The sequence below is a fragment of the Hemicordylus capensis genome, chromosome 13 (assembly GCF_027244095.1).
Source record: "Hemicordylus capensis ecotype Gifberg chromosome 13, rHemCap1.1.pri, whole genome shotgun sequence".
Lineage (NCBI taxonomy): Eukaryota > Metazoa > Chordata > Lepidosauria > Squamata > Cordylidae > Hemicordylus > Hemicordylus capensis.
Window position 1 is genome coordinate 9,837,013 of NC_069669.1, and position 70,700 is coordinate 9,907,712.

The window sequence follows — 70,700 nt, forward strand, 5'->3', positions numbered from 1 at the left end:
CTATACCGCCCTTCCAAAAATGGCTCAGGGCGGTTTACAAAGAGAAACAACAAACAAATAAGATGGCTCCCTGTCCCCAAAGGGCTCACATTCTAAAAAGAAACTTAAGACACACACCAGCAACGGTCACTGGAAATGCTGTTGGAGCCTGTGGTCGCCTCCCATATGATCACTTTCCCTTCTCCGATCTATCTTTTAACTCACACACAGCCAAAAATCAGGAGAGTGCACAGCTCCTAGAAGTGTAAGAACATCCCTTCTATTGCAGGCCTGCTCGACTTTGGCCCCCTCAGCTGTTTTTGGACTACAACTCCCAGAATCCCCAGCCACAGTGGCCAATAGCCAGGGATTATGGAAGCTGTAAGCCAACATCTGCAGGAGGGCCGAAGTTGAGCAGCCCTTTTCTATTGGGTATAATTTCCAGCACTTGAGAGCCTGACTTTTATTTTTAAAGTAGCAGCTCATTCAGTAGTTCCCAAACTCTAGGCTGTCACACACAGATTTACCACCCCACTGAGAACTAGTTCTCAGATGAAGCTGCCCACCATAATATCACAAACACAGATCAGTTTTTTAAAAAGTGTTGTTGTTGGAGTCTGTTACAAATAAATTAAACCAAACATGTACAATGAACAAATTAGTCTGTCCAATCTTTTGGCAAAAGGCTTCTCAAACTCAGCTCCCCAGACCTTGCTGGACCACAAGTCCCATCCTCTCCAGGCACCATGGCCAAAAGGGAACTTGGGAGTTGTAGTCCAACAGGGTCTGGGGACACAAGGTCGAGAACCTCGGAGTCGGTTCTAGGGAGTTTCCAGAACTGGTTTCCTTGCTAAGCAGGATTCTCACTGGAGGGAAGCTCAGACCATGTGACTTCTCCTGGCAAATCACCTCACTGTTCTCTCCTCCTACCTTGGAGAAACCCCTTAAGGAGCTGTGAAGTTCCGCCATAGAAACAGGCACATCTAGCCTCCCCAAAGAGGCCAAAGCAAAACTCCTGTTTTCTACAAACCGTAGACTCCCAAGCTGACCAGTTCTCAGACTGGGCTTTCATTTGGTTTGTCCTGCTCGGCTTGCCGTACAAGCTTGATATCGTAGGCCCAGGCTCGGCTCACACCCTCGCCAGCCAAGCTGGTGGGTGTCCAGTTGGGGAGAGGGAAGCGTCCGGCGACCACACGGGCCTCATCTGGAAGTTCCAGGAGCAGCTTTCTTTCCAGAAGAGGCAACTGGAAAAGAAAAGGAAGCAAAGAGGCTGCATTGTTAAGGGTGGACATTTCTTCTTCTGAACACTGGATTCATCAATCTGGAATGGATACTAGCCACGGGTTCTCCCCACACGGTCAACACCGAGATGAGAGTCATCACTTTTAAATAAAGAAGCCAATATTCCTTTATACCAGGTCTGCTCAACTTCGGCCCTCCTGCAGATGTTGGCCTACAATTCCCATAATTCCTGGCTATGGCTGAGAATTATGGGAGTTGTAGTCCAAAAACAGCTGGGGGGCCTAAGTTGAGCAGGCCTGCTTTATACTGAGTCCCTCCTGGGAGGGATCTGTACCTGCTAAAAGTGTCCGGTGAATGGCTAGTCGCAAGCCTGGTTTAAATCGCCTTGCTGTCCTGTGGCCCTAAATATTCCCTTGCCCTGGATAGATATTCCTGCATCTAAAACAAAACTCTCTCCTCCCACACCAGTCCCCGGAGGAACATTATACTTACCACACTTGGCGCCAGGAATACAGTTACACTTGTACAGTCAGACAGATTCACCTTTAAAAAAAAGAAACACACGCTCTTAAGAACATAAATGCAGCCCTGCTGGATCAGGATCAAAATCTATCTAGTCTAGCATCCTGTTTCACACAGTGGCCCACCAAGTTCCTCTTAGAAGCCCACAGGCAAGAGCTGAGGGCATGCGCTCTCTCCTACAGCTACTCCCCTGCCACTGGTATTTAGAGGCATCTTGCCTCTGAGGCTGGAGGTGGCTTATAGCCACCAGACTAGTAGCCATTGATAGACCTGTCCTCCATGAATTTATCTAGACCCCTCTTAAAGCCATCCAGGCTGCTGGCAGCCACCACATCCTGTGGCAGAGAATTCCACAAGCTGATTATGCGCTGTGTGAAAAAGTACTTCCCTTGCCTCCTAAGGCGACAGCAAGGTTGTACAATTGATACATAGGACAACTGGTTAACCTGGTACAATGCCTGAGGCCTGACATTCAATACCTAGCATCTTTGATTTAAAAAGACCCGCAGTTACTGGTAAAAAACCTTTCTTGTGTGTCCTATCACGACACCCAGATCCTCAACACCCTCCCCCAGGAGCCTTGGTCACACCTTCCAAAGATCTTCTCGGAAGTAAGACACCTCCCCGTAGCACCCGGCCTTCCAGGCACGATAGTTAGACAGTCTCAACAGCCAGGGATTGAGTTCGTAGCCAACTGCGGGCCTGAAGCCCCGTCTGTAGGCCTCTAGGACCTGGAAGCACAGTCGGAGTACCACATTATTACCCGAAGTGACGGAGCTGTGGTGAAGGTTAAGTTGTGCCGTCGAGTCGGTGTCGACTCCTGGCAACCACAGAGCCCTGTGGTTTTCTTGGTAGAATACAGGAGGGGTTGACCATTGCCTCCTCCTGCGCAGTATGAGATGATACCTTCCAGCATCTTCCTATATCGCTGCTACCCGATATAGGAGTTTCCTATAGTCTGGGAAACATACCAGCGGGGATTCGAATCGGCAACCTCTTGCTCCCTCAGCAAGTTATTCCCCCGCTGTGCCATTAGGTGGTAGGTCCACTAAAAAGCACATCGCACAGGGGCGTAGGAAGCTGCCAAGGGCGGGGACAGGGTTCGGCTCGCAGCCCCCTCACCAACGGAAAGTCAGAGCGCTCTGGCCACGCCCCCTGTGTTGACATCACACGCAGGGGGAGTGGCCAGTGTCGGGAATGGGGCGCTCAGCCCTCTTTCTCCCCAGTCAGTGCTGTGTGCCAACCTCTCAAGAGGCTGAGGAGAGAGCTCTCAGCCGGGCTGGGACGCAGCTCTGACTGGGGAGAGACGGGGCTCAGCACCCCATCCCCGCCACGCCCCCCCCGCGTCTGATGTCGATGCAGGGGGCGTGGCCACCACCCCATCCTCCCTAGTCAGGGCTTGGATCCAGTGCTGACTGGTGTGGGGGTTTCATTCTCTGCCTTGCTGGGAGTGAGGGAGGGAGAGAAGCCCCCAGCCAGTCAGCACCAGAAGGAAGCACCAGCTGGGCTGGGGAGGGGCAGGGCTGGGTGAGGGAGGAGGCAAAGGGGTGCCTTGGCAGCCCCACCAGACCCCGGTAGCCCAGGGACAAGGGGGCTTGTCCCCTCTTACTCCATCGTCCCCAAACCCCTGACATCAAAGGATACTATTTGTATCTCCAAGTGGACACTGCTGGCCCCCTGGAATCCCACATTCAAGCGACCCCCCGTTCTTACTATTCTGCCGTCTCCTGACCCCAAATCCACCATCTTCCCAGAGCGTCCTTTCAGGAGCAACATCACGTTCTCCACTTGCTGGGCACTTGCGGGGACATACGGCACCTGGAACGAAGGAGCACAGGAACATTGGAAGCTGCCATATGCTGAGTCAGACCCTTGGTCCATTTAGCTCATTATTGTCTACCCAGACTGGCAGCAGCATCTCCAAGGTTGCAGGCAGGAGTCTCTCTCAGCCCTATCTTGGAGATGCCACCAGGAAAGGAACTTGGAACCTAGATTTGTTTGTTTGTTTGACATATTTTTTATACTGCCCAAAACTTACGTCTCTGGGTGGTTTACAACAAGATAAAAACAGAAAGTAACACATTAGTTAAAAACAAAAAATTTAGAACACAACAATTTAAAATTTAAGATGCTCTTCCCAGAGTGGCTCCATCCCGAGGGGAATATCTTCCAGTGCTCACATTTCTAGTCTCCCTTTTATATGCAACCAGGGCAGACCCTGCTTAGCTAAGGGGAAGAGGAAGAGTCCCTTCTCGAGACCTTAAAATGTGACTACTTGTTAGTAAGCATGATTAGACTGACTCAGTTGAAGATTCGAACATATGAAGTGCCTTATACTAATAGGACTACTGGTTTATAAAACTATGCATGGTGTGGAGAGAAAGATGTTTTTCACCCTTTCTCACAACACTAAAATTGGGTCATCCGATGAAAATGATGGCCAGGAAATTTAGGACCAACCAAAGGAAGTACTTTTTCATGCAGCACATAATTAAACTGTGGAACTCTCTACCATGGGGTGTAATCTGGGGTGGCCAAGCTTTAAGTGGGGCTTAGACTAAGACCGGGGAGACCTGAGTTCAAATCCTCATTCAGCCATGAAACTCACTAGGTGACTCTGGGCCAGTCACTTCTCTCTCAGCCCAACCTACCTCACAGGATTGTGGTGAGGATAAAACATAACCATGTCCACGGTTCTGAGCTTCTTGGAGGAAGAGTGCAATATAAATGCAAGTTAAAGCAATAAATGTCTGCTGTGTACCTGCAACCTTAAAGGCACTCTGCGGAATCCTGGCATGAGGATTCCTGCCCACACTACATAGGCGGCCACACCAGCGCCTGCTGCCATCTGCAAAAGGTCCCAGCCACCTATGGTCTTTCCACGCAACTCCGCCACCAGCTCTTCGGGATCATCAGGATCCATCTCTGCAACAGAAAAAGGGTTTGCAGACCAGACTTGGTCCAAACGAGAACACAGGGATGTGCCAAGCCCCTCTGCATGGTTTTCGAGAAAGGCTCGTGAACAGAGAGGGGCTGTCAGGTCTTGTGATTTCAGAGCAAATTTTCGCTCGAGAGGTGTGGGGGCTTTGTGTTTTTTGAACATGTATACTGTCGAGTCAAAGCCAGGTGTGGGGATGGGCTGTAGCTCAGTGGTAGAGCATCTGCTTTGCATGCAAAAGGTCCCAGGTTCAATCCCCACCCCGGCATCTCCAAACTGAACTGGGAAAGACCCCGATGTGAAACCTTGGACAGCTACTGCGTCAATTTAGGCACACTGTTGAGTTTGATGGACTCCAGGGGCCAATTAACTGACTTTAAGCAGTGTCTATTTAGAATCTTCCAATCCAAACACTTCTAGATGGTTTACATAAATAGAAAACAACAGAAAAACCATTAAAACAGTGGGAAGCAAGGGACATTTACTTACAGGAGGGATACTCAAGATCACTGAATGATGCAGCTTAATGGCAGCCTCTATCCAGTCATCCCCATTAAAAAAGTGGAGGCAGAGGGCCAATGTGTGGAGAAGGATTGGGAAACACAGAGAAAGCTAGTCGTCCCAGTGGAGAGCATTAAGGGCTCGAGGAAATGACTCATCAAGAACCTATAGGAAAGCGTTTCCTACAGGAGAGGAGAGCTGGTCTGGTGGTAGCAAACATGACTTGTCCCCTTAGCTAATCACGGTCCACACTGGTTGCATGTGAATGGGAGACTAGAAGAGCAGAACATTGTTAAGTTCCCTCCCTGGCAGCATCTCCAAGATAGGGCTGAGAGAGACTCCTGCCTGCACCCTTGGAGAAGCCGCTGCTGCCAGTCTGGGTAGACAATCCTGAGCTAAATGGACCTATGGTCTGACTCAGTATATGGCAGCTTCCTAGGTTCCTAATGAGCGCTTACTGGCATGTCAGATTGTATCAGGAACACACAAGAAAAATCTGGCTGCACTTCCAAGCCTGCTTGCTTTTCCAGGGCGCAGCCAGCTTCCCCAACTGGAGTGACAAAGAAACAGGCGAGCGAGTGCTCCTGAGCATATGCAAAGTGCACCTCCCTCCCCCGCACTGAATAACCTACGCATCTTAAATTCATAGAAAGGGGAGGTTAAATTCGAGGGGAAGGAAGGAAGGGCTGGCTGGAGCACACCTCCCTCCCCTTTTTTGAGAAACGCAAATCAGTCCAGCGCGCTCTCGCTCTCTCTCCCCGCGACCTCCTCTCAAGCACCCACCCCAGCATACAGACACGTGCCCGCTTTACCTGTCCCGGAAGCCTGGTATAGGCCGGTCCCGTTTCTGAAAGTCCGTTCTTTATTACCTTCCGTGTAGAAACGGGCATCGCGGGCACATTCGTTCCGCGTCTCCAAAGCGCGCGAGTTGAATTTCTGGATGGAACTGGAAATCGGAGCTGCGAGAGAGGGTGGGGAGGGAGATCTCAAAGCCGCAGCATCTGATCTGGAAACTGTTCGTCCCCAATCCCCTCCCCTCCCCCCCATCATCATTAAATTATATTGATTAATTGGCTATCACAAGGTGACGGTGATTTGGGTTGCCAACTGTCCCTCATTACGCAGGATGTCCCCCATTTCAGGGACGAAATGTTGGTCCCTAGAGGGGCAGCATTTGTCTCTCATTTATTCAGTAGCATATAATTCAATTGCATATACGTCTATGATACTCAGGCTCTAGATTAGCATTGCATACACCTCCAACCACCACCACCCCGCCCCGCAGCCAGCCCCCACAAACTTGTGTCCCTCATTCTGGCAATGAAATGTTGGCAACCCTAACGGTGGTGGCCATTCACTTTTTTAAAAACAAAAAACCACAACTGGACAAATTCAGGGAGGATACCGGCAGCTGCTAGCTATGACCTCTAAGCAGAGCCTCCATGGTCAGAGGTGGTATACCCCGGAGTACAGATACTGTGAAGAAACCGCCAGGAAGCACTGTGTTGATTTCCCAGAGGCATCTGGCTGGCAGCTGCTGCTCGAAAGTTTGGGCGATATGAGCCTTTGGTTCAGTCTCCCTTCTGCTCTTTTTCTGCACTCTCCTTTCCTGCCCAGCCACAATCAGTAATGTGTGTATTTTAGCAGCTATTCTGGTTTCTGAGAGTCCAGAAAATGATGCCCACGGACTTTCATGCACATCTCAGCCAGAATGGCTAGCAATGTGTTAGGAAGGAAGGAAGCACGATGTGAGCGGGGTAAAGACATTTAATCATTCGAGGGAGGGAGAGAGGAAGGAAGGGAAAGAAAAAGAAAGAAAGAAGTACTTTACTGTTTTATGGTAAATACTTTTAAACATTCAAGGAAGGAAGGAAGGAAGATGTACACTACTATTGTATGGTAAATACATTTAAAAATTCGAAAGAAAGAAAGAAAGAAAGAAAGAGAAAGAAAGAAAGAAGTACTTTACTGTTTTGTGGTAAATACATTGAAACATTCAAGGAAGGAAGGAAGAAGTACATTACTGTTTTATGGTAAATACGTTTACAAATTTTGGCGGGGGGAGAGAAAGAAAAAGAAAGGAAAGAAAGAAAGAGAGAGAAATTCTCAGCAAACTCAGAATGCGGTCATAACCACATCCTGTAGTAATGCATTCCATCAGTTAAATTACGCAGAGTGTAAAATACTTCCTTTCCAATACAGATGGGAGCATCCCCCACATATGGACTGCAGTGATTAGAAAATAAAGTTGATAAAATCATGTACAAACACCCACAGACCTAGAAGTCAGGGCTGGACCGAGATGTTTTGGGTCACTGTGGCTCAGTCGTATAGCCCATGCTTGCATGCAGAAGGTCCCTGGTTTTATCCCTCCTTCTGCCTCCAGTCAAAAGCATTCCAGGTAGCTGGGATGGGAAAGACTACTCTACAGGGACCCCAGAAGTGTTTTTCAGGATGAGCAGGGTTCAAGGTGGTCGGGACATGATGAACGCTGGCTACTTTTAAGGCTCACTTTTACATCTGCTTATACTGCAGGGGCCCCCCCAGAAGTTAGACTACGACTCCCATCATCCAGTGTGGCCATGGTGGCAGGGGATTATGGGGACCCTAGTCCAGCAACTTCTAGGGACCCAAGGCTGGGAAGAACCCTTGGCTATCCTGCTCTTCCTCCAAGGAACCCAGGGCATTGCACATGGATGGTTATGTTTATTCCCACAACAACCCCATGAGGGAGGTTAAATCCGCAAGAAGTGACTGGCTCAGAGTCACCCTGTGAGTTTCATGACCGTATACAAATTTGAACCCGGCTGGGAAGTCAGCTGCTGCTGGGAATAGGCAACCCCTCTCCCTCCAGGTAAAAATGTGCCATCAAGTTGGTGTCAACTACAGGTGCCCACAGAGCCCCGTGGCTGTCTTTGGTAGAATACAGGAGGGGTTGACCATTGCCATCTCCTGTGCAGTATGAGATGATGCTTTTCAGCACCTTCCTATATCCCTGCTGCCCGATATAGGAGTTTCCCATAGTCTGGGAAGCATACCAGCGGGGATTCGAACCGGCAACCTCTTGCTCCCAAGGCAAGTGACTTCCCCGCTGTGCCATTAGGTGGACTGGCCTGGAATCTCCAAGGGTTGGCATCAATTTCCAGGTGACTGTTGAAAGCATTTCTGGAGATCTGAAAATCTCCAGGAATGACTTTGGTGACCATGTCCTTGTCCTTGTCCAAGCTATGCCCCCATTCCCAGAATCCAAAAAGCTGCCATACCGAGTCTGACCATTGGTCCATCTAGCTCAGTGTGGTCTACTCTGACTGGCAGCAGTTCTCCAGGTTTCAGGCAGGAGTCTTCCACAGCTCTACCTGGAGATGCCAGCCAGCTGAACCTGGGACTTTCTGCCTGCAAAACAGATGCTCTACCATTGAACTATACGCTGTAATATGGCGCAGAGGGGAAATGACTTGACTAGCAAGCCAGAGGTTGCCGGTTCAAATCCCTGCTGGTATGTTTCCCAGAACACCTATATCAGGCAGCGGAGATATAGGAAGATGCATAAAGCCATCATCTCATACTGTGCGGGAGATGGCAATGGTCAACCCCTCCTGTATTCTACCAAAAGACAACCACAGAGCTCTGTGGTCGCCAGGAGTCGACACCAACTTGACGGCACACTTTACCTTTACCATTGAACTACGGACGCTCTTGATGAAGCTGCTTCCTACTGAGTGAGACCACTGTTCCATCTAGCTCAGTATTGCCTACACTGACTGGCAGCAGCTCTCCAGGTTTCAGGCAGGAGTCTTTCCCAACCAGGCCTGGAGATGTTGCCAGGGACTGAACCTTCTGCAGGCAAAGTGGATTCTCTGCCACGGAGTAACCTCTAGGAGGACATCCCTGCTCTGCTTCCTCAGGTAGGTCAGGAACATAGCCGGGCGTGCTGGTTACTTGGGATTCTGCCAGACATGTTCTCACTGTCAAGTCGTTCCAGCGTCTCCTCGTATCTGCAGAGCATCCTGACTCTTCTTGCCGCACTCGCTTCACTGCCACTGAAGTCTGGGCCGTGCTGGACATGGTGCCGTCAAGTTTGAGATTATGACCGTCTATCTTGCAGGGCCAGAGAGCGGGGGATGAAAAGACAAGTCACTGGAGGGAAAGAAGGGAAGTTGGGATAAGGGATGGCTCCCACCCGACTCTGCGGCTTTTGGGGTCAGACGCGGAGAGCGCCGGAGGGAAACCTGATCCTTCTGGATGGATAACTTCAGAGGAAGGGCGACATCCGTCATCTGCGGGTGCCGCTAAGCAAATTGACTCAGTGTGAAGCCTGCCGTTCAGCCCCTTAAACAAACAGCCCTCGAGAGCCACACTGCACAAATAAACTCTAGGCTGCAGGCAGAGGGTCAGAGGGAGAAATCCAGGCCGCACACCCAACGCTGATGTATGGGAAAGTGAGCTCCAGAGGCTGCTGGTTCTTAAAGGCTGTGGCCGTCCGGGGTGCAGGGAAAACTGTCCCTCTGAAAATCACCCCTTCCCCAAGTAGCTCTTTGCCCCCAAACGATTTCTTACAAATAGTTGCTTTGGATGCACAAAACCACTTCATAGGAAGTACATAGGAACATAAGAAGCTGCCATATACTGAGTCAGACCCTTGGTCTATCCAGCTCAGTATGGTCTTCAGAGACTGGCAGCGGCTTCTCCAAGGTTGCAGGCAGGAATCTCTCTCAGCCCTATCTTGGTTCAATAAAAAAATCTTGTCCTATCAAAAAAAATAATACTCTTGTCCAATAAATAGTGGAAGCATTTGAAGAACTCTGGTGTGTACTGCCGTTCTCACACAGCCAACACTCAGCTTTTCCTTTGCCAACGGTGTAGTTGTGGGAAACAGAAAGGGAGCAGAGAACCAGGTTACACCACAGCGAAGATGCATCTTCTCCAACCACGAGGAACACGGTCTTCCTCCAAACAGCTGGATTCGATCACCGAGACCGACGTTCTGGATACCGTGAGCCAGCCAGTCTGTGGCAATCTGCTTCCCTTCGGCCTCTCCACACATTGTCTTCATTTGCTTCCCCAGCTTTCACCACCAGGCTCTTGCCCCAATCCAGCGGAGCACGGGCAGAGCAGCTGGGGGTTGTGTGCCTGGAGAAGCCCTCTCGTCAACACGGAAATTCCGCCTGACTGTTTGGCGGAGAAAGGAGAGCAGAGGGATCGGATCCAGCTGCCCTGCCTTTCCCAAGCTGTTCACCACCAGGATTTTTGCTTGCTCAACAAGTTCTCGTCTTCACCAGCCACTCCTCTGCGTACACAGCCCTGGCCGCTGGATTGGGGAATGGTTCATCCTGGCTGGGCCTTGGAGATGGTTCCCTATCCAGAGAGGAACACACTCCCGGAGGCCCCCGGATTTTGTCTCCTCCACCCAGCTGCTAAATTCCACCCAGATTTACAGGGATTTCAAATGTGCTGCCCGGATTTTACTCTGGATCCGATCACATGGGAGGGCAGCGAAGGAGGGGAAAGCATACAAATCTGTCAAATAAATAAATAAATGCAAATTAGTTGCCACATAATTTGCATAATATGCAAAATAGGCCGCCTGGATTTGGGAAGCTTGAATGTGGCAGCCCTACTTAAAAGTAGTCCCCCCCCCCCTATTTCTGTTTAAGAAATCTAACATGTGGGACAGCTCACCATCTATCTATCTATCTATCTATCTATCTATCTATCTATCTATCTATCTATCTATCTATCTATCTATCCCCTGCTAACCAAGCAAAGAGGCACCCAGAGGTGTAACTAGGGAAAACGGCGCCTGGGGCAAGCACTGAAATGGCGCCCCCCGTGCCCCCCGCCCCCAACATACTACATTATACTTAGGTTTTTCCTCACAAGCGTCCACCGCCGCTGCCAAGCCAGGCCACTGACTGGTGGCCAGGTGCCAGCAAAGCAATGGTGGGGGGGCGCGGGCGGCGCGGAAGGGACCGCTCGTGGGGGAGGGGGCGCCGACGCGCTCCCTTGACTGCTGCAGCGCTGCTGCACTGAGCAGGAAACATTTGTATTAACAAAAAAGTAACAAAAAATTTTTAAAAAATTGTCATGGCGGCGCCCCCCACGTGACCAGAAAAGATGGTGCCCGGGGCACGTGCCCCCCCTGCCCCCCTATAGTTATGCCTCTGGAGGCACCTTTTAAAAATGGTGATTCTCTTTATTGAGCAGGGGGAGAGCAACTGGTCCTATCCAACCCCCATCCAACATCCCTCCAGTGGCTGTTGCTGGTGTCTACCTTATGTTTCTGAGACTGCAAGCCCTTTGGGGACAGGCAGCCATTTAATTAATTAATTAATTTTTGTATGTAAACCAAGCGGTATATAAATACTTCTTGTATTTGTATTCTGATCTATCTATCTATCTAAGATTGTATCTATCTAAGTTTGTTGCAAACCCCCCTGAGCCATTTTTGGAGGGGCGGTATATAAATCAAATACATACATACATCTCACTGTATTTACCCGAATAGAAGACTACCCTGAATTTAAGACGACCCCCTTAAAAAACAAGAAAGAGGTCTCTGAATTCAAGCCTACTTCCCAATTTCTAACATCACAAAACTTGGAAAAAAACCTGGATTGAAAAAAACCTGGATTGAAAAAAACCTGGATTGAAAAACCTGGATTGAAAAAAACTTGGAAAAAAACCTGGATACAGAATCAGGGAAATACAGAAATACACACGTACACCCCCCCGACACCCCCCCCCAATATTTTTGCGAATATAACCCAAACACGAGTATAATCTGCGCACGAGTCAGTGGCATATGGAGGGCATTGGTGGCCCAGGTGGCCCGACCCCGCGCCTAGCATCCTTGCCAGGAGTCGAAAATCGACTTGATAGCACACTACACCTTTATATATATCTATATATAAATATAGTCACACACACTCACATATATAGTCACCCATCCAAATTCAAAGCAAGGAGAGGAGAGCTGGTCTTGTGGTAGCAAGCATGACATGTCCCCTTAGCTAAGCAGGGTCTGCCCTGGTTGCATTTTGAATGGGAGACTAGAAGTGTGAGCGCTGTAAAATATTCCCCTCAGGGAATGGAGCCGCTCTGGGAAGAGCATCAGAAGGTCCCAAGTTCCCTCCCTGGCATCATCTCCACAATAGGGCTGAGAGAGAGACTCCTGCCTGCAACCTTGGAGAAGCCGCTGCCAGTCTGTGAAGACAATACTGAGCTAGATAGACCAATGGTCTGACTCAGTATATGGCACCTTCCTATGTTCCTATGCTCCTATGACCCTGCTTAACAAAGGGGATAATTCATGCCTGCTACCACAAGACCAGCTCTCCGTGAAGAGCAGGAAGGCAAAGCAGGATTCTGCTGTGTCCTAGGACTCTCTGCTTATGTCTCGAGTGTATCTCACACACACATACGCATACTTACACACACACACACACACACACACACACACAGAGTTGAGAGTTGGTTGCAAAAAGCTGTTGTTGCTAGGACTGGTGTGGCTTTCACACCGAGCCCTGATCCAGTCCCTACAGGCGAAGGTTTCTGGCCTCGCCAGGAATGCGTGTCTTACAAGCAAATCCGCTGGGAAATTGCGGTGTGGTGAATGTGACTGGGAGCGTGGAGATGGAGGCTGCGGGACATTAACATTCCTCAGCTGCTGCTGCTGCTGCTGCTAGCCCCTTCGCTTTTTACATTATTTTTATCGGAAGGTTGCCTTTCTGTGCCCCCTCCAGGCCCAGGGCTGGCTGCCCTCTCCCCTTCCAATCCACTTCCAATGCCTCCAAAGGAAACTGGCTTGGCTTTCAAGCCCCGGGAAGCTTTGCTCCCCAGCTTGCCATTGTGAAAAGCTAGACTGGCTGGCTAGTTTTTGCTCTTTATTCGAAAACGGATTCCAAAATGGGAGCCAGCGAGCCTTTGAAAGCTCACTTTCTCGGCCTGGAGGAAGGTGTTCTGCGGGCGCGTGGTGGTGGGACCAGCCAGCCAAGCCCAGGAAGGCGTCACTTCTTGGTGAGGATAACATGGACCAATTTCCGACGGAGAGTTTCCCCTCCATGAACACATTCCGGTGGGAAACCACCCATCCAGAGCGGCTTTTCTCCCTTTTAGGGAGAAAAGGAGTTGGTGAGCAGAGGCCTATTTTGCCTCCCTGCTCTTCAGGGCAGAGAGCCGGTCTTGTGGTAGCAAGCACGAATGACCCCCTTTGTTAAGCAGGGCCCACCTTGGTTTGCATTTGGATGGGTGACTTCATGTGAGCACTCTAAGATATTCCCCTTAGCGGGTGAGGCCATAGCGCAGTGCAAAAACATCTGCTTGCATGCGGAAGGCCCCAGGTTCAATCCCTGGCAGCATTTCCAGGTAGGGCTGGGAAAGATGCCTGCCTGAAACCTTGGAGAAACGCTGCCAGTCAGTGTAGAGAGAATACTGAGCTAGATGGACCAAGGGTCTGACTCAGTATGAGGCCGCTTTCTGTGTTTCTAATGGGCCCATAGCTCAGTGGTAGAGCATCTGTTTTGCATGCGAAAGGTCCCAGGTTCAATTCCTGGTAACAACTGTGGCCCCGGCCAGCACAGCACGCAGGAGTCCACCCTTGGAAGCTTCCCCACTATGCCCCGTGCTGCCAGGAGAATGGGGGAACCTCATTACATCCAGCTGCGCTGTGACTGGCCGCACAGGGGCAAGAGGCGGGACAAGCCCCATTCGCACCACTACAAGCCAACGGGCATAGAGAGGGCTGTGTGCAGAGTGGCACATTCCCTGCTCACGGCCCCAGTAGCCGCAGCCCTCTCTGGAAAACATGGCGGGTGGCTGCCGATACCTTAAAATGGCACGGGAAGCGGACACACGATCACCCAACCTAGGTATCAGGGCCCCTGCTGCACATTCCCTTATTAATTTATTAATTTATTATTGTTGTTTATTTATTTATTTCTCTATCCATTCATTTATTTCATTTCTCTACCGCCCTTCCAAAAATGGCTCAGGGCAGTTTACTCACCTGGGTTAAGACCCAGGTTTATTTTTCAGGGTAAATAGCTTTTGGCTAGCCTGGGTTGGGGAGCTTTCCCTCCATCCACACAACCGGCGCATCCAGGTTAGTCCGCCACTAACCTTGGTTCGTGTCATCGTGTGCCGGGGCTCAGTGTCAGTTGGCTGTCGGCATCCTACCCAGATCACGAGGTGACCACGGTCACTTTCTCCTCCTCCTCCCTCCATTTTTGCTGACACGTGACCAGTTCTCGTGAGCGTACGCAGGCCCTGACGTCCGGCTGGACGCTTCCCCTACAGAGCTTCTGGTCCTGAGGACGGGCTTACTGTGTGTCAGGTTTATGTAGCACTTGGACACATAAAATGAGGTATCCATGATCATACCACCATCACTTGGCTGGGGGGGAAAGCATTGTCCGTCTCCGAGACTGTTTTTCTTTGGTAAGATCTGGGACCTGGGCAGGGGCGGCTTGAGCTGGTGACCCCTGAAAGTCCCTTTCAACTCTTCCAGTTCCATGACTCCCTCCCTAGGGCACAGAGTTCCCATGGGGAAAGTGCCGGGGGGGGGGGACTCGATCTTGCAGCCAGTGCCGTTGGTGGAATGTTCCTTGCCGGGGGGAGTGGGGAAATTGTGGGGGGGCTCATTGCGGGGACGACAAGCAGCAGATATGATGTGTCAGAAACTGTCACTGCCAAAGCATGGAGAAGCCTCTCTTTTATGCTCCTTCCCCTCTAATTGACTCATTGTCGTGGTCTTCTTGTCGCCCCTCTAATTGTGGGTGGAAAGGGAGCTTCCACCCCCACCGTGCACACACCAGCCCCCCCTGCCCTCCTCCCCCTGCCTGGCTCCCCACTGTCTTCTCACACGCTGGAACTTTCCCACAGTCATCGCGGGCCTGTTTTCATTAACAGGGGAAACTAAGCTGGGTCTCTGAATGTGACGCGGTGCGGACAGCCGCAACAGGTGGCAAAGTTTTCAGATTCAGTGGAGAGAAAGAAACAAACAGGCACAGAGAGCACCACAAGGGAATGAGGAAGGCCCGGGGGGCAGGCGGGGGGAGGTTAGCGGGGACGACAGCGGTGGCGGTGAATCACTCTTCGGCGTACGGAGAGGAAGGAAATAATTCCCAAGCCCGTAAAACTGTTGTACACAAACATAAGCCGCATCAACAGCCATGCCAAGAGCGGGGAAGGGGGCCGTTTTGGCCCGCGAAACCGAACGGCGGGTTGGGGTTTCTCGTTACCTGTGCAAGTTTGGGTGGGCCATATTTTGTTGGTTGCTTTGCAGCCAGGATGCACGTTGGCTTGCTAAACGGATGTCTCCATCGCACCCCGGAAATGAAACAACGGCACTGCCGAAAGCCGACAATTCAAAATGGCGACAAAAATGGATTCATATGTAATCACTTTTTATCTACTCTCACTTTTAATATGTAATCACCCTTATACTTTATGCTGGTCTATGACCGTAATAAGGATTGATTGATTGACTGATTGACAAAAATATTTATTTATTTATTTGTTTGTTTAAAATATTTCTATACCGCCCTAAACCTGCGTCTCTGGGCGGTTTACAATTGAAATCATTTCAAGCATCCAATCAATTAACAATTATAATCAATTAAAACACTGAAAACATTTAAAACCCAATATTAAAAAAATATCAAAACTAATATTTGTTTGTTTGTTTGTTTAGCAGATTTATAGACCGCCCCCAAATGCACATCTCTGGGTGGTTTACAAGAAAACAATGCAGATTCAAGAAAAACATGAAAACAATTTTAAAACAATGCCTCATTCTATCAGTTCCATTACACAACACAAGATGGAAACCTCTTTGAAAGTGAAACAGTCCGATTGTAAAACAGCAAGATACAATTCATTTGTCAAATGCCTTCTGGGGGCGGAAATGGTTTTACACTGGCACCTCCAAATCTGACGTGAGGGCATCTCGTGGATCTGTTTGGGGAGGTTGTTCTGGAGAAGGGGTACCACCACCTGAAAGGCCCTGCTTCTGACAGTCACCAGCCTTACCTTGCCAAGCGAGGGTGTCCGGAAAGGGGCATCTACAGAGAACAGGAAGTTCATATGGGAGGAGACAGTCCTTGATGTCCCTTAGTCCTAAGCCGTTACGGTTGTGAACGCTGGGTAGAATATGAGAAGGACCTTCAAATATGTTTCTTTTTAAATATTCATTCTTTAGACTCAGGGCCAAACTGAATATGCTATTTTAAACATTATGAGTCCTGAGGGGTTTAATGGAGCCATAGTTCAGGGAAGGAATACCTGATTTGCACGCAGAAGGTTGAAGATTCAATCCCCGGGAATCTCCAGGTAGAGATGGGAAATACCACTGCCTGAAACCTTGGAGAGCTGCTGCCAGTCAGTGTAGACAATACTGAGCTAGATGGACCAAGAGTCTGACTCAATAGAGGCAGCTTCCTATGTTCCTAAGTTTCATTTTTAGCCTACTTTCCAGTAGGCTTATGAGATCACCCGGCATTCTGTGTGTCTGTGTGTGTGTCCCGCCTGCCCCCTTCAAATTTGCAATGCCTGGACCAATATGAAGCAAACTGGGTACAGTTGTAGGGACCCATAGGGACACCTTGACGGCACAGTTTGTGATGAGGTCATCCAACACGATTCAAGATGGCGGACACGTGAACATTTGAGGCACAAGTGGGCTAACTCTCTGTCTCCTCTGGCGTGGTGTAGTGGTTAGAGTGCTGGACTAGGACTGGGGAGACCTGGGTTCAAATCCTCATTCAGCCATGAAACTCCCTGGGTGACTCTGGGCCAGTCCCTTCTCTCTCAGCCTAACCTACTTCACAGGGTTGTTGTGAGGAGAAACTGTAGTACACCGCTCTGGGCTCCTTGGAGGAAGAGCGGGATATAAATGTAAAAATAATAATAAAATAATAATAATAAATGTAAAAAAGAAGAAGAGAAGAAATAGCTTAGTGGTAAAGCACCGTCTTTACACATAGAGGGCTCTCTGTTTATTTCCTGAGAGCACTTCTAGATACGGCTAGGGGAAACCCTCTTCTGGAAAAATGGAGATCTGCTACCGGTCAGTGTAGACAATATTGTGCTAAACGGATTAAAGGCCTGACTCAGTAGACGGCAGCTTCCTACGTATGGCCCCCGTTTTTATGAAAGGCAAAGAAGAGCCAAGAGAACCCGGCCAAAAGAGATGGTATGTTTCTTTTCTGATCCTTTGCTTACGCGTGGGAACAAAATATTTGGTTCCTTCTTGAAATCAGAGTCTCTCTCTCTCTCTCTCTCTCTCTCTCTCTCTCTCTCTCTCTCTCTCTCACACACACACACACACACACACACACACTCTTGCAAATCAGTAACCATAATCTAGAGACAATTGCTCAACTGGGATTGGAGGCACCAGCAGCTGTAGCACTAATCCCTAGGGGGTGGACAGTATGAACCATAACTTTAAAAAACACTGATAAGGAAACATATGGATCTTTTCTGCCTAGTCTCTTTGTATATTTGAATTCTATGGGAGGATTGGTTATTTATACATACTCTTGTTCTGCAGAGTTGACGAAATGCCAGCGCTGGGGAGGGCGCCTTGATGAGGCCGTCCGGAGGCAAGAGAACGTCCGTCCTGGGGGACTGCGGCTCAGATTTAGGCTTTCCCCCCGTTTCCAGCCTCTGTCCTTGGCTTTGGGCAAAGGACTTAGGGTTACACTGAGCCTTTTTTAAAAAGGGAAATTCAGAATCTCACAATGGTATATTTATTTATTTTATTATTACATTTATATCCCGCTCTTCCTCCAAGGAGCCCAGAGTGGTGTACTACATACTTGAGTTTCTCCTCACAACAACCCTGTGAAGTAGGTTCGGCTGAGAGAGAAGTGACTGGCCCAGAGTCACCCAGCTAGTTTCATGGCTGAATGGGGATTTGAACTCGGGTCTCCGCGGTCCTAGTCCGGCACTCTAATCACTACACCACGTTGGCTCTGAGTGTAATTGGCACATAATTGGCACTACAAGTAGGGCAGAACTACCATGGGGGTGGCCGCCCAATGGGACCGGGGCCAGGGCCACACACTACATCTTTCCTTCCCACATCAGTGCCAGCAAAAAGCCAGTGAGCATGGGGCCAGGACTAGGGGGACCACCCACTCGCCTCCCTCCCTCCACTCTAACTAGAGGAGTGCACAAACCATTCAATGGCGAACCGGGCCGCCATGAACCGGGCTGGTTCGACAGTTCGAATGTGAACTGGACCAGCCTTCAGGAGAGGCGGGCTGAATATAAAGTCAGATAAAGGTACTGTAAAGTTAGGAATAGGATAAAGCTAGGGTGGCTGTGGTGAGGGCAAGCAGGCAGTGCTGGGGGAAGGCAGCAAGAGGCACTTTTAGAAGTAGAGGAGAAGGTGCTGCTGGTGAGCACCAGCAGCACTTTCTACTTTACTTCTAATGGGGCCTTTCATCATCGCCCTCCCATCCGATGCAACCTGCCTGCCCTCACCATGGCTGCCCTACACTTGACCCTATTCCTAACGTCACCATACTTTTATCCTAACTTGACAATAGCTGCTTGGATCGGCGAACCGGTTCTATCTGGTTCGATTGAACGGACCGGACCAGCTGGTCGGTCTGACTGAACTGGTTCTTGGACTGCGGTCCGGTCCGAATTCGTTCTGAATTCGGACCATGCCAAAACAGTCTGTGCACACCCCTAGCCCTCACAAGTGGGCTAATGGCATCACCGTCTGGTAGCACACACCAGGCAGTGATGTCATGAGCACGTGTGCCTACTCTGCTGGCCCAAGGGTGGAGAAAGGCAGGCAGGGAGGCAGATGGCTCTCTCAGCCCTGGCCCCATGAGTGCCAGCTCTTTGACAGCACTGACAAGGGAGGGAGGGAGTTATGGATGGAGGAGGGAGGGCGGGAGGGCGGGTGGTTGGCTGCGGAGGCCAGCAGGAGTGGAAGTCACCAAAGAATCTAGCCACAGGCCACCCCCCCCATGTCGCAATGTCACAGCTTTCAACACTCCCCTGTGCATTTTCATTGTCTGGGCACACACACTGTGTGGCACACATTTAGAAGCCTACATACAGTGGGAGGAAATCCTCAGAACTGGGAACTGGACAGCACTATTGCAGAAGACGGTTCTCTTCACTGATGAAGACTCCGTGGGGTCAGGAGTAGCAGTGGAATCGGTGGAAGCAGTGGTTAACTCTAGATTCGTCCCGATCTGGACTGGCCTTCCATCATGACTGGTTTTGGGTTTTTAAAAATATTTTATTTACCTGAATCCCAGACTTACGTTTCCCTCCCGGGTTCTTTGGTTTTAGAAATGGGGGGGGGGTGTTGTCTTATATTCCTGAAATTCCTCTTCCTTTGGGGGTAAATAGAGGTATAACCTATATTTAACCTCTGTTTTTTAGGGGGTCATCTTAAATTCAGGGTCATCCTATTTAGGTAAATATGGTACTTATACAAGTAAAGTAATGAATACTGTTAGTTTATTTACCTTATTAATGCTTGACGCTTTCAAGCTGATTCAGAAAATGGGCCAGATTTTTCTTAGAAAACTCTGTGGGGTTTTTTTGGGGGGGGGCATTTAAAGGCCAGATCTCCTAGTCTGCTTTCCAGGCTAGTTTTCTCTTACTGTCCAAGTGGCAGGAGAGATTGGGATGAGGAGAGAGGTCAGTATCAGGGTAACTGCAATCTACAGGGAAGATGAGCCTGTACCCTACCAAACAGAGTCTCACACAGTCCAGTTCCTGGCCAGGAAAGAAGCTCAGGATTTGCCTGGAGGCGTCTCCAGGCTCCTGGGAGGCTGGAGACATCTCCTGGCTCCTGGGAGGCTGGAGGAGTTTCCTGGCTCCTTGGAGGCTGGCAGTGTCTCCAGGCTCCTGGGAGGCTGGAGATGTTTCCTGGCTCCTGGGAGGCTGGTGGTGTCTCCTGGCTCCTGGGATGCTGGTGGTGTCTCCTGGCTCCTGGGAGGCTGGAGGAGTCTCCTCCCTACCTGGATGCACTAACTTCTGCAGCTTATTCTGGAGTAAAGGAGTGAGTGAATGAGGCTTCTTTAAACAACGTATAGTATACGATACATACCTGGGTAGAGCCAAGCTTCTGATTGGTCCACAGTGATGTAAGCGGGTGGAGCCTTTCAACAGAATTAATTCAAGTTATACAGGCATTACTTACTATGATTGAATTCTTTGACTTTGCTGTAAAGTTCCGGACTTGTGGATGGGGAAGTGAGAGTGGGAGCAGGAAATATGTGTTAGGCAGTGCACACAGGAATCATCCCTGGTTGAAGTCCAACAACATCTGGGGACCCAAGTCTGAGAACCAGATGTCAATAAGAAGTTACTAAACTACTACATGTCCCCCAGTTTCCAGAGCGTCTGTCTCCGGTACATTGATATCTCAGGCTGGGAACCTGTGAGAACCCGTGACAAAGGGTTACACTAATCTAAACAATCTGGAGGCTGGGCGGATCCAAATCAGTCAGCCATGGCGACTTCTCCAATTTTATGGTTCTCGTTGGCAGGTGCAGCCAATTAGCTGAACAGCAAGCCCAAAATCAGAGGGGGGAAAGCTGGGGGAAATGCAGCGAAAGAGAGAGAAAACTAGGGGTCAGAGGCAAGGAAGGCGAGAAGGACGCTTCACACATCGCCACAAGTGTGTGTCCTCTCCTCACTTCTGTCCCCCTCAACCATACATTCATCATTACATGAGAACAGTTTTGAGAGATGTGTAAGGTTGGCAAACGACCAGGAAAACAGACAAACACAGAGATCAATAAGCAATATGCAATAAACAATATGCTTTTGTACCTTTAACAGCAGTTCCGGAACATGTATAGACTCCAGCAAGTGAAAAACATTATGCAGATTTGATTGATTGATTGATTGATTGATTGATTGACTGATACATCTGTAGCCCATGTCCTCCAAGGAGCACATAGTTATATTATCTAGCCTCACAACAACCTTGTGAGGTAGGTTAGGCGGAGAGAGAAATGACTGGCCCAGAGGCACCCAGTGAGTTGCATGGCTGAACAGGGATTTGGACTCACTATTTTGCAGACTGGATTACTCGGGCAAACAGAGACGGGATTTTATAAGCAATGCAGTGAATGAAATGTTTCTCAAACAGAGAGAACCTCCTCTTCCTTTATCAGAAGCAAGTCCAATGTTTTATTCTTGACCTTTCAGTAGGACTGCCAACTCTGAATCAAGCTGTTCCTCAGGATGTGCAAATCTCTCCCCCGCCCCCAGGATTTTTCAAGTAATTAAAATATCTAAAATAGCAATTAATCACCTGAAGGCTGGTACCCATTCTTGAAGACTCCAGACCAGTACTGGTTGGCAACCCTGCATCTCAATAACTTGTACCTGGTCACACTGGTTGTCTTTAGAAGTGTCCCACTCCCACTGAAGAACTTGAAGCCAAGAATTACTTGGATATTTTTGACTTACTCTTCCTGTCTGCTCTCTTGCTGAGCATGTGGCCGAATTGCTAACTTTTTCCCTGGCAGGGCTCCTCCACTTTTAATACTTTTAATCCTGTACTTTTTCCCCCTTTACCTGAAAGAGCACCTTGCTCCATATGTCCCTCCCCAAACCTTGAGGTCTTCTTCAGAAGCATGCTCTGAGTGCCTCCCTCAAATCAGTGCAGGCGGGCAGTTACTAGGGAGAGGGCCTTTTTGGTAGTGGCTCCCTGTTATAGAACAGCCTCACCCATGAGGCTCACCAGGAGGCTTTACAGACGGGGCTTCTACCCCGAATCTCCTCTGGAAGAGAGTGTGTGCATTCACACACCAGCCAAACTTACCCCGAAGTCCCTTTGAGATTCTTGGATTCACTCCACACACAAATTGGGCTTTGTGTTGCAAATTCTAGCATATCCCGGTGTATTTCTGGGTTTTTAAAATGCTGGTTTTAAATTACTTTTTCTGAAAACACCTGAGAAAATAGGGAGAGGCACTGCCTTACAATCATTAGCATGAGAAGAGGGATACTCTCTTTAGAAATGCAGATATAGCTCTTTAGTAATCTCTCAATCTCCCCGCCCCATTGGCTGGAAGAAAAACACTGAGGCATGCTATGTGAACTTGCATCAAAACAAAACCTGAGAGCAGAGGGGAGGGTCTGCTTCCCTCAATGCCACAAGTGTGATCCAAAGTGGCTTCGCTCAACATTTACCCTGCAGCATGAAGCCATGTCTGAATAACTCCCTGGCACCATCACTTTGTTCTTGCTGTTCACCCAGGCCTTTAAAAAAAGATTTATTAAAATGTTATTGTATTTTAACCTAGTTTTGTTTTCATACACTTTTAATTGCATGCTTGTGTTCAATGTGTTTTTTGTTTCACTTTGTGTTCCGCCCAGAGAACAATTGTTATGGAGCGACTAATAAAGTTGTTTTTGTTGTTAACAACAGAACACCACGTTCTGTTGCATGTCCTGCAGACAGAAAACAGGGTAAACTTGCCCTGGTGAGAAGATGCAGCGACATGAAAAAGCTCCACCAGTTTAATTTCTGCCTGTCATGCTACTATTTGGCATGGGAGGCCTGCTAGAAAAACAAAAATGTGGCAAACGAACACTGCAGTAGCCCGCAGGCCTGGAGTGCTTATTGTTGAGCAAAGCAGATGGAGCTGGGAACAGTAGGAATCCTCCAGAGATGGCCCTGTGCTAATGAGAGAGGGTTTTAAAAAATAAATAAGGCTTGAAGAAAGGCTGCTTCTCCCCGCCTCTCTGCCCCGCATCTTGGGTCCTTTTCTCAGAGGCTGCAAAGTAGCAGTGAATAATGCAAAGAATGTGTCGCTATGCACTGGTGAGTTCAGCCTTCCCCAGCTGTTAGGGGCTCAGCCAGCCCCTGGAAAGTGGTGGGGACTTCGCATACTGTTCCAAGAGACGCCCGTCTCAGCAATGTGGCCGGCTTGTAGCCCAAGCTCATATTGAGTGCTGCCCTCCAGTTTGAGAAACAAAGTGTTAGTACGATGCCACCAATTCCCTTCTGAAACTACTTCTCAACAAGGTCCTAGTATGGAGCGGGTGGTGGCGGTAGAAGGGAGCCCTTAATGAAATCCAGGGGTGTTTACTAAGTACAAAAAACCTGGGTCCCAGGCCTACAGGCCGCCCTTTGGAGAATTAAATTCAATCATTCCCCCCACCGCAAGAATAATTGCTTCTGTTTTTAAAAGTCTCTCATATTATAATAAAGGTAAAGTTGTGCTGTCGAGTCGGTGTTGATTCTTGGTGACCACAGAGCCCTGTGGTTGTCTTTGGTAGAATACAGGAGGGGTTGACCATTGCCTCCTCCCACGCAGTATGAGATGATGCCCTTCAGCATCTTCCTACATCACTGCTGCCCGATATAGGAGTTTCCCATAGTCTGGGAAACATACCAGCGGGGATTCGAACCAGCAACCTCTTGCTCACTACCCAAGTTACTTCCCTGCTGCGCATATTATAATACAGTACCTATCAGCAGCAGAGAGTTAGATGAGGGAACTCCTCACCTAGAGAGGATTTACGGCGGCTTTACTGCGAGGCTTTACTGTGAGTTCAGGGCATAACAAATACTCTGACGCAAAAAGAAGATTTTTTTTTTACTCCGGACATAAATCAGGCTAGGTTCCAAACTTCCGATGCAGAGAGAGAAACGCCGAATTGTGTGTGAAGCGCTCTCTGAAATATTGCACGATTTCAGGGTAAATCTGGCCGATATGTGAACACACACCCACCTTCCCAAACTAAAGTTGGGGGTAAGGTTGCCATCTGAAAAAGCTCCTGCTGTACTTCCTTTCTGGAAGAGGTTCTGGAGGAGGATGGTGGCTGATGAGATTTGGCACTCTGAGCCCTGAGCTTATTGGAGGAAGTGTGGAATAAATGAGTCAAAAATAAATGCCTAACTGGCCTAACTTGGAAACTGGCTCCTACATTCTCTTTCTCTTTCTCCCATTGCTTTTCAACAAAAAATTTCTCAAAGCAGTTTACATAGAAAAAAAGAATAAGATGATTCCCTCTCCCAAAAGGGTTCACAATCTTTAAAAAAACCAAACCAAAACAAAAAACAACCTTTTGCAAATGTGCACTGTGTGATTTACACTTAAGATTTCAATATTTAAAAAGTTCTGACGTTTGCAAAGCATAAGTGTGCTATAACTCCACCAATGTGCTCATTTATGACACGAAGCAGAGTAAAATCTGTTTCCTAGAATTCAGGGGAGTGCATATTTAGCAGTTTTTATATTTGTGAACTGCCTAGAGCCATCTGGGTGAGGAGATATAAAAATTAAGTGAATAAATAAAATAATTTTTGGTGGGACTTGCCCCATCATATTCTATGAGAGTTGGCCACCCTCCAGGGTGTCTCCACGAACTGGCTTTACACAGAGAGACCAGAAACCATCTTGCTCTGAGGGGAGAAGAAAAAGAAAGAAGTGAGCCTGAAGAGATCTTAACATGTTGCTTGGTGCATTGTTCTCTTTAAAACAATGCACCAATGTTTTTCCTTTTATCTCCTTTCTTTCTAAACTGCTTCGGGTGCTTTGCCCGAAAAGTGGTAGATAAGTGCCAAAAATAAATAATAATCAAAATAAAACTGATAAAATATTGGGGTGGGCAAATCTTCAGAAACTGAGTGTTAGGGCTGGCAACCTTCGATTCCACTGGAGTAACATTTGATTTCCATTCTGCCACGGCACGAAACCATTGCACTCTTGTTGCTATCAGATTAGTGTCTATTAATTAACAGTAATGAAAATGTGTGTGCTGAATGCCCCAAACGACCTATGTGCCATACAAAGACGGGGTGGGGGGGGGAACTGGGCCTTTCTTGGAGGCTTGGTTTGTTCACTGAACATAAGACGCAAGGTACCCCTTTTCCCGCTTCCAAATGTTGGAGGGCATGTTGACCTATACCCCGAAACACCTGCTATTCTGCTCGCTATTGTATTGTGCTGATTTCCTTGTTCAGCTCTGGCTGGGAAGGATTACTTCCCCACCAGAGTTCATGGGCTGGAGCCCTCGGGGACGCCGGAGTGAGATCTTTGGCCATTCGCTCTGCCTGCCAGACCGACGTGGCAGCCCTCAGGAATCCCCCCAGCTGCTGTTTTATTTCAGATAAGCCTCCTCACTGCAGCCCTACGTCCCCGTCCTCCTCTACAGGCCTCCTCCTTCCACAATGGGGAGAGAGGGGGAATCGTCCTCCACACCGCCAAGGCTTTCTCTTCAACCTCTAGGCCCCCAGGCCTTTTCACTGGCGGGGTTGGCAACGAGGCGGCATTAAAGCCTCGGCTCCCTCAGCCTTTGTGATTCCCTCCTTTGTACCGGAGCGATTCACAAATTCGGCCTTTTATCTCCTTGGAAAAAAGGGGAAGGAGGAAGAAAAAATTGTCGGTGGCGGCGGTGGGGGGATTGCAATGGGGAAGTGAAAGGCCACAATGAGGGGGAAAATGGCGGGAAATGTCTCCTCAGAGGCCCCATTGTGTGGCTTTGCCCGTGTTACAAGGGTAAACACACTAATCATGTGTGAGAAGGAGCCCTTGGGCCTCGGCGGAGAATTCACTGACAAGCCGCACATTCTTTGCTGAGATTCTTTCTCTCTTTCTCTTTTTTCCAGAGCTTTGGGAAAATCAGCCGTCAGAGGGCTTTTGCCGATTTGCCCAAGAGCTCTTCAGTGCAGAAAGAGCCTGGCCTATTGAGCGGGCTGGGCTTTTCATTACGTGCATGGCTGTGTTGGGGGACGAGGGGGACACAGAGAAATTCTCTACGGCTTGCGGATACGAAAAGGAGCACGGATACCGGCAACGCTCCTGCGACCCCTCCACGACGTGGCCTCCGAGGGGTGGTTCTTGTGTTCCGGCCACCATGTGGGAGCGATTCAAAATGGTTCTGCATGGCGACAGCACCACAATGCAGTACTTGCGACATAAAGTGGGTTACCAGCATTCGCAAGATTGTGAAGCTCTCCTCACAACCCACGAGGAAACCTTCTGTCGGGTCTGCAGGGAAAATGGGCTTAGCCCGCTCGCCCCGCAGACGATCAAACTGCAGCCCTGGGCAGCCGGATTGGCTGCCCACACAACGGCCGGCTCCGTTATGGAGCCGGTGGGAGCTGTGGGGATGGGGGGCTGCACGGAGACCCCCGAGCCCAGGAGGCTCAGATCCTGGAAAGACCTCCGAGCCTGGGAGGCTGGCTGCAGCCTTCTGGTTGGGGGTCTACTCATGTGTCGCCGTGCGCTTGCTCCATTAACCTCATTTAAGGGAAGGGGGAATTAGACGGGGTAGCCGCCTTGGGAGCACCGGGCCCGCCTACGAGCCTGGTGGTTCCCACAGTCACTGGGAAGCAGGGGTCCCAGTGACCATGGAAAGAGCCTCTGTGTGAATCCATGCCAAGGTAAGAATCTCAGATTCATTTGGGGCCATAAACTGCCTTGGCGTGGGTTCATGCACATTCACGTTGTTAACTCACAGTAAACCTAGAGGCTATTCACATGCGCGTGCAAAACCCGGGCCCGAGCCTGGCGGCACCATGGCGGCAAACCGGCCTATGATGCCTCCCTTCCAAACGAGGTTAGCAAAGCAAGCACTCTCCTCACCCCGTTTTTCTGATCGTGTGTCGGGGAGGGGAGGCGAGGAGGGGAGGGGGTCCTCAGGATGTACCACACACTCACGGGGTGCATTATTAGAGCTCCAGGGGGTGGGGTAGCGTGGGGCAAAGCGCCCCGGCCCGCCGACCCTCGAAGCTACCGGCAGTTGAGAAGTCTTGCTTTCGTTTTGGTCGTCGTCATCGTGGTCGTCACCCTCCATCTAACTGCAGCATTAGAGTTTTGGCCACGACCCAACACACCACTCCGGAATGAGGGAGCTGTGGGGAAATGGGAGGGGGAGGTTGGATCTGACACAGGGCAGAGGGCAGCAAAAACAACACCAAAAATCTGTCGCATTGGGGGAATGAGAAGAATAAATGTTTCTCTTTGGCAGAAAAGGCTATCTGATTTGGCAAAAAACAAACAAAACCCTAGTTAAATCAAAACAAGACATTTTCCTCCTGGGCAGAAACCTCACCGGATGTGCACAGCATTACATGCAACAATTTAAATAAGAGGAATGCATTAGAGAGGGGAGAGCAAAGCCAAAATATCTGTTGTTTCATTAGCTGTTTTCTCTGCCCGCCTCTTTCCTTCCTCCACGCTTTCTGCTTTTCTCTCCTCCACACCCGGACCAGTTCCTCTCTGTATTTCTGATACAGGCCCCTCGGTCTGCAGTGCGTGGAAACTGCTTCCTGAGCTCTGTTCCACTCCGCTTTCATATGTGTGTGAACAGTGTCCGAAAGGCCGCACACACATGCGTCTTCCCCACCCAATCATCATCCAGCTTGGAGGAATATTTATATTTATTTATTTATTATTTTTTACATTTATATCCCGCTCTTCCTCTGAGGAGCTTAGAGCGGTGTACATGCTGATTTTTATCCTCACGACAACCCTGTGAGGTAGGTTACGCCGAGAGATACATCGGTGACTGGCCCAGAGTCACCTAGTGAGTTCCATGGTGGAATGGGGATTCGAACTTGGGTCTTCCCTTATTCTGTTTATTACTGCTGTTGCAGCACGCTTGCTTCCTTTTGCTAGTTGTGATGCGGTATATCACTCCCCGATGTCTGTTATCCCTGGGATGGACTCTGGGATGGGGGGTGACATCATTATCCCACATCAAGGCTGGCAAAGGGAAGCAAGCTGACCGTGATGGCAGCAGTGAGCAGGGGCTGAGGTGCCAGTGGCGAGTGGGCAGAGGGGAGTGAATGGCGGGTGAGGACAGCAGCTCCCCCTGGTGGCTCATGTGAAGAGCACATGGTCACTCAACAGTAGATCTGTTCCTCCTCCTCCTCCTCCTCTCCTCCTCCTCCTCCAAATATTTATATACTGCTTTCAAGAAAAGTTTCCAAAGTGGCTTACATAGAGATTTAATTAATTAATTAATGAGATGGTTCCCTGTCCCCAAAGGACTCACAGTCTAAAAAGAAACATAAAATAAACACCAACTACAGCCGCTGGAGGTATGTCCATGTGAACTCACATGTGAGGGATGCTGTGCTGGGGTTGGAGAGGACCAGTTTCCCCCCCCTAAATATAAGAGAATCACCACTTTAAAAAGGTGCCTCCTTGCCCAAAAACAGCTGGGGGGCCCTAAACTGAGCAGGCCTGCTCTAAGATCAAGCAAAAGGGAAAAACTGAAAATCACATAAATGAAACCAATTATCCCCAGAATTAAAACCAAACATTAAAACAGTTAAACATTTTAAACAACCATTTAAAACAGCAGGAGCAACCACAATGTCATATTTACCCAAATCAGAGATGACTCTGAATTTAAGAAGGCCCCCCTTAAAAAGCAGAGGTTAAATACAGGTTATGCCTACATTTACTCAAAAGGAACAGGACTTTCTTAAACTCATGATTTCTAATACTGGGAAAACCTAGTCTTCCATTCAGGTAAATTAAGTAAAAATCACAGCTGATAATAAAATCAATTAATAATAATAACAATAACAATAATAATAAACAAACCAGTCAATAACACTTGTCTGACTGTGTAAACAACCAACCAACAACAACAACAATAATAAACACAACTTTATTTGTTAGCCGCCGCATAAAAATTGTTCTCTGGGCGGCTGATCAAAGGCTTGATAAAATAAATACATCTTCAACACTCCTTTAAAAAACTGCTAGAGATGTGGGAGATCTTACAACCTTGTGTGGTGTGTCTGGCCTATGGGATGGGACAGGACAGGACAGATGGCCCTCATGAGATTGGCCCTGTCCAGTAGCAGCCAAGATATTTTGTTCCTATTCTGATCCGGGTCAAGTTGGTGCCTCCGCCAAGGGAGGGATACAGGAGGGGTACAGTCCTTGGACAGCTCCAAAGAAAAAGGGGTTCAGGACCTCTGACAGCTCCAAGGAGGCAGTCAAAAGAGCTGGATGCAGCAGGCATGAGATAGATGTTGCTCCAGCAGATGCTTGGCACTGACTGCTGGTTTTTATAGCTGCTGCCCAAGTAGAGTGGATTGACCTCACTCATTTTCTCAGGGGCCTTATTTGATTTCCTAAGCACTGGCTCTGGTGGTGCTGGGGGACCTCTGCCTTGACTGGCAGGATTCCTGTTGCACCAGCTGCCTCACAGACCCTCCCTCCACCTGTTTGCTTCACCTACTGTATTTCCAGAATTCAGGAAGGGAAATCACCCTCCAGGGATGCTCTGTTACCAGCTTGTGTCTGGGTATTTAATTTATTTTCTCTCACTGGTCCATGGTGTGCAGACCATGTGTGAGCAAGGTCCTGTTCTTCAGGGATTTTCTTTTCTTTTCTGCTGTTTCTATGGACTGTTGCCCAGGGTGACCTCAGCTGCTGGGAATTTCTATGCCCTAATTGGTTTTGCTCCTGGAAGAATGGGAAGGGTATCTTTTCATCGCCTTGCAGTGTGGATTCCTCAGTGGTTTGTGCGATTCAAGGAGGAACTGCATGGGGCAAAAATTGGGGTTTCCAGAAATGAAGGGGAACACGACTGCCAGATGTTAATCAGGACGCAAATGCAGGAGCTAGATGGGAAGCGTATTTGCATGGGAGTATCAGCAGGACGGAGAAGGCTGCTGTTTAACCCCAGGAATATAGGAAGCTGCCTTATTCGGAGTCACTCTTGGTCCGTCTAGATCAGTATTGTCTATACCAGGCTTCACCAACCTGAGGCCCTCCAGATGTTGCTGAACTACAACTCTCAGCATCCCTAGCCACAATTTATTGTGGCTGGGTATGCTGGGAGTTGTAGTTCAGCAACATCAGGAGGGCCGCAGGTTGGGGAAGCCTGGTCTACACTGATTGGCAGCAGCTCTCCAAGGTTTCAGGCTGGAGCCTTTCCCCACCCTACCTGGAGATGCTGCCATGGTTGAACCTGGGACCTTCTGCATACAAGCAGATGCTCTGCCACTGAGCTACGGCCTCATCTGTTGATCGGTGGCACAGTTCAACCACAGTTGATTGGTGGCATACCAGACCCAGCCTAGTTGGCAGCTGTGTGAGGCCTCAGCACAGGCTTAGCCACCAATGGGGCCGCCATCTTGCTTCATGGCGACGACAAGCCGAGTGTCTCTTAAGGCCTAGCCGTTCTTGTCAGCTTCTTGCTATTGTGGAGGTGTGGAATTCAGTGAGTGGGTGAGAAATAGTGGTGTCTCAGAGGAATATAAGCACGTAGTCTGAAGCACAAAGAGAAGCAATGGCCACTGTCCACTCCCCGCAAGTTGGAAACCAGCTTCTTTTCAGTCTTGAATGCCTGAATACCCCACACTTTACCTCCAGTCTCTGCTTGAGACTGAGGCTGGAGATAAAAGTATGTTGCCATGTTGAGACGGGGTATAGATAAAGTTTCCAACTCTAAAGCTAATCCTGGAGGGGTTTCCCCCAATATTTGTTCATCCAGGCTTCTAATTAGACTTCTAGCATTGATCACTTTTAAAAATTTTTTAAAATGGTTTCAATGTTGTTTTGATCGGTGTTGTTTTATTGTAAAGACATGAGAGAGACATGAGTTTGGGGTGGTATATAAATAATTTATACTAAATATTTTTGCAATACCGAGCTATTAAAATCTTCACGATTGCTTGCATTGGTCATCTGGAGACTGAATGTGATTGCCGGACACTCAAGGACTGAGAGCCTTAGGCTACCCCTCTGGAATTTGCATCAACACAGAAATAACCTCAGCATACAGCGTTACTCACTCTGACCGGTGCTAGTCCTGAAGATTTGGCCCCAAACATATCTTCTAGTACTTTCCATATGATCAAATTTCCAGGATTCCTTTCAAGGGTTACTTGGCCTCCAGGCCAATCCTGGAGTTTGACAACCCATGGAGGCCATGTGCTCTCACCTTCTGCCGACTCTGTCCATGATGTGTGGAAGAATGGCTGCTGTTAGAGGGGCTCTCCGATCCAGCCTGTGGAAATTTTCCATCGCCCCAGTGGAGAGCATTAACGGCCGAGGAAATGACTCACCAAGAACCTACGGGAAAAGGGGCTGTAAGTGTTCCCTACAGGAGAGGAGAGCTGGTCTGGTGGTAGCCAGCATGACTTGTCCCCTTAGCTAAGCAGGGTCTGCCCTGGTTGCATATGAATGGGAGACTCCATGTGTGAGCACTGTAAGAGATTCCCCACCAGGGATGGGGCCGCTCTGGGAAGAGCAGAAGGTTCCAAATTCCCTCCCTGGCTGCATCTCCAAGATAGGGCGGAGAGAGATTCCTGCCTGCTACCTTCGAGAAGCCATTGCCAGTCTGTGTAGACAATACTGAGCTAGATGGACCAAGGGTCTGACTCAGTATATGGCAGCTTCCTATGTTCCTACTGTGTGAAAATGCTGGGGTCCCATTTGGGAATGGCCGATAGCCACTTGTTGGAAAGCCATCCAGCTTTCTGGGAACGGGAGCCTCTGAGGCCTAACGGGAAGGGAATGACATTCCCCCAGCCACATTACAGGATTTCCCCTGCACCTCCGTAGTCATGTTCAGGGAAACGGTGGAGTAATGCGAAGGAGAAAGCTTCAAATAAAGGGACGGATTCATTAGGAGAGATAAAGGGGGCGGGGGGAGAAACAGGGACAAAGGATGGGTGGGAATTTGGGAGCATATAAGCATATAAGCATCGGTGCCAGATCTCTGTGTTTGGCTGGGAAAATCATGTTTAACAAGGCAACACAATGAGGCCTTGTGGTTCGAGGCGTATGACAGAAATAAGGCCTGACAGCCTCTCGGGTGGGAGTCTCTACGGCCTTCCTCTCTCGCCAGCCGCTCCCCCCCAAGCTATGTCAGCAATGCAACCCTCCCCTACCCCCAGCGTCCCCCCGACCCTTCCGTACACTCCTTCCCCAGGCCCATGGCAACACAGGACGCCAACTCTGCGTGAGCACAGATGCAAATGCAAGCATTGGATTTCAGTTTAAGTGGCTCAAGATGGCGAGCTCTTCCCCATGCACAGAGGTTGCCTAAATATGCCATCCACGTCTCTCTCTCTCTCGAGAAGCTCTGCAATGAAACATTGCAATGTATCTGTGGGTACAGTGACAAGCAACCCTGGACATAGGGGGCGGCTGCCATAAAAGTGGCACTCTAGCATGATGTATGGGCCTTCTTTCTCTGCAAACTTGTAGGATCACTTCCCCTGTGTCCTCCTGACTTCATCGTGTTGTGCAATTTCTGCCTATGTTCCATATCAGTGGTTGCTACTGGCGAGGGAGGGTCCAGGGAGAACTTGGTCCAGGGGATGGTGAATTATTTGATTTATTTTTACATTTATAGTCCACTCTTCCTCCAGGGAGCCCAGAGCAGTGTGCATGGTTATGTTTATCCTCACAACAACCCTGTGAGGTAGGTTAGGTTGAGAGAGAAGTGACTGGCCTAGAGTCACCCAGTGAGGTTCATGGTTGAGCGGGGGCTTGAACTCGGGTCTCCTCAGTCCTTGTCCAAAATTCTAACCACGACACCATGATGATTTGGGTGGCAGCCCCGAGTTAGACATACTGGCTGCATTTGCACAAAATGTGGACCCGCAGGTCCAGTGGACCTGTGGTTAAGAACATAAGTACAGCCCTGCTGGATCAGGCCCCAAGGCCCATCTAGTCCACCATCCTATTTCCCACAGTGGCCCACCAGATGCCTCTGAGAAACTCACAGGCAAGGGATGAGGGTTTGCCCTCTCTCCCACTGTTGCTCCCCTGACACTGATATTGAGAGGCATCTTGCCTCTGAGGCTGGAGGTGGCCTATAGCCAACAGACTAGTAGCCAATAAGGTTCCGCTCCCCTCCTCCTGTCCACATTCATACATAACAGAGGGAGCAGGGGAAACTGGCTGTGAGGGCTCCCTTCTTGATGGGCTTCCTCCCTCAACTCTGGTTGCAGCAGAGTGGGACTGCAGTGCAGTGTTAGGATGTAATGCTGGCACCGCTAAACTGGAGTTAGAAGCAAGAACGAAACCCACTCCAAACTGAAAGGTACAAACCGGAGCCTCAGGAGGGAAACCTTGGATAGATTTGTGCTAGCTGGTCAGATTCGGGTCCAAAACAAATCATCCAGATTTCAGACCTGGAAAATGTGTAGATTCAGACCTCAATTTTGTGGCGATCTGTCTTGCTGTCTCCACTTTGTTTCAGGAATTTTATTTTATTTTAAATCTCGCCCTCCCAAGCTTCAGATTGGTGACTAACAGTGTGCAACGATTGGCTGGCGATTCTCCCCTGGTTCCAGATTGGCTTGTTTCCATTCAAATCTTGTGTTGCCAGGGGTGACTGACCCCACATTGGCTAGGGGAAGGGTCAAAGAAGGGTCAAGGGTCAAGGGAGTTTGAAGGAGGGATTTTCAAATGTACTTAAGGAGGCAGGCAGCCACCATGCTGCCTTTCTGCCTCATGGGAGGAGAGAGAGAGAAGCTTTGCTTTGCTTGCCTGCTTCCTGGAATGGATTCTATGTTTTTTGTTCCTGCTTTCCTGATTGAGGAAAAGAGAAGATAATTTTTTTCTCATCCCTTTCCTGCTGCTGAGAGAATCACTGCCTGTGCCTGCTGTCTGTGCAAATCGATTTGGATACTAAACAATTTGTACCCAAATCTACCTGTTTCGGGGATTTGTGGACAAAACAAATTGACCCTGTGCTAGCTGGCCGGATTCGGACTCAAAACAAATTGGGGGTGATTCAATTCAGGTACAAATTGAATAGAAAAAAATGATTCATGCACATCCCTAGTTCTCATGACCGGAGAATCAGGGTAGGAGAGCTCTCTTCTCCTCCACCCTCAGTTCAGTTCTGGGTACAAATGTTGGGTAGCTCTTCTGGAAGCAACCTGGGCTGGAAGGAAATGTGTGAGTCCTGACAATCGTGCAAATCTGGATAGCCCACCTCCTATCCTGATTTAACTGATGTGAGAACCAACCTACTAGCTCCCAGCCCTGGGATAGGTGTTTGGTTCTGCAGATGTTGCTGAACTAAAACTCCCATAATCCCCAGCTATAATAAATTGTGGCTGGGGGTGATGGGAGTTATTTATTAATAAATAATAATAACAAACATATTTATACCTCACCCCTTCAGTGCGCTACTGTTTGGGGCAGTTTACGTCATTAATAAAATAGATACAATATAGGATTGAAAATTAAGGTTAAAAAAAGTTAAAAGACCAGGCTAAAACCACAATGGCAAGTTTTAAAAATTGAAATTAAAAGTTATCAATAAAAAGTGAAACACTAAGAAACCTACGAGATATAAGCAGAGTATAAATATTTAAAATCCTCTCTAAAAAGATGTGTCTTCAGTTATTTCTTAAAAAGATTGAGAGAGGGAGCATGGCAAAGCGCTTCCAGGAAGGCGGTCCAAATAGGGGAGTTCGTGGACCACATGCAGTCGCTCGGTCCAAATTCGGACTGAATCGCTGCTCTGTGAACTGGTTTGTCGGACTGACAGGCTGGTTAAACTGATGAACCAGCTCAAACAGGTTCACAGCAGTTTGGGCCTGAATTGCCCAAACTGCCCAGTTTGTGATGGACTGGTTCGACTGTGAATCAGTATGTGCACAGCCCTAATTCCAAAGTCGAGGGGCCACAACCGAAAAGGCCCTGTTTGTTGTGATGCTACCATGGGCAGACGGAAAACGACCAGTGCTGAGCTCCTCAGAAGGGGGGCATGATCAAAATGTGCTCGTAAATAAAATTCTGAAAGCTAAGAAAGAGTGGCAATTGGTCAGTTATTTATTATTGCAATTGTTTTTGTACTGCAGTGTGAGTGTGTGTATGAACATTCGCACCTCATTGGAATTTTCCGCCTCAGGTGATAAAATTAATGCTCTGGTCTCATCTTTGGTCAATACACATTCCAGCTCTTGTTAAATTATTCTGCTGCGGCTGCTTCCCAAGACAAAGAAATGTTTAGTTGAACATCTTCCAGATTTTTCTAGTACTGCATTAGTTTTGCTGGAAGACCACTTTGTGGGTGGTGGGGGCGGGAGGCAAAATCCACCAGTGAGAAAAATCATTATAATCCAAGCATGAGTTACTAAAAACTCTGATGTATCTTTTTAATATAACCCCCCTCAAAAGACAAATAAAAGATTAAAAAAGAACACATAACAGAAAAATAAATCTCACTGTTACAAGCGATGTAGAGTAAGATTTGTCTTTTGACCTGTGCACAGACATGAACAATATGTACAAAAACTATATTTAAAATATTACAGATCTGCTCAGCATTTTCTTCAAAAAAAATCACCACTACTGGCCAAAATATACCTGGCAGTGTCTTTCTAGCTGTGGAGGTTCACTTTATATTAACAGTTCACTTTTTAAAAAAGAAAATGAAAGAAAGAAACCACACATACATATAAACATCACAATAAAATTTAGACTTAAAAAAACAAAATAATAAATTTGGTATCGTTATAACTTTAGTGCACATCTGATACTCCTCTATCCTCATGTATATTTTAAAAGAAATCCTGGACTGAGAAGTAACTTAAGGGTTTGTTTACATTGAGATTTGTTGTGGTTTTAAGTTAAACTGGATTAATATAACACTGATTTATGGTCATATGTGGGCACAGTTAGAGTACAATCCTGTGCATGTTTATGTGAAGTAAACTCCACTGAGTTCAATGAGGCTTACTCCCAAGTAAGTATGCAAAGGATTGCAGCCTTGGGCTAATTTTTTGAGCGATGCTTAAACTGGTTCCTGCATATCTCATAGCTATAATTTGAATGTTTAACCTACATTCTCTGGAATGTACATAGAAAATGTGGATGGGTAAGAATTTAAGACTGGCTCCCTTCTGTTGTCTATCCTGCCTTACATGAACAGGCAGCACATTCCAGACAAAAAGGGGGTTTTCACTACTGCTTGGGAAATCGGCTTTCATTTGGTGTAAAGACTTGCCTCCATGAGGTTTCTATACAGATCAACTGGCCTACATCAAGGGGCTTGCAAACAGAATCTGAATCCCTGAATAACTGACTGGCTTTTCTATACAAATCAATTTAGAAATGATTCTTATTTTACCTCTGAAAGATGCAGGCACGTTCTTGAGCAATGTTACTCAACCGTTTGATAGCTGGGTCACAGGATTTGTCCCTAGATTAGTACTGGAAGTATAATTTGTAGAGATGTGCACAAAACAATTTTTTCGCTTAATTTTGAATTTGAATCGAATTTTGAAAATTCATTCAAATTTCAATCTGGTCTGAAAATTCAATTTGAATCTGAATCAATTTGACCCTGTTTTGACACCTTTTAAAAACCAATCAGGGGGCCTAAATGATTTTGTAAATGTGCCAAATGGCTGTCAAATCGAATTTGAATCAAATTTTGAAAATTTGATTCGAATTAAATTGCCCCTTTAAGGGGCGATTCAATTTGAGTTTTGGATCACTTGGATCACGATTCAAGACAAATCGATTCAAATTCGCATTAATTTTCACATCCCTAATAATTTGCTTTTATACTAAAAAAAAAGATACACATATATTTTCTCAGTCAGCTCCTGACAATGGGCCTGAATCATCCTAACGATAGCTGGATTGCCACATTAACATTGACTCCTGATGTCCCATTGTCCCCTTTGCCTAGGTGGTCAGGGCATATAATAATTATTCTTGGATTCCCCATGCTTGTTGTCCATAGTGTGGAGTACAGTGGGGAATTCCACAACATCCTTACTCTCTCATTTGGGATGATGGCACTAGCTATACGCAGTCGTATACATCCACTATACCGACTTAATCTTTCAAGGCTCTCTTGCAGATCACAGTTTGGCCACTACCTTTGTGCAGTTGTGTTGCATCTATAAATATCTGTGACAACACCATATTGGGACTGGAATGTGTGTATCCGCCTCCGAAAGAAGACGTGCAAGGGCAAAATGACAGAAGAGGCTCAAAAGCTAACACATTTTCTCTCACAGATAAAACACATGGATTACAATTCTGTTCTCCCTGATCTTGACTTGTGGGAGATCTCCACAAGTGTACCTGTCCCTTCCACAAGCTTCTTCAAAAATGCCCCCTGGAGACAGATTTCATGAAATGGCTGCCCAACTAAACCTGGGTAAAACTGACCCATTCAGTCAAATGTCCATGTCCACAAAATCATTGCACCGGCTATCATCCAGTTCATTCACAGCTTTGAGGCAGGAACTTTCCAAGCAATGGTGAAACTATAATTGGGCTGACGTGTTACAAGATCCACCTGAGAAAAGGGACCGTCGAGCTGAACTCACCAACCACCTCTCCCCGGATCTCTGACCTTCAAGGAATCCTTTACGCATCATCCTGACTGCTGAGAAGAACCTCTGCACACGGCAAAAGGTTCAGCCATGGGTGAGTGGCCAGCCATTTTGGGTTTCCCTGTCACCCATATAAAGTTGGGACTTGGAGCACGAGAGCTGAAAAAATCCAGCTTAGGTTGCCTTTTTAATGACACCAGCATCTGTGAAGATGGGAAGGCAGGCCACATGATCAAGAATAGGGTAGGAGAAGTGTTTCGGGAACTGCCCATGCTCCCGATTTTTGATCATCTGCAAGGGAAAAACAAGGTAAGAGACACTGAATATTTAGAAACATTGGAAACTGCCTTATACTGAGTCAGACCATTGGTCCATCTAGCTCAGTATTGACAGACTGGCAGCGGGCGGCTTCTCCAAGGTTGCAGGCAGGAGTCTCTCTCTATCTTGGAGATGCCAGGGAGGGAGCTTGGGACCTTCTGCCTTCAAGCATGGAGGTGATCTTCCCAGAACAGCCCCATCCCCTAAGGGGAAGATCTTACAGTGCTCACATATGTAGTCTCCCATTCACGTGCAAACCAGGGTATATCCTGCTTAGCAAAGGGGACAGTTCATGCTTGCTACCACAAGACCAGCTCTCCTCCCTAGACCAGCTCTCCTTTATTTCTCTATGTAAACTGGTTCTTGGGAGTGGTTTATTTTTATTTCTCTGTGTAAACCATTTTTGGGAACTTTTGTTGAAAAGCGGAATATAAATATTCGTTGTCTTTGTCATCGACAGTGAAGGCCTGTTAAACAGAAGTTGCATTGGAAGGCTTTCCCTCCTATCTCATTCGGCAACTGGATACACCTGCTGGCCAGGACAGAGCCCTTGAATGCAGCTGCCATTTAACAGACGGCCTCTGTCAATGCCTTTCCTACCCGGTTCTTGATCAGGTGAATTGCCTTGCTATCTACGTGACCCAACGATTCCTTCGCAAAACCTCCAGCATGGTCAAGTGCTAGCAAGCTCTGGAAAAAGCGAAGTGGGTTAAAAGGCATTAAGAATTGTGAAAGTTAATTGAATATTGACTGGGGGTGCTTTCAAAGAGGAAAGATGTGTCACACGAGTAACGGAACTAAATGGAGACACTCAGGTTCCAGAGGGGGAAGCAATTGGGAACAGAGCCAGGAAGTCTGGAACAGGAAGTCTCAGGTAAGGTTACCTTCCTGTAGCTTGCTGAAAGTGGGCTTGTAAGAGCAGACCAAGACAGCATGATAAAAGAGAGTTCCCCTAACTTGATGTCTGCAAAAGCACTATTGCCATGAAACTGTTGCATGGGATGGCCGATAGGTATAGACTAGGGCCTGGTTCACAGAGTTATTCAAATCTAGGTTTAATATGGGTTACCAACATTAGTGTGACTGTGTGAACGCACACCTAGGTGGGAAACTCAGATTGATCTCAGGTCGTAAATCACCTTAGTGTGGGTTCATACAATCACACCAGGGTCAGCAACCCACATTAAACTTCATTTGAACAAATGTGTGAACCAGGCCAAGCTGTCTTGTCAGATATCTGTAAGATGTCTCAGGGGATAGGGCCACTCTGGGAAGAGCACCTGCATGCAGAAAGTTCAAAGTTCCCTTCCTGGCAGCATCTCCAAGACAGGACTGAGAAAGACTCCTGCCTGCAACCTTGGAGAAGCTGCTGCGAGTCTAGGTAGACAATACTGAGCTGGATGGACCAAGGGTCTGACTCAGTATAAGGCAGTTTCCTATGTTCCTCTGTTTTATAGAGGACGTTTGTCCTCCATTACTCATCTCCCTGTTGGGAAACTCATGATAATTTTCCAAGGAGCACCAAAGTTCCTCAGAATACAGATGGAAACAACTGGCCTAGGAGAAGATATCCTTTGAGGTCCTGACCATTAAACAAAAGGAACATAGGAAGCTGCCATATACTGAGTCAGACTATTGGTCCATCTAGCTCAGTACTGACCACACTGATTGGCAGTGGCACGCCAAGGTTTCAGGAAGGAGACTCTCCCAGCCCCACCTGGAGATGCTTTCAGGGATTGAGTGTGGGACCTTTTCCATGCAAAACAGATGCTCCTCCACTGAGCTATGACCATCCCCTTAGATTATCTTACAGTGCTCACACATGTACTCCCACCCAAAAACAAACCAAGCTTGACCCTGCTTAGCAAAGGGGACAATTCATATTCACTACCACAAGACCAACTCTCCTCCCCGACCTTCTAAACATCTCTTGGATTTAGCAGCATGGTTTCCACGCAGAGCTGAGGACATTCTACTGTCACAACCAGGAGGGCACACATTTCCCCCCGCCGAACTTTAGATTTCCTAGGAACCAGCTTGGGAAAGAGGGACAGAAGGAGGATAGCAGTGAGAGTAGAAACTGGATCCGATTCTTGCAAATATGTTCTGGTCCCCCCTCCCCCTGCCACATTGGTAAGGAACTGGAGACGATAGAAGAGGAGGTACCCAGATCCCATGCACAGCAGCAGCACACAAAAGAGGAGGAGAAAAGGAATCAGGAAGCTGCCTTTTACTGAGTCAGACCCTTGGTCCATCTATCTCAATACTGTCTGCACTGACTGGCAGCAGCTCTCCAAGATTTCATTCGGGGGTCTTTTGTGACAGCAGTGGGTGGTGAGGTACAGAACACGATTACCTCCCCAAGCACCTGAGCGGATAATTGCAGCTAGGCTGGAAATCCATCAGATGTGGACGGAAGACCTGAATCTGGCCATCAACCTATCAGTTGCCCCTTCTGCACATTCTTAGAAGACAGCACTTCATTTGGGGCCGGGGAATGTGCAGAGAGCCACTAGAACCATTCCCTGCAATAGACTGGACGTGTGTTTGATGGGAAAAGAAGTTCAGCGGAGCAAAACTGTGCACATGTCTATCTCCAGTTGGACCTCCTAGCAGACATCTCATTTGACTTGAAGACAAAGTCACAATGTGGGGCGGGGGAGGATCAAGATTGCATTTCGTAGCACGAGAATCCCATTCTCCTTATGGTTTCAGTCACCAACCGAGAAGTAATCCTGGGTCCCAGAAACTGGTGCCATTTGACTGCAGGAGTCACAGAATGGAAAGATCAATCCTCTTTGTGGGCATTTGTGGTTCACGAAGTGGCCGGCGGGTGGGAAGTCGAGAGCGAGATGTCCCTTCATTTATGGAATTAATTCCCTTTCTCTTACACATGGTGTGTCTCAGCCTAAGCAGACAGTAACCCCTTTAATTCTTCTTGGCCTAACTCTGGTGGAGAGATGACCCAGAAGTGATAGGTCAGCTCCTTTGGGGGGGAAAGAGAGCCTCTCCCTTCTGTGTTCAAAGATAGCTCCTGCCGCCACCACTCAGTTGGGTGTCTACAGCCACAGCCATGATGCACAGCAACCCCCACTTCCCAAAATCTAAGGGAGGGCTTCATTCCCTCTCCCTGCCTCCCACCTCCTTGGATCAGTCCAACGAGACCTCGCAGGGGTTTTCGTGAGCCTGACGCGCGTCCTCGTAGATGTGGCGGAAGTCTTTGTAGCGGGGGGCGCAGCTGAGCCACGCTTCCCCGAAATGTAGCCACCCCGTGAACAGGAAGCTGCCAGGTCCGGCTTTCACCCCACACCGCAGCAGGGTACGAATGCTGCCCGTGGATTTCCCATATTTGCCAACCGGTTGGAACAAGGCAAACTTCTGGCGGTGGATCCGCGTAGCACTCACACTGATGATGGATTCTTGCAGCTCCATGTCATTGGAGACTGTCCGGATGTTGCCACGGATGACTGGCAAGGAGGAGCCGGTGAAGGAGGGGAGAAAATGGAAAGTTATTTAGATAGTCTATGGCATCGAAACACAGAGGTCATCCACACAATTGAAAACTGGGTAGGACAAGTGTCTTACCCAAGTTTGGGAGCTCTGTGTGCTCCAATTTTTGGGCTGTGTGGGTACAAACAACTGGGTAGGAGGGAGAAGTGATTGTGTGGAAGCAAGGTAGGAGGGAAACCTGGCTAGCTTTTCCTCCTACCTTGCTTCCACACAATCACTTCTACCCAGCTTTCCCTCCTACCTGGCTTCCACACAGTCACTTCTACCCAGCTTTTCCTCCTACCTTGCTTCCACACAATCACTTCTACCCAGCTTTTCCTCCTACCTTGCTTCCACACAATCACTTCTACCCAGCTTTCCCTCCTACCTGGCTTCCACACAGTCACTTCTACCCGGCTTTCCCTCCTACCTTGCTTCCACACAACCACTTCTCCCTCCGCCTAACTGGTGGCTTGCTCCCACAGAACTGAAAATTGGGAGCACACACGGCTCCCAAACCTGGGTAGGACACCGTTTCCGCTTTTGTGAAAGACCTCACAGACTAAGGTGGCAATTGTCAATTTCATTAAACATGCTGAGAAAATATGTATACGGTTGCTTTTAAAGTGCCTTATAGCAATAAAAAGGAACAGTTCCTGCTTGAGGTATATAGCGTAAAAGGCGAATAAAGACATGACATTTGTAGTATGGCAGAACCAATTTGGATGCAGCCCCACAGCATGAAATGCAAACATAGCTATTCCTCTCCAAGACTGCACTCTGGAAAAATCAATTCCGCAAGAAAACCAGGCATGGACAGTGCCAATTGGCTAGTGCCCATAACATCGTCAAGAAAACTCCCCTTCCCCCAGTCCCTAAGCAGTTGAACAACGATTTCCTTCCAATACATGATCCTGCCCATATGTTAATATCTTCATCAGAGGCCCTTCTCTAAGCATAGTTGACTTCAAATGTGAGAATAAAGACTCAGACAGCCCGATCCTATCTGTATCTAAGTAAGTCCCACTGAGACCAGGGAGGCTCACTCCCTACATTAGGACTGCAAGTCTTAAAGGCACATAGCTGAAGTTTGTTTGAACATTCAGTGAAATAGCAAAGAAGAGGCGTTCTTAGCAATCTGGTCTAATTTTAATGAACTATTTGTGGTTTAAAGGGTAATATCCTTCAAAGAATTTCGCTCCCATTATTAAAATTAATACTTCTTATATATTATATAAATGATTAGGGTGTCTCCCCCATATTTCTCCCCCCCCTTTGCTTATGTAAGGATTATTGTTATCCTTTTTGTTGTTTGTTTCAGTTTGTTTTAGCTGAAATAAAGAGAAAAAAGGGGGGGGGGACATAGCTGAAGTCTGAACTGAGCATTATAGAGAAGAGGAAAGTAGCAGAGCAGGGGGCAACCTGAAGCTCTCTAGCTGCTGCACTACAACGCCCATCATCTCATGTTATGGGGGATGATGGGATTTGTAGTCCAGGAAGGCTGGTGAGTCTCGGGCTGGCCCTTCTGCAGTAGAGGCAGGTATTGAGGAATGGACTGCTGAAAGCACTGTGGAAGGAAAGAAGAAAGGAAGGAAGGAAGGAGGAAAGGAGGAAGAAAAGAAGAAAAGAAGGAAGGAAGGAAGGAAGATGGAAGTTGCACTAGGGAAGAAACAGAGAGACCAGTCTGCAAGGCACTGCAGTTTTCACCATGGGAAGCAATAAGAGAATCAGCCAATATCCTTGCATTTGCAGAAAGGAGTTGGTAGCGGTGAAGAGAACCCATCGGATCTAGCCAATTATACCAGGCACTGCACTATTAGCCTGCTTGTGCGAAGGTGGGGCCGGCTCCCTCCCCATCAGCAAGAATTAACCCTTGTCAGATATGCTGAGCTGATCTGGCGTGGCAAATCCCCTTGTTCTTCTGTTTGACTTTCCGGTTGCCGGGGCAACCCTGGAGTGGGCTGCTAATGGGCCTCCTGCCCGGTCCCCATTCTTCTCGGGAGGTCAGCGGAGCGTGAGGGGCAGTAATTGGGAACTGCCCACTGTGCAGGTGCCCGGGTGCAGACCCCTACAGGCCACGCAGGGCTGGGTTGCTCCACAGACAGGTCTCGCTGCTGGAGCTGGCAGCTACTTAAGCAGCAAAAATGGAGAATTCGGAGGGTGGGGGGGAATGCTGTCACAGCTGCACACTTGATGCAGAAGCATGTCTGTGGCATTTTCCCATGAGTGAGAGAGCAAGTTGTGCAATTTACAAGAGTTTATCCTAGCAACCCTCCAACCCAGCTGGGGTTTTGAGTCCTTGGTGGCTTTGGGCAAGCCGTGATATTATTAAGAATTCTTAAGGGCAGTCCACACAACCATTAACTGGGTAGGAGACGAGTCCTAGTCCCCCTTTTCGGGAGCTGGGCGTGCATGCGTTAGATGTTATGATCTTCTGGAGCGGTCTGGTTAAGGATGCCATCGCCGGCTTGTTTGGTGGCGACCTGTGACCGGGTTTTCTCTGTGGCTGCCCCGGGGCCTTGGAATATGCTCCCTGCTGAAAGAAAAGCCTCTCCTTCTTGGTTTGTTTTCAGGAAGAACCTCAAGACTCTCCTGTTTTCGCAGGCTTTGAATTAGAATGAATTTTAATCATTTTAAAAACTTGTTTTAATATCTATTTTATTCTATGGTTTTTATTGCCATGTATTTTGATGTGTAACTTCTAAATATTTTGTATTTTGTACACCGCCTAGAGATGCACATATCAGGTAGTATGGAAATATGATAGATAAATGAATGAACGAACGAATGGATGAATAAAATACAATAAGAGAGCAGGCCTTGCAGTAGGAAGCATGATGCGCCCCCTTTAGTAAGCAAGGTCTGCCGTGGTTTGCATTTGGATGAGAGACTACGGCCGCATTCACATGTAACGCAGAACCATGGATCCAATGGACCCACGGTTCCATGCCCCGTCCCCCCACCCTCCCGTCCAAATTCGGATGTTCAGGAGAGCTGCCTCTCTGCAGTCAGCAAGACTGCGGAGAGACAGGGGAGCTGGCTGTGCGGGGCTTCCTTCTTGACAGAAGGACAGCCCACACAGCCAATCAGGCCGGAGTTGAGGGAAGAGTTTCTTCCCTCAACTCTGGTTCCAGGGCCATGTCATGGCTCAGACTTCTGACTCAGAAGAGCAGGAGGACTTACCAGCTAGTGAGGGCTTAGAGGCACAGCCACAGGATTTGGCAGAGAAACCAGGCTCTGCAGCTGAGGATTCACAACAGCTGCAAGACATGATCTCTGATGGGAAAGAGCCTGGGATTTCACCTGTCTTGAGATGACGTCTCAAGAGGCAGGCTCAGTGGGAGTCACACAGGTGTAGGAGATCCCAAGAAAGAAAGGCAAAGTGCTGACTCAGGGAAGCCTGATTGGCTGCTGGTTCTCTTGAGCCATATATATTCAACAGTCTTTCTTTGCTCTGATGCTGTTTGCAACTTCGCTGGCTGCAAATAGTATGCTCTTGAATTTCAACCATTTCTGTGTCCCAGTTTGCCTTGTCTGTACTTTCCTGCATTGTTCCCTTAATTCATTGTTCTGTGTTCTTTGCCCGTTTCATTCCTTGTTTGGTCTTTTCCTTCCACTTATTACTCAGCTAATGTTAGAGGGGGGTACCTAGTTTCAGTTCAGGGGACTTAATCCATTGACTATTTGCTTTGTGAGCCTTTTATTTTCCTTCATTCGGTTTCGCTGCTGCTTTCTGTTTACTCTCAGAGGGAGTGCTGAAGGGGGTTGTAAAATCCTGTTGGGTTAGCCGAGCTAACAGATTCACGGCAGGCCAGCAGCCTGCAGTTCCGAATTCGGATGTACCACAGGCTGCCTGGAACCTCAGGTTGCAGCAACTAAACTCACTACAACCCGAAGGTTCAGATTGGAGTCCCAATCCTGAACCCTCGGTTCGGTCGCCACACCCGACTGCAGTTCCCCACATTTGGATGTAACCTCTGTGGAACCGCAGGCATAGTCAACTGCGGTTCTGCGTTATGTGCGAATGCATCCTACATGTGAGCTCTGTAAAATGTAGGGCCATGGCTTAGTGTAAGAGCAGGCAGAAGGTCCCAGGTTCATCCCCAGATATCTCCAGGTAGTGCTGGGAAAGACCCCTGCCCATAACTTTGGAGAGCTGCTGCCAGTCAGTGCAGACAATACTGAGCTAGAGAGACCAGTGGTCTGACTTGGCAGAAGGCAGCTTCCTATGCCCCTAAGGTAGGGGGCAGGGAGCTTGATTGTCTGCCAAGCTCCAGCTGGATATAATGAACATGCCCTACCCAGATTCCACCCCCAGCCTTCTGAACGAGGTCGGTGGAAAAACTGTCCTACCTAGCTGGGGCTTGAAGGACAATCAAGCTCCCTGCCTCCTGCCTTCCTTTCATCGAACACACAATGTAAAAACGGGAGTGAGCCCACAGCTCCTGATACTGGGTTGGACTCGCCTCTTACTCAGTTTATGGTCTTGTGGACAGCCCTGTTGTTAAGGGGGTGGGGGTCTATATACTGCTTTTCAGAATCAGTGGTTCACACAGAAAAAGGAATGGGGTGGCTCCCTGTCTCCAAGGAGCATACAATCTGAAAAAGAAAAGGAAGGTAGACCCCAGCACAAGGATTCTTAAGAACATAGGCAGCTGCTTTCTACTGAGTCAGACCCTCAGCCCATCTAGCGCAGTATTGTCTACACAGACTGGCAGCGGCTTCTCCAAGGTTGCAGGCAGGAGTCTCTCTCAGCCCTCTCTTGGAGATACTTCTAGGGATTGAAGCTGGGACCTTCTGCATGCAACGCAGATGCTTTCCCACTGAGCTGCTTGTGACTCATCAAGCCATATGCAGTCCACTAGATATTTAGAGCAGCCTAGCAGCATGAGCGGCAAAGGCGAGGGGCCAAGCCAGCAATCCGATACCCTCCTTTCCTGGGAGTATGCCCCATTGAATTCAACGGAAACTGGCTCAAGCCGGCCGGCGGGGAGAACTGCCCCCTCTTGCCCCACTCCAGACACCCATGCCTCTCAGGAACTCAGTACCTCTCCTGCCGTGCAGATTATGGAAGCTGGAAGGAAGTCCTCTGCTCACAATGTGGGTGAAGCCACCTTCTGTGACCAGTGTTCCCTGTAATGGATTCCCAGTCCTTGTTGACTACAACTCCCATAATCCATAACATCTGGGAATTCATCTGAATTGTAGTCCATAACATCTGGGAATTCCTGTTACTGGGAACAGAGACCATGACTTCTCCTGAAATGTTACATCTGCATTCACCATCAGCTTCCCTAGTTTGTGGTGTGGAAAAAGGAAGGGTGAAAGCAAGCCTGGCTTAAGTGTACTCACCGAAATCACTAGTGCAAACAGCCATCAGGATCTCAGTGTTGTTGCAAGGCCTGCAGGTTCCTGCATCTTCCAAACAAACAGAAACAGTCACTTAACCAAGGGGAGTCTTCACAATCCAGTTATTATTGCTGTTTAATTTATTTTTAATTTATTTATTTAGTACATTTATAGCCCACCCTTCCTCCTAGGAGCCCAGAGGGGTCCACATACTTTATTTTTATCCTCTCAGCAACCCTGTGAGGTAGGTTAGCCTGAGAGATACGTGACTGGCCCAGCATCACTCAGTGAGTTTCGTGGGGATTTGAACTCAGGTCATTCCGGGCCTAGTCCAGCACTCTAACCACTACACCATGCTGGCTCTATATTTATTATGGCCATAGATCAGCAATTAGCCACTTAACCAAGGGGAGTCTTCACAATCCAGTTATTATTTTTATGGAATTTATTACGGCCATAGACCAGCGATTATTCGACATCCAAGGGAAATGTAAAATGACACAGATTAGGAAAAGACACTCAAAACAGAAATCAGTATGAATTAAACCAGGGCTTCCCAACATGTGGCACTCCAGATGTTGATGAACTACAACTCCCATTGTCCCCTGCTACAATTTATGATTATCTGTGAAGACGCTTGAAGATTATCTGTGGGGCTTCCACTGGGTAGGATGGTTCTTCTGCCTCTTTAATGAGGGCTCCTCCCTCATTAAATAGCTGGGTACAGGCAGTGGGTAGGACGGAGCCCCACCCATTGTCAAGAGCCTCTCACACGGGAACCTCACTCACGATCACTTCCTCGGTGTCCTACCCTGCTTTTTAGGAACATAGGAAGCTGCCATATACTGAGTCAGCCTAGCTCAGTATTGTCTACACAGACTGGCAGCGCCTTCTCCAAGGTTGCAGGCAGGAATCTCTCTCAGCCCGATCTTGGAGATGCTGCCAGAGAGGGAACTTGGAACCTAGATGCTCTTCCCAGAGCGGCTCCATCCCTTAAAGGGAATCTCTTCCAGTACTCACACTTCTAGTCTCCCATTCATATGCAACCAGGGCAGATCCTGCTTAGCTAAGGGGACAAGCCATGCCTGCTACCCCAAGACCAGCTCTCCTCTCCGCTTTTTACCCCCACACAATAGTAAAATGCCAATGCTCGCACCTCCCAAACCTGGTTGAGTAGGAGGGAGGACACTTGGCCGACTCCTACCCAGTCGGGGATGGTGTGACCGAGCCGACTCATGAGTAAAGCCGTGCTGCTAGTGACACACGGACACATTCCACGCCGCAGGCTGCTGGGCCTTCAGCGTGCCTCACCCAGCGCCAGGCGGTGTGCCTCCGTATCGTGGTTGCGCAATGCCAGGCCAAGGATACGGGCCTCCTCCGCCGGGTCGGGTGCCTGGGTTGCTATGGCGACCACCTCGAGGCCTTATCTTTGGTGCAGCTGAGCTGCTCTGGCCACCGACTTCCCTGTGGGCTGCAGCACACTGGACTTTTGTTAGCTCAAGAGATGAGGCCGATTAGATGTTCTTCCTCCGGCCTTGTGTTTCTGATTGCTGAGCACACTCCGGATAGCTCAGGTTACCATCCCACCTTCCCCTTCGCTGGGAGGGAGGCCCACGGCATTCACAGCCTCTCCAAAAGCAAGCCATTTCTTTGAACGTCTCCATGCCTGTGTGCAAACAGAGTTGCCACCTTCCTTGATGATTTTGGCACCTCGGCCTCTGGGCATGGACATAGTCCCTTTAGCCCAAGACGGAAACAACAACAACAACAAACAACTTTGTTAGCTGCTCCATAACAAACGGTTCTCTGGGCAGCTCACGACAATACGAGTCTTGTATTTTGCACTTTCTCTTCTCCCTTTTTGTCTGTTACGATTCAAGGTGCGAGGTGTTTTTATTGTATGTTTTAATGCTGTGTTGCGAGCCCTTCAGAGAACAATTTGTTGTGGGTAGCTAACTTAATGGTGCCGCGGGGAAATGACTTGACTAGCAAGCCAGATGTTGCTGGTTTGAATCCCTGCTGCTGGTATGTTTCCCAGACTATGGGGAAAGAAACCTATATTGGGCAGCATCGATATAGGAAGATGCTGAAAAGCATCATCTCATACTGCGCGGAAGGAGGCAATGGTAAACCCCTCCTGTATTCTACCAAAGAAAAACCACAGGGCTCTATGGGCCCCAGGGGTCGACACACTTTAACAAATAAAGCCGTTTGTTTGTTTGTTTGTTTGTTTGTTTGTTTGTTTGTTTGTTTGTTTAAAAAGACCTATGGCCAAAATGCCCCTTGGCATCAGAGAGGGCCTTTCCTGTGTCTGGAGACAATCATAAGCCCTGTTCAGACACTGAGACGGTTCAGATGAACATGGCCTCCAACGTGTGATGAAGGCGCAGATGCACCAAGAATATTATTTATTTATTATTTATTTATTTATCTCATATATTTTTACACCGCCCGATGTGTAAACCTCTAGGCGGTGTACACATTTCAATATTAAAAATCACAGGTTAAAATACATAAAACATGATAAAGACAATATAATCAAAATTATTATTATTATTATTATTAATATTAATATGCCCACTTCGAAGTCACTCACATCAAATTATCGGCAAATCCTTTAATTACATGTGAGAGGTGGTGGTCAAAATTGCCCCCTACACGCACTCCAAAACCCTGGATTGGACTGTTTGTCCTTCACCCTCAGTAAAGTGTACATAAGATTAGGACCGAGTCCTTGGCAGTAGACGTAAGATCAAACTCTAACGTAAATCCTGAAAGGAGGGGCAGTAAAAGCCCCCGTAGGACTTGCATTTCTTTTTCTGAGAACTCCCAATTAAAACACAGAGATCCTGCTGCTCAATCACAAAGAGTGGATGCACTCATGACTAAGGATAAACAAAGGCCAACTACAAGGTTTGCACTAACGGACGACCCCCACTTTGACAGATTCGCACATCTGTTTGCTACACCATATGCCTCTTCTTCTCCTCATGGTGATGGCCACGAAGAGTCATCAACCACGGTTTAAAAATCTAGTAAATGAGTCTTTAATAAACTTATTAGATCCGCAACTGGACCATTCTTTTTAGGGGAGTTCAGCCCTGTTCTATCCTGTAGAAGGCCTGTACCCCCCGGAGCATAACATGACAACATGCCAATACACTAACGCCAATTGACAATCACATGATTACTTCATGCTTCTTTCTTGGAACACCAATGGCTGGCGTAAAAAAAAGGATGGATCCTGATTTCGTGAACTTTATTTCTAGTTATGATCTAATATTCTTACTTGGATGGAGGATAGTTTTGACCTCCCCAATTATAATGTCTTTTTGATTCCAGCTACTCCAAGTGTTAGAGGAGGCAGAAACTCTGGTGGGCTGGCTACTCTTATTACTTCAGATCTAAAAGTTAAAGCTGGAGAGAGAATCTGGGTAGGGCATGCCTCTCCAACTGAGCTCCCGTCTCTGATAAGCCTTGGGCCTGATCCAGCAGGGCTGTTCTTATGAGCATGCATGTTCCCCTACTCCTTTGACTCTTCTACCCTGGCTGGGCACTCCGATCTGGATTTCGATCCTATGAACTAGCCTAGAGTCATGGCTCCTTCCTCTTTGCTCCTGAAGGCTGCCATACTATGGGAAAGGAAAGCGGACAAGCCGCTCTAAACCATCGTTAGCTTGGACTTCTGGTGCTCAAGTCATGGCTTGGATTCTCAACTATGGTTTGCGTAGTTGAGAATCCAAGTTGCCATAGCATAGGGCTTGGCATCGGAATGGAGTCGTTGCCTTCCGTTCAAAGATCTCTACATATTAACATGCAGGACAGATTATCATTGCTGGGTTTGGGAGGAGGAGCCGGGTTCCAGAAGTTGAAGAAACACTAGATGGGTTCTCGTGACCATTAAAATCAGGGTACGAGGTATGCTACCCAGATTTGCACGATTGTCAGAACTCATGCTTTCCCCTCCAGCACAGGTTCTACCAGCTGTGTCACCCAGCATTAATACCCCCCCTTTTAAACCAATGGTGGAGAAGAAGTGAAAACCCTTGTGCCTCTTCTGCCTAGCCACCAGCACATGCCACGCCCTCCCCTGCATGGGAACCATAGAGAGCTGTGGCTAGAGCAGGTGCCGTCAATGGGTGTGCTAGCCTGCAAGGCAGAGTCTATGATCCTGAGGCTGGAGCAGCTTTGATAGGGCTGCGTCTGCTGCCTCCTCCTTGATGGCCAATTGGAGGGCAGCAGCTGATGTCATGAAGCTTTTGCAGTCCGCTGGCCGTGCAAAGCATGCTGGGAAGGTGTATGTGCTCTTGGAGGACCTTCCATGGAGGGGCGGGGCTTGCAGCTGCTGAGTTCAGAAATGGAGCCCTGGGTAGCTGTGTTTGTGTGTCCGTTGGTAGGGGGAGAGGGAGACCAGAAGCGGCCTGGGTCCTGCTGCCGATGCGGCCCTGCTAGCCCTGTTCCCTGCATCTGACATCAGCTGCAGGGAGCATTTAGCCACGCCCCCCACATCTGCCATCAGACATGGGGGCGTGGTTTAGCTCCCAAATGGGACCACACGGCCCCGTTTGGGAGTTAGATTGGCCAGCACTGCATTCGCAGCACGGCTGGAGTGGCTGTCCCTGCCTTTAAGTTGCTTCGGCCACACTGCAAAAGCAGCGCTGGCTGGTTTTTAGCTCCAAAATGGGGCCGTGAGGCTCCGTTTTTAAGCTAAATCAAGCCCCCCATGTCTGACATCAGACGCGGGGGGGCATGTCTAGGGCACCAGGCGCGGCCCTTGAGGGGCGGTGGCCCAGGTCCTTTGAACCCGTCCGCTCAATGGTGACTCCGCCCCATCGGTCGGGTTGGCAGAGCCAAGCTGAGGTGACGCCCGTGTGTTGCATACAGGGTGACATCTCTCCTTAGCTCCGACCCACCCCACAAAAAGTTGCGAGAATGGGCTAATGGACTTCGTGGCACCTCTTAGCTCCAAATTTCAATGACTCTCCGCACTCCAATCTGAGAAAACTTACCTTCCATGCTGAGGTTGCTGGACGGCCACGAAAAGCGGGAATTCCAGTCGCCCTGCAGCTCGTAGCGGAAGGCAGCGATCCGGCGGCTGATGTCCTGATGCAAGGTGGACTGGAGGAAGAGGGCCACCTTCTCCCTGGGCAGCCAGCTAAAGCAGCGCACCTTGGGTTGCAAGGCAGCGTCGGCCTCCGAGAGCAGCAGCTCCAAGACGCCGTCCCTCTCCAAGTAAATCTGAGCTCCTCTGAAGCTGCTGGAGGACTTGATGCAGGCGGTGACTCGCCGGGGGTTCTTCTCACTGCCGGGGGTGCCCGTGGGGAGGCGGGGGAAGAGGCTCAGGCGCAAAGCTCCGGCCGGGTACAGCCACTCCAAGGACCCCTCAGCACAGTGCATGGAGATCTGCTCGACGCTGCCTGCTTCTTGGGACAGGCCACTGAAAGAGTTAAGAAACAGGAGTTAGTGGGGTGGGGGCTGTGGTCATCAAGTTACCAAGTACCAAGGCACTTTTGCGGTGGTTTTGCAAGTTGAGGTCAGGCCAGTGGAGGAGAGCTGGTCTTGTAGTAGGAAAGGAAAGTTTGTGCCGTCAAGTTGGTGTCAACTCCTGGAGACCACAGAGCCCTGTGGTTGTCTTGGTAGGATACAGGAGGGGTTGACCATGGCCATCTCCTGCACAGTAGGAGATGATGCCTTTCAGCATCTTCCTATATCGCTGCTGCTTGATATAGGAGTTTCCCATATTCTGGGAAACGCACCAGCGGGGATTGCAGATGTTGGACTACAACTCCCATAATTCCCGACTCCAGTCTTCCCTTGCCAATCATGGTTCCCCCAATCACAGTCTTTGAGTATCCACAAGTGGGAAATGGTGACTGGTCTCGTGAACCGCGACCCGAGTATCCGCGGCTGGCGAGATGTTTTAGGTATTGGGAGGCGGGTTCATGATTTTGTGACGTTCAGAGGTTCCATCCACTCATTCCTCTTGCTGACCTGCTGACCCCTCATGATTTAAAATGCCTTTGAGTGATTTTGGGGGGGTTCAAAAAATTTCCAGAGGTTCAATCTGCTCACTCCTCTTGCTGACTCTTGGTGATTTTTGCTGGTTTTTACCGATTTTCTAGTATTTTTAGGTATTTTCACAATCGTGGTTCCCCAAACCCCCTGTTTCCCATTGGTTTTAATGCCTCACCAACCACAAATTTGCCAGTGGTGGGGTATTTATTGTTAAATTTATATACTCCCTTTCATTAAAAACAATCCCAAGGGGGTTTACAAAAGTTAAAAAGCATATAATAAAAATAACCGTTACAAGTACTAAGCAAAAAAATGAAAACAAATCTGATTTATAATATATAAAATACAAACATAAAAACTGTACACGGAACTGTCCATGACAGTCCCCATAACCACACCCACCTCAACAGCCACACCCTCCACTGAGATAGATGTAATCATGGTGGCGGGGACTCTGTTGCAAAAAGTCAGGAATATGCAACCCTATACCTACTTAACCTGGGAGTAAGTAAAGTAAAGTGTGCCGTTGAGTCAGTGTCGACTCCTGGCGCCCAGAGAGCCCTGTGGTTTTCCTTTGATAGATTACAGGAGGGGTTGACCATTGCCTCCTCCCGCGCAGTATGAGATGATGCCTTTCAGCATCTTCCTATAGCACTGCTGCCCAATATAGGTGTTTCCCATAGTCTGGGAATCATACCAGTGGGCATTCGAACCGGCAACCTCATGCTTGCTAGTCAAATCATTTCCCTGCTGCGCCATTAGGTGGCTTCAACCTGAGAGTAAGCCCCACTAAATTCAATGGGACTTACTTCTGAGTAAACATGCATAGCCTTGCCCTATAATTTAAATACTGTACTGTTATTTCAATGGGTCTACTCTAAACATCCAGATCAGTGAATGGAAGAGTCGGTGACTGCCGTTTTATATTAATTAGTGGGTTAAACAGATTGCAGGCGTAGCTTTAGATGCTACAGCTCAGAAGCGGCCAATCTGAACTTTGGAGAACAGTGGCCCTGCTGAGACCCTGGAAGGAAAACATCCCAGGACTGTGACGCTCCCCATCCCTATAATTCTGGTACAAGGTACTGATAAGTGTATTTATAAATCTGAATATTTACACATCACTTTTCAATCAAAGTTCTCCAAGCGGTTTACATCAATATAAATAAATAAATGAAATGAAATGGCTCCCTGTCCCCAAAGGGCTCACGATCTAAAAAAGAAACATAAAGGTAGGCACCAACAACAGCCACTGGAGGGATGCTGTGCTGGGGATGGATAGGGTCAGTTGCTCCCCCACTACTCTATAAAGAATATCGCCACTTTAAAAAGGCGTCTCTGCTCAGTTAGCAGGGGTCGTCATGGCTGGAAGGGTGAATCGTGTAATTCCGATACGAGATACAAATATGTTATTTTAGATACAAGATACAGTTTAAATTGGACTTAAAGTGGGGGCATTGGGAGGTTGGTGCCTCACACCTCGTGCCCCTGCCACAGCATTTGCACGCACACACCCCACTGCCGCCGCTACCCTCTGAGAGTGGGCGATGGCCAGCACTTCCGTGTCCGGATGCTGGCCACGCCTCTTCCACCAGTATCAGAAGCACATTGACACAAGGGGCATGGCCAGCATCATCTGGGCTGCCCATCACTGCCCCCTCCCAGTCAGCGAGTGATTCCTTTGCCGGCTGGGTGCCGCTTCTCTCTTCCTCTCCCAGTCCAATTTAAATTGCCTCTCGTATCTCAAATACACGTATCTGGATCTCGTATCAGAATTACACGATTCGCCCTTCCAGCCATGATGACCCATAAATTGCCATACCCGGAGGTCGTCTCTTTCACCCATGAGCCAGATTAAGAACACAAGAAGAGCCCAGCTGGATCAGGCCCAAGGCCTATCTAGGCCAGCATCCTGTTGCCCGCAGTGGCCTCTGGGAAGCCCCCAAGCCAGAGATGACGGCATGCCCTCTCTCCTGCCATTGCTCCCTTGCAACTGGGATTCAGAAGCATCTTGCCTCTGAACCTGGAGGTAGCCGATAGTCAAGCCATCAAGCCTAGTAGCCTTTGAGAGACCTCAGTGGAGAGGATTAGAAAAATTCCTGGAGAAGAAGGGGTCTATCAGTGGCTATCAACCATGACGGCTCTAGGGAACTTCCATATTCAGAAGCAGTATACCCTGAATACCATAAGGCTATATAAGAAGTGGTCTTATAATGAGCCAGAGGAACATAGGAAGCTGTCTTCTACCAAGTCATTAGGGGAAAAGACCAAGGTCGAGGCTTTGTGCTAGTACCATTCGGCATTTTAAAGTCCCATGGGTCTTAATCTATGAATACACAGGTGGATACTATCTTGCTTGGACCGACACGCCACCAACTATCATAAATGACCTTGTACTACAGCAAGCAATAACTTCCACAAACAAAGGAACAAACTACCCATTTCTGATCGAACCTCATGGTGCAATGCGTACTTTTAGAAGCCAGAGGCATTCTGCCTGGTATTTTGTCGATTCTGGCATTTATCTCTCCCCGGCCCTAGTCCAATGCTCTAGCCACTACACCACTCTGCCGCTTCTGCTAATGATGCTGTACAGGGAACAAGGCAAACTTCAAGAATCTATCAGCGGTGAGGAAGATTCCTCCATGGAGAGAGTATAACCAGTTGATCATTGTCACCCTTAACCTGACCCTGACCATTTCCTCTGGGCAAAGATGACTGCAATTTCACCATAATCATTTGGAGGTAGGGATAAAGAAGGAGTGATAGCATAGATAAAGCTGTAAGTGCCACCATGATATCACCTGTTTTCCATCTCTGGAGGAGTTGGCCTTGCCCAAAATCACCATGTGCATGCGTCCCCTGTGATGGTTTCAATGGGCTTATGGACTATAGAAGTCACCTTTGATTGCATCAAGGGACCCACCAAAAAACTGAATCTTGGGGTTCCCATCATTCGGTTTCTTTCCTTGCAGTGAAAAGTCCCATGAGTACAGTGAGACAATCGGTTCCCAGAAGAATTCTCCATCAATTTCAGCACTATCCTCAATTTTAGCATTGATTTTCAGCTAGCCAAAACAGGTGAATGTCACTGAATGTCATTCATAACAACAGAAAGTCCACAGTAATGTGGATGTTTGCTAAGCTGGGGGGAAAGTTAAATGAAAGGTAAATATGTATGTGCTCATCTTTCTGGGAAAGCTTTTTCAAAGAACAGGAGAACAGTCCAACACACCTTTCTTTTTTCTTTTTCTTTTTAAAAACAGTAAACCATTTTCCATAGAAAAACTTGAATTAAAGGCCACTTGCTAGCAAAAACAATATCCAGCAATTTCATTCAAAACTGGAAATCCACCCAAGGGAAATGCTAAACTAGCATCAAGACACTCATTTCCACTATAAAGGCCAAACTGGATTGATTTAATCTATTTACACCAAGGCAAATGGGGAAAGAACAAGGCCTTTCTATCTACTTAATAGCATACAACCACTCCTACCAATATTTAGATACCACTTTTCAACAAAAGCTCTCAAAGCAGTTTGGAACATAGGAAGCTGCCATATACTGAGTCAGACAATAGGTCCATCTAGCTCAGGATTGTCTTCACAGACTGGCAGCGGCTTCTCCAAGGTTGCAGGCAGGAGTCTCTCTCTCAGCCCTATTGTGGAGATGATGCCAGGGAGGGAACTTGGATCCTTCTGCTCTTCCCAGAGCAGCCCCATCCCCTAAGGGGAATATCTTTCAGTGCTCACACATGTAGTCTCCCATTCCAATGCAACCAGGGCAGACCCTGCTTAGCTAAGGGGACAAGTCATGCTTGCTACCACAAGACCAGTTCTCCTCCTGCATAGATAGATAGATCCCTGTCTGCAAAGGGCTCCTAATAAAACAAACAAACTCAGCCACTAGGAGGGGTTATATGCTGAGCTGGACAGTTTCTCTCCCTCTGCTAAATATAAGAGAATCACCACTTTAAAAGGTGCCTCTTTTCTCAGTTAGCAGAGGTATCAGACCCATAGCCATGGGGGACTAGGAGGGTGCTTGCCCCCCTAATTTTTTTTTAAACAACTAAATACTTTAAAAATAACTGAATGTTCCTTGCATTTACAACTGAAGAGGGCCAGATAAGCTTCCTCCTACTTTTGGGAGGCAGCCTCCCACTAAACCTAAACCTTCAGGCTGCGTAAGGGCCCTGAGGGGTATATTTCCCTGCACCTCCAAACGGCAATTTTCCAAAAACGAATTCCTTTCTTCCTTCTCCATTGCTCTGCTCTCCACCCCTCCCTCCATATTCACCAGAACACGGAATCCAACAGGTGTGAAGATCTCCAACTCAGATTCAAAAAGAAAAACAAAGAGAGAAAGTGAAGAGAGGCATATGCAGAAAGGTTTTCCCTTTCCCCTTTCCCTTTTTGCACTGGAGAGTGAACCCAAGTCCAGCTGCAGCAGATTTGGGCTGCAGACAGAATTCCGCTGCAGGACTTGAAGCTCCCCATGAACCTTACCTTCCCCTCCAACTGCACTGGTCTTCCGAGTAACTGCCAAGGACTGTATCCAGGAGGAGAAGGCAAAGAAGCCTCAGCACCAAAGACATCTTCTTCAGCGGGGTCTCTTCTCCTGGCAGAACAGGAAAGGTTTGCCGGGGAGCGTGTGGGGAAGCGAGAATCAAATGTAAGGGAAGGAATCCTTTTGGAGCACCATCCTGGAATGTGCTGGGGGAGTTAATAATACAGCCTGTTTCTCTCCATCATCCATCTCCCCAGCACCACTGAGCCTTCCAGGGAGTGAGTTTTTTTCCCTTCTTCTCAGGCTCCTAAAGGGACCATCTTCGCCTCCGCTTGCAGTGACAGAAAATCAGGATAAGGCGCAGAAGCGGAGGCGTGCGACTCGACCAAGGTTCTCATGGTGACTGATCTCTAGTCAGTTTCAACCCCCGTGGAGGGAGGGTGGGATGGAGTGGGGGCGTGCGTGGTCCTCCAATCAAAGCCCGCTGGGAAACTTTCAGCCAATCGGAATGGAGAGAAAGGGGGGGGGATTCTCCCCTAGACTCACAAATAGTGGTCTGGAGAACAATGTGATCAAGGGATGGGGGGGGGGAGGAAGGGGGCGAGAGTGCAGAGTTGCTGTGAAATTATTTTTGTGCAGATGTGAAGAGGAGGAGGAGGAGGAGGAGGAGGAGTTCCGTGCTGGCAAGCAAGAATTTTTTCTGCAAATTGCTTGCAGAGTTTTCAGCACACATTTTTGTGCTTAAAAACAAACATGTTTTTGGTTTGGGTTTTTTAAAAATAAAATAAAATAAAATAAAACCACTCTCCATTTGGTGGGCTGAAGACAAGAAAATATCGTGGCCAAGCTTGTGGATTTTTCTTCCTGGGAGGAAAGGTTTTTTCAGTAAGAAATCCCCAGTAAGAAAGGATTTTTATTACTGGGAGGAAAGCTTACTGGGAGGAAATATCGTGGCCAATCTTGTGGATTTTTCTTACTGGGAGGAAAGGTTGTGTGTGTGTGTGTGTGTGGTTTTTCTTTTTCTTTTAAAAATGTTTTTTGTTACATAGGAACACAGGAAAGCTGCCATACCGAGTCAGACTCTTGGTCCATCTAGCTCAGTACTGCCTACACTGACTGGCAGCAGCGCTCCAAGCAGGGGCGTAACTATAATTGGGCAAGGGGAGACAGTTGTCTGGGGGCCCACTGCCTTGCCCCCGCCGAGGCAAATCACACGACTGACTCCCCCAGCTCGGGCTTCCTTCAGTTGTATTCATCCTCTGAAACTGATGGGAGTGTTGAGACCTGGAGCTACCAGAACAGCTTGCCTTTCTCTAGGACCATGAAATGACTTGCATCGTCCACAATTTACAAAAATAGTTTAGGATGATGTTCTAGGCTTTTGGTTACCACTGTTCAGCCTCATTTAAGATTTCTTTACTTCATGAGCTGAGCTTCAGTGGGGCCATTTTAAAATCTTGTCTCTGGGCCCACTCCTGCCTTGCTACGCCCCTGGCTCCAAGGTTTCCGGCAAGAGTCTCTCCCAGCTGCTATGTGGAGATGCTAGAAACTGAATCTGGGGCTTTCTGCATGCAACACAGATGCCCTCCCTCCCATGGAACTACGGCGGCCCCATCCCCCAAAGGGAGTATCTTACAAGGCTCGCATGTTGTCACCCATCCAAAGTGAAACCAAGGCAAGGCCTGCTTAGCAAAGGGGGCAATTCCTGCTTGCTACCACAAGACCAGCTCTCTCCACTCCTCTTATTTATAGGGGATGGGAGGGTGAAATGGTTCACTCTTCCGGTGCAAATATAGATGCGTGGTCATCTATAACTACCTCACACGAGGGCTGCTCACAAGTTACACTACACACATCTGCACTGTTTCATGTGAAGGACTGAACATGCGTTCATCCACAGGGATTGGAGGACCCTCCAAAAATGCAGAGGAGAGGCCACATGCACTGCTCTTTGCACCTGGAATGAAGATTTTATATTCTAGCTGATATTTTAATTGTGTAATTTTAGTAGTCTTGTTTTAACTTTTGTGTGAACCGCCTTGAGATTGTTTTAATGAAAAGCGGTATAGAAATTAAACAATAAACAATAAATAACTGAAATGTGTGAATAGCCATTAACAGAGATTAACAATCGGACCAGATTGTTACTGAGCAAAGAGGGACCTTTCAAAGTGGTGATTCTCTTACATGTAGCAGGGGGAGAGCAACTGACCCTATCCATCCCCAGCACAGCAGCCCTCCAGTGGCTGCTGGTTATCTTTTGTGATTACTAGCCCCTTTGGGACAGGGAACCATCTTGATTGATTGATTGATTGATTGTTAGTGGTTAGAGCATTGGACTAGGACTGGGGAGACCTGAGTTCAAATCCCCATTCAGTGTCAAAACGCATTTTGTGACTCTTTGTCACCCTATCGCTCAGCCTAACCTACCTTGCAGGGTTGTTGTGGAGATAAACATAACCATGTCTACTGCTCTGGACCCCTCGGAGGAAGAGCAGAATATCAATGCGAAAACCAAATTAAAATACAAATAAATGTATATTTTTCTGTGCAAACTGCTTTGAGAACTTTTGCCGAAAAGCGGCCTATGAATCTTTGCAGTAGCCAAAGCAGTAGCAGTGGGTTCAGAACGAAAACAGAGCTGTACAGATTGTATCTGCACTGAACATAATGTGTGAATGGGCTAAAACGTAAGGCCTCAAGAGAGCCTTTTAAATGCCAATGAGTTCAGTGGGAATCACTCCCCAGTGAGTGTGGACAGGGTCACAGCCTTTTCAGTGTTTGAGGAATTATGACTTGCTGCTGCATCTCCACCAGCTGTCCACTTTCAATTCCTCCTCCCTTCTTTTTTTTCTGCTTCTCTTTGTCCAAAGGAATTCCAATGCTGCTTTTTTTTCTTTTTTCTTTTTTTTTTTTTGCAGAGAGACACAAAAGATCTTTGCGAGGGATAACATCAGGAACTCTCAAGAAGATCTGCTGGTCAGGAGAGTTCAAGCCTGCCAATTGCAATGGCATCGTGTGAGGAAGAGGAAGAGGAAGAGAAGGAAGAGGAAGAAGAAGAAGAAGAAGAGGAAGAAGTAAAGAAGAGGAGGAAGAGGAAGAGGAAGATGGATGATGATGATGATGATGATTGATGATGATTTACTGCTCTATACAAGCAAAAGAAGACCAAGGGCTTAATCCAGAGATTAATTTAGAGAGGCATAGAACAAGAGACACATCCAGAAAAGTGCAGATAGGCATCTGGTACTTTGAGATATACTGGCTCTGGGTTTGGAAGTTTCATTTGTCTTTCACGGCCTATAAGTCATTTGGTCGATCTGTCCCCTAAATGAATTGATCGAACCCTTTTCCAAGCCAGTGGAAAAGCTTGGAAAAGGCTTTTTCCAATTACATATTTTGTGGCCATGAATTTCCTACGTTAGACAATTTCCGCTGAAAGCCACAAACAGGAGTTGAGGGCCTGCCCTCTCTCCTGCTGTTACTCCCCTGCAACTGGTATTTAGAGGCATCTTACCTCTGAGACTGGAGGTGGCCGACAGCCTATGGCCTCCAAGCTCCTACAAGCGGCTACTAGACTTATCCTCCATGAAATTGTCCAAGCTCCACTTAAAACCATTTAAGGTGGTGGCCATCACCACATCAAGTGGCAGAGAATCCCAGAGACTGATGATGCACTAATGGTGCATTACCCAAATGCATTAATGATGCCTTTGGGTAACCCCAACATACACTGATTAGTTTTACAGCATTGAATGAAAAGGACTGAGCTGGTCATTTCAAATACTGAACCATATTTTGGATGGGGAGGGGGTCCTCCATGTGTGGGGCCCAGTTCAACTGCCCCTGTGCCCCCCTACAAAGACCTTGACTTCTCCACACTTTCACAGTAGCATTGGAAAAGGGTCCCCGTCCCCCCGTACGAGGAATTTTAGAAAGCTCGATTAAGAACCTTATGATGTGACCAGCGTGCTCTGTGGCTGGAGATTTAGCTGGATTAGACCCCAAGGAATTCTTATCCAAGCTCTCGAATGCAGCCTGCTGTGCTGCAATCCCATCGCTGAGCTTCAGAAGATCTTTGCAAATATTCAGTGGCAACAGCTCTGGTCCCCCAACTGCTGCTGTGATGATTTCAGCCTGTTCATCAGAACGCCAACCCACCCCGATTTCTCCCCTCCCTCCTCCCCCTCCAGACACCATTGTCCCAGGGCTGAACAAACCTCGCCATTAATTACGTTTCCATCAGAGTGACGGCCCGCCAAAATGTTTGAAATAAACACGGGACAATTGCGATGCCGTGATACAGACCGGAGAACAAAGCGTCCAGTTGCAGGGAAGATGGCTCAGAATGAGAATGAGGGGTTGCAACTTTGGGTGGGGGGTGGAGGAGAGAAGTGGGGGTGGGGGGGTGGGACAGGGGAGGCTGCATTTCGGATGCAGGCCATGAAAAGGGACGGAGCGAGACTGAAAAGTCCTGGAATCGGAGGTGACTCCAGAACAATTGGGGGATCAAAGGGGGGGCAAAGAAATTTATTAGGGGACCAAGAAGCTTGCTATCCGTTAAATACTTATAAAAGTAAAGTAATTCATGTTTGTTTATTTACCTTATCCATTAATAATAATAATAATAATAATAATAATAATTCAATTTCTATACTGCCCTTCAAAAAATGGCTCAGGGCGGTTTACACAGAGAAATAATAAATAAATAAGATGGCTCCCTGTCCCCCGAAAGGGCTCACAATCTAAAAGAAAAATAAGATAGACACCAGCAACAGCCACTGGAGGTATTGTGCTGGGGGTGGAGAGGGCCAGTTGCTCTCCCCCTGCTAAATAAAGAGAATTACCATGTTAAAAGGTGCCTCTTTGCCAAGTTAGCAGGTGTATTCATGAAGCTGAATACACCCGTTGCTGTTAGAAGGAGCAAAACTTCCTACAACTTTCTTCAGATCAAGGGACTTTAGGCCTGTTCATACAATCGGCTGAATCTAGGTTTAATGTGGGTTACCGACATTAGCGTGATTGTGTGAACTCATAATAAGGTGGGAATCTGGGGCTATAAACCACTGTATCACGTGTCCACACAATCACTCCTGTGTTGGTAACCCACAGCTGCTGCATACAAGCATGCAGGTGCTCTTCCCAGAGCGGCCCCATCCTCTTAAGAGGAATCTCTTACAGCACTCATACATATATAGTCTCCCATCCAAATGCCAGTCAGGGTGGACCCTGCTTAGCAAAGGGGGCAATTCATGCTCACTGCCACAAGACCAGTTCTCCTGGTTGACTGCCCCTGAACTTGGAGGTTCTATTTGATGAGCATGACTCATCGCCTGCTGATAGGCTTCCTGGGCAAATGCAGTCCCCATGTTGAGGGAAGTAGGTCACACTGAAGACCAGTTGCTGGCGATAAACATCCAGAAAAGCGATTGCCTTTGCTTGTCCCTCTTATGGCCATTGTGGGAAGAAGCATGCAGGACAAGTTGGACCTTGGTCTCAACTAGCAAGGCCTTGCTTCTGATAAGCCATTATAGCTATGAATAGAACCTCCATGCTCAGTGGCAGCCTACCACTGAATATCGGTTGCTGGGAAATCAGTTGCAAAAAAAGACAATTGCCCTCAGGTCTTGCCTGTGACCTTCCCAGAGGGAGCAGTCTGTGGGCGTTGTGGGAAGCAGGATGCTCGGCTAAATGATCCTTGGGTATGATCCAGCATGACTCTTCTCATGTTATTTTGTCCCTGCCTCTCTCTAGTTTTGGTTGCTCCTGACAAACACCTTTGGTTTTGACAATATGTCCTCAGAGGATACTGAACCAGTCAAAATACTTATGGTGGAGATGGGGGGGTGCCCCCCAACATCGTTGGACTACAACTCCCATCATCCCCATAGCCATTGTGACTGTGGATGATGGAATTTGTAGTCTAGCCAATTTCCAAAAGATTTTCAAATTATATTATCATGTATCACCATATGATATTCTCATATATCATGATTATATCAAACGGCATTGTGATGATAAAATTTCGAATTATATCAGAATAAAAAGGTCCTGATAACAATAAAAATATTTATTATCAGAATAAAAAGGTCCTGATAAAAATATCAGCCAGCAAATGAATGAGCAAACATCATAAACACAATATATCCACAAAGTACAGCATTTAGAAATCATTAATCCGTGTCAAAGGCACAGTCAAAATGTGCCAACCTCTGCCCAAGATGACTCCATACCCAATATAAAAGTCCAAAGATGATCCAACAGTATGGTCCCATCGTCCGATGCTGTGTTTGTGGACTAAGCCGCTGTGGCTGTGGATGATGGCATGTGTAGTCCAAGAACCTCAGATTTGAGAATCCCTGCCTTATGGTATGTTGACGGCTGGACTTTGTGGTTCAGAAGATCCCCAACAATCTGGTCTATGCCATTGAGAAAGACAAGATGAAGTTTTTCTAGTATAGTGGGATTGCGAGTTCGGGGTGGTCCCTGGGGAGGGGGGCAGCCGGGTGCTCTGAGAGAGGGTGGGCTTTGGGGCCAAGGACAAGGGGTGCCGTTTATTCACCTACCGCCCGTCTGGACAAAACCCCGTGCAACATTTGTGAGCTTTGGACTCGCTTCCAAGGCGAAAGGCTCCAGGGTGGCTTGTGAGCGGGAAAAGAGACGGGCCTCTTTAGCATAAAATTGTGTGTGTGGTGGGCTGGATAATGGAAAAGACAGCAGGGAGGATTGCAGGGGAGGGAGGGAGGGAGGGATGGGCCGGCGGCGGAGGCGAGAAGCTGGGAGGGCCGATTGTCCAGCTCCCGTCAATCATGGTTCCCGCCAGAATTGTGATGAAGAGAGCCACATGTTTGCAGAGAGCACTGAGATTCCAGGCTGGGAGTGGGAGATTAGAGGGCTCCCTCCCTTCCCGCAACTTCTATTCTTCCTCGGATGCTCATAAATCTGGCCTTCTGAAACCAAGGGCGAGCTTAGCAGCATCACAAGGGGCCAAGTTCAGGTTTCAATCATGCTTGGGTTGCTTCCTCTCTGAATGCCTACCTGGTGCCACCTCTCTTTCTCTCTGTTCTCCCCCGTCTCCTTCAGATTACTCCCCAGAATGCATCTTTTCTGGAAGGCTTTCGTTAGATAACTTTTTAAAAGAGCTGTTTGGAAGCAACTTTGTTGGTTGCTAGAGACATGCAAATAGGACTGAGGTGAGGGTGGGGATGGAATCGTGGCTGTTGAGCTCACAAAGCCGTGGACGCTTCCCTAAAGCAGAGAAAAGCAATGTTATTCCTTTATGCAGTTTCTAGGAGGAACTGGCATAGGACGGGCAGGCTCCCGAGTGAGATGTTGCAGGTTTATCTGGCTTTTACTGTCCCACCTCCTCTCAGGAGGAAGCGGAGGCAAGCTCAGTTCAGATAATCCAACACTACAAACCATGATCTGGAGGAGCAGAATGAATCCGCGGACTTGTGGGCCCCCTCTTGCGTGGTGTCCAAGTTTACTGCTTAGCCCTAAAAACCATAACCCTCTTCTATATACTATTTCTGAGAGTGCTGAAATTTGGGACTCCTATAGATGGAGCATAGGAGCATCTGCAGGCAAATGGGAAGTACCAGCAGACTTGAGGTGACCTGCAGATATGTCGGTGTTCAAACAATATGAGGGGAAAACATGGAATCGAAACCCCTGAACACTTTGCCCAAGTTGGTCAATAGGACGGAATGTGCATGAGCTCAGATAGTTTTTAATTTCCCTCAAAGGCAGGGGTCTTTCCAAGCTCTACCTGGAGATACCATCTCAGGGATTGAACCTGGGACCTTCTGCAAGCCAAGCAGATGCTCTTCTTCTGCTGAGCTAGGCGCCATCTCCAAAGACAGGAAGCTGCCTTCCGCTGAGTCAGATCTTGCTCCATCTAGCTCAGTATTGTCAACACTGACTGGAAGCAGCTCTCCAAGGTTTCAGGCAGGCGTCAGTCCCAGCCCTACCTGGAGATGCTGCCAGGGATTGAACCGGGGACCTTCGGCATGCAACGCCCCCTTTCCCAGGTAAAAGTGGGAAGGAATATACACCTCCCAAGCAATAACCTCTCTGGCGAAAAAAAGTCCAGAAAAAAGTGGCGAAAAAAGGTGTATATTCCTTGGCCAACTCCACAGGCGAAAGAATTCAGGAAGGGGGTGGATTTGGTTAGAAAGACCCATATCCCCTGCCACACACACACACACACACACACACACACACACACACACACACACACACCAGCCCGCCATCTCGGGTTTCAGTTCTATTCACTTCCATGATCTTCATTCTCTGGGCTCTGTATGAACCCCACAGCAGGACCCAGAGACTCAAGAGGGTGAAGGTTCAGAAGTCAGGGGTCACAGGGTGAGGGGCAAGACGAGGGGAGGGGGTCGCCCAAGCGGCCTCCTCCCAGCCAGCCGGTGAGCAGAAAGGACAGTGCGTCTTGCTCCAGATCAAAGCACGCCAGCTAATCCTCCCCTCCCCAAATTCCCCCGGCCCTTTCATTGCCCCAGGCCAGCCTTGCCAAGTTTGCACAGTTGTGTGCCCCGCTCCCCCTTTGTGGGAATATTGTACCGAGCCTTTCAGAAGGTCGAATAATTGTACTTTAAAAAGTATTTACATGTTCCACAGATTTTGCTTTTCAGCATCTGAATCGCACGGAAAGTTGGCCGAGAAAGAACGCCTGGCTTCCTTCTGCGCCCCTTACAGCAGCAGGAGTGTTTATTTATTTACCAACTTTTTTTTTTAAAAAAAAAATCTTATTTATTTTTCATTTTTTGCATTTATATACCACCCTATTTACAAATTTCTGGGCGTTTTATTACTGACTAACAACACAAACAACAATTAAAACATCACATCATCTAAAACATTTTTTTAAAACTCTCAATACAACTTTGCATAAAAATTCATTTTATGGGTGTAATACGTTATGAATGTCATATGCTCTACGTTGTTTTCTGTTGGCTGGCAGGTCTGAGACTAACAAACAAACGGATTGGTTGAAATAATAATGTACGGATTTAAAATATTTTATATATATCATTTGCATCATCACTGAGCGGGGATGAACTTTGAACCCAGGAATTCCCCCTCCTAGTCTGAAACTCTAACCACTACACTAGACTGTCTTTAATCAATTCCTTTTTAATCAAACAAGTGTTTTAAAATTGATTAGTTGACTCGACGCTACAGTTGTAATTATTCTCATGATCATTGGCAGCTGGCCAGGCAGTTACGATTCAGTTCCTAGTGATTTTTCAGTTCCAATTTTTGGCATGCCGCAGCCTTTCAAATTTCTGGAATGCTTCAGTGGACATGGCTTGTTTCTGATCCAGCAAGACCTGCTTAACAATGTTGACAGTATAGTCTTTGTAATTAGCTTTTTCAGACTTTTGCACCTCGTTAAAATGAAGTGTGTGTGTGTGTACTCTCACACCTTGTACAACGATTTCTGGGAGGCAGCTTCAAAGCATGCAGAGAAGTGGGCGTGGGGGAGAACTAAAATAGGGTGCCGGAGTCTCCAAGAATCAGCATTATGGATGTGCATGAATTGAATTTTCAGATTCAATTTGAATTTGAATCGAAACCGGCCGATTCAATTCAAATTCGATTCAAACCTTTTTTGGTGCCTTTTTCTTTTTTAACCAAGCAGGGCACCTGAATGATTTTTAAAAGGTGCCAAAATGTCCCTAAACGGTCATCAAACTGATTCAAATTCAAATCTGGCTGATTCGATTCGAATTCGAACCGAATTACCCTTTTTAGGGGTGATTTGATTCGAATTTGAATTGATTCACACATCCCTAATCAGCATACATCTTCGGCTGCCTCCTGAAGGGTGTCCTGGAGCTCTTAATAGCTTGGTATTGTGAGCAATAATGGGGGGGGGGAATATTTGAAAAACTTATTTGAAAAACATCTCTAGGAACAAGAACATGGGGAGCTGCTTTATACTGAATCAGACCTTTGGTCCATCTAACTTAGTATTGCCAACACTGACTGGCAGCAGCTCTCCAAGGTTTCAGGCAGGAGTCTTTCCCAGCCTCACCTGGAGATGCTGCCAGGGATTGCACCCGGGACCTACTGCAGGCAATGCGGGTACTCTGCCATTACGCTATGGCCCCATATCCTGCATGGGTCTTGGCACATCTCAGCTGGAGAGGGGGGAGCAAGAGCAAACTTCTCCGAGGGCACCCCAAACTCTAGGGCTGAGCCTGTGCACGGCTGCCCAGCCCAGCCCAGCCCTAAAAGATTGTCCATAAAAAATAGATCTTTAGAGAAATAATCCCAGGAGGCCAAGCCCTGACACTAGATCGCCAATAGAGCAGCCCATGGGTTTCCAGCATGCGTCAGAGTTTGCGGCCTGGTGCTTTCTGCACCTTCTCATTCACACCCCCGACGTGCCAAAATCCTTGCATCAGGCCTGCCTCAAGCCCCGCTCTCCACTCTATCCGGTTGAAATGGGATCAGGCACATCTGCCGGGCTCTGGGGGCCCGGAATGCCGGGAGGCGTGACTTGACTTCCCCTGGCTGAGAGGCATGGCCACCTTCTCACCTACAGAGAAACATCTGCTCGGAGGCCGGTGAATGCTGCATTCTGTGCCACTAAGCCATCCCTTCCGTATTCCGGGCAGGCATGCGTGCGAATCACGCAGGAGGAAATCGCCCGCGCTCACGTCTTCGCGGCCTGCACACAGATGCCAGCTTCACCAAGGCAGTTGTGGCCGTTTCAGATCCAGCCTGTTGGAGGTCTGCGATTCCTGAGAATCCAGCTGTTGAAGCACTTCTCGGAAGCTCCTCTTTGCTGGATGGCGGGCAGTCTCTGGCAGCAGGACCAGAAGATGCAGTGACGGAGGGCTATGTTTCTCTCCACTTTTCATAGGAAACATAGGAACAGAGGAAGCTGCCATATACTGAGTCAGACCATTGGTCTATCTAGCTGAGTATTGTCTTCACAGACTGGCAGCGGCTTCTCCAAGGTTGCAGGCAGGAATTTCTCTCAGCCCTATCTAGGAGAAGCCAGAGAGGGAACTTGAAACCTTCTGCTCTTCCCAGAGCGGCTTCATCCCCTAAGGGGAATATCTCACAGTGCTCACACATCGAGTCTCCCATTCATATGCAACCAGGGCAGACCCTGCTTAGCTATGGGGACAAGTCAGGCTTGCTACCACAAGACCAGCTCTCCTCTCATCCCTATTTTATTGTTTGTTTGTTTTTTTTGTTTGATTGATTGATTGATTGATTGATTGATATACCACCTGACTCCAAAGGTTCTAGTAAATACACTAAAAGCAAAGTAAATACAATTAAACACACACACACAACAACAACAACAACAATAAAAGCAAAATAAAACAACCATTAAAACAACAATTTAAATATTCACAGATTGTTTGAAGCCAGGCTAAAAAGATGTCTCTTAAGGGCTCTTTTAAAGGCAGGTAAAGATGTTTAACCACCTAGTGGCATAGTAGTAACTTGCCTAGGGAGCAAGAAGTTGCTGATTCGAATCCCCGCTGGTATGTTTCCCAGGCTATAGGAAACACCTATATTGGGCAACAGTGATATAGGAAGATGCTGAAAGGCATCATCTCATACTGCGCAGGAGGAGGCAATGGTCAACCCCTCCTGTATTCTACCAAAGACAACCACTGGGCTCTGTGGGTGCCGGGAGTTGACACCAACTCACCAGCACAACTTTACTCTAAAGATGTTTAACGGCCATAGGGAGCACATTCCAGAGCCTAGAAGCGACTACAAAGACAGGAGCTCCCAAGTGGGTTAGGGCCACTTTTGAGAATACTTCACCATATTTACCTGAATCCAAGATCAAATTTCCCCCCAAGTTATTTGATGTTAGAAATCGGAGAGGGGGGGAGTCATCTTAATTCAGAGACCTGTTCCTTTCAGGTAAATACAGGTATAACCTCTAAAAGTAAAGTAAAGTGTGCTGTCGAGTCGATTTCGACTCCTAGCATCCACAAAGCCCTGTGGTTTTTTTTGGTAGAATACAGGAAGAGGGTTGACCATTGTCTCCTCCTGTGCAGGATAAGATATAATGCCTTTCAGCATCTTCCTTTATTGCTGCTGCCTGATATCCAGTGGGGATTTGAACTGGCAACCTTCTGCTTGTTAGTCAAGCCTTTCCCCGCTATGCCACTTAAGGTGACCTCTATTTCTTAAGGGAGTCATCTTAGATTCAGAGTCGTCTTCTTTTTGTGTATACATAGGGCATTTTTGTTACCAAAAAAATCATTAAAATAGTCTAAAGCTATTTGTGGGTCTTTTCTCCACCGTGGCTGGCCAGGTGCCAATTTCGCGAAAAAGACCCATACGACAGAGCCAGCCCCCTGGGGACCGTGCAGACATCACCCCCACCCCCCCATCTAGCTGTGCCACGTTGGCTCATGGAATTACAGCCCCACTGTACACTCATTGTGCAAGCGTTGAACGTAATGTGTGAAGGGGCCTAGTCAGGGGCGTAACTGAGGGAGAGGGGGACGTGTTCTCTCCTCTCCCCAGCAGCCCCTTGAAGAGAGGGAGATAATTAAGAAAACAGGGAGGGTGGAGCTGGGGGACCCAGGTTCTTTGAACCCACCCGCTCAATTATTTGTTCCTCAGCCTCCATCACAGTTTTTAGCAAGCGTGTGAAACCGTGGCTTTTTACCCCGGCTTTTATATGATTGTCTCTACTGCCACTTCTTTGTATTTTGTATGGCTATCTTACGCTTGTATTTTCAGTCTTGTAGTCAGATCGACGTGTGTACATTTTAGCTTAACATTTCAACTGTGCAATTTTCATCGTCTTGTCTTCATGTCTGTGCGAACCGCCTTGGGATTGTTTTCATGAAAGGCGGCATGAGGATTTAACAATAAATAAAATAAATAAATTATAGCTACGTCCCGGCAGCGGGGGGGGGGGGGCAGGGGCTAGCGTTAATCCCCAGTGAGAGCAGGGAGCACAACCCAGGGAAGAATCAGTCGGGATGGCTGGCGGGAAACACACTTGAGAACCTGTGCCTTTTTACCACCCTGACTGTGAGCCCGAGAAATGGAGAGTCGGGAATAAAGGATGTTAAGAAGACGCAACTAACCCACATGAAGCAGCCCGAGGGTTCACAGCCCCACGTTATTCTCCCCATGCTGAAACTCAGCCAAAGGTTCTCCCCCTGCTGAGAAAAGCCAAACAGGGGGGTGGATAATGCTCATTTTCTCTCCAGTGCCCCCTTTCCTGCCTGCTCCTCCAGCTGTGAGTTGGGTTCATGCCTCATTCATCATAGCTGTCAACAAGCTCACCTCTGAAACTGGGCTGGGTTAACCACTGGCCTTTCATCTACAGCATACTAAAGGAGTCACCGTATTTGCTGAAGCAAATGCAATGCAAGGTTTTGGAGCACCTGAAAGACTTGATTAAAGTCTTAAAGACTTTTATTAAATATCTCAATGTGAGGTAGATATTTATTTATCAGGGGGAGAATAACTGGCCCTCTCCACCCCCAGCACAGGACCTCCAGTGACTGTTGCTGGTGTCTATCTCATGT

At 48.0% G+C, this 70,700-nt stretch overlaps 2 protein-coding genes and 1 long non-coding RNA gene across 10 annotated transcripts; 1 reads left to right on the plus strand and 2 right to left on the minus strand.

Annotated features, from left to right (window-relative positions):
* Positions 1-565: 565 nt before the first annotated feature.
* ANTKMT (adenine nucleotide translocase lysine methyltransferase) lies at positions 566-6,180 on the minus strand. 7 transcript variants are annotated; one of them, XM_053277180.1, is made up of 6 exons: positions 5,995-6,135; positions 4,505-4,668; positions 3,457-3,561; positions 2,334-2,474; positions 1,714-1,764; positions 566-1,223 (listed from the first exon to the last, which is right to left on the minus strand). In XM_053277180.1, exons 2-6 carry the CDS (start codon positions 4,664-4,666, stop codon positions 1,035-1,037), a joined length of 648 nt encoding a protein of 215 aa, XP_053133155.1. In that variant the 5' UTR covers positions 4,667-4,668; positions 5,995-6,135; the 3' UTR covers positions 566-1,034. The 7 variants fall into 7 exon arrangements, with proteins under 7 accessions (XP_053133155.1, XP_053133157.1, XP_053133156.1 ...); XM_053277182.1 differs by lacking the exon at positions 5,995-6,135 and adding an exon at positions 5,966-5,986; XM_053277181.1 differs by lacking the exon at positions 5,995-6,135 and adding an exon at positions 5,171-5,611.
* A 28,752-nt stretch (positions 6,181-34,932) lies between these two features.
* Positions 34,933-57,544, minus strand: METRN (meteorin, glial cell differentiation regulator). 2 transcript variants are annotated; one of them, XM_053276857.1, is made up of 4 exons: positions 57,153-57,544; positions 51,641-52,068; positions 46,635-46,694; positions 34,933-41,260 (listed from the first exon to the last, which is right to left on the minus strand). In XM_053276857.1, exons 1-4 carry the CDS (start codon positions 57,239-57,241, stop codon positions 40,944-40,946), a joined length of 894 nt encoding a protein of 297 aa, XP_053132832.1. In that variant the 5' UTR covers positions 57,242-57,544; the 3' UTR covers positions 34,933-40,943. The 2 variants fall into 2 exon arrangements, with proteins under 2 accessions (XP_053132832.1, XP_053132831.1); XM_053276856.1 differs by having other exon boundaries at positions 46,635-46,700.
* LOC128336755 (uncharacterized) lies at positions 57,297-60,459 on the plus strand. Its single transcript, XR_008312070.1, has 3 exons — positions 57,297-57,318; positions 57,457-57,543; positions 60,075-60,459. It is a non-coding gene; the product is annotated as an uncharacterized LOC128336755 (long non-coding RNA).
* Positions 60,460-70,700: the final 10,241 nt, after the last annotated feature.

Bases quoted from the DNA above. Each gene is read 5' to 3' on its own strand.
- ANTKMT (XM_053277179.1), bottom strand. From the start codon at position 5,829: ATGAATTTAAGATGCGTAGGTTATTCAGTGCGGGGGAGGGAGGTGCAC. The intron at 2,475-3,456 runs GTAAGAACGGGG...CTGTGCTTCCAG, and splicing joins GGTCAGGAGACGGCAGAATA to GTCCTAGAGGCCTACAGACG. The intron at 1,765-2,333 runs GTGTGACCAAGG...TTTTTTTTAAAG, and splicing joins TCCGAGAAGATCTTTGGAAG to GTGAATCTGTCTGACTGTAC.
- METRN (XM_053276856.1), bottom strand. From the start codon at position 57,241: ATGTCTTTGGTGCTGAGGCTTCTTTGCCTTCTCCTCCTGGATACAGTC. The intron at 46,701-51,640 runs GTAAGTTTTCTC...TTTGTTTGGAAG, and splicing joins CAGCAACCTCAGCATGGAAG to ATGCAGGAACCTGCAGGCCT. The intron at 41,261-46,634 runs GTGAGTACACTT...CCTCCTTGCCAG, and splicing joins TGTTTGCACTAGTGATTTCG to TCATCCGTGGCAACATCCGG.